Raw genomic sequence first — 72,089 nt, 5'->3', positions numbered from 1 at the left:
TAAAATCATTCTGCTGTACAACTTAAACTTATACAGTCCCATATGTCAATTATATCTCAATACAACTAGAAGGAAAAAAAGAACACCTTAAAAAAAAAATAGATAAATCCCATTTCACTTCCATACACCTTCAGAAAAGACTGCTGTAACTCACAAAGGTCTTTATTTACGTGGGTTTCATATGCGGTACAGTGACTTGATCAAGGAAGGATGTTGAGTTTGACATGGTGCAAAACAGAGAAGGCAGACAAGGAGCAGCAGGGTGAACAATGAGCTGAAAAAAAAGTAGCAGAAACATGAGCTCCAAGCCAGCCAAGAAAACTGTCAATCATCTCCCCTCCAGAATCCACAGAGAGATAGGAAGGAACTCAAGGTTCCCACTTTAAGTTCATAATACATCAGCTGACATCTGGGTTAGTTTTATGCAATGTCTCTGAGCCTTAAAAAGAAAAGATGCAAGCAAAACCTGTAGCTTGCAAAAGGAGGCTGAATCTTCTCCTGTATCTGCTTTTGATGAGGATCAAACAGAAAAGGTATTTAAGCTAAGTAAAGACACAACGGAATGCCTCAGGAGATCCCTTTTGCTGAGAGTGTTCTAGAGTAAGGTGAATAACGTCTTAGGGCAGGGAGGGTATTGTAGAAGAAACGTAAGCGCCGGCTGGGAGACTGGACTGGATGGGGTTCTTTAAGATCCTGAAAGTCTATGGTTCTAGGTGATATGCATACCATTTCAATTTTCCCCAAATGCAGCTAAAGTTAAACAGATGTTATGTATAATGCCTCAAAGCCCTCTTAGCAAAATTCAACACCACCACGTGGTAGTCCTTATTCTTGCTCAAGCCAGTGGTGGAGAAATGGAGGTCTTGCAAAAACTATTCCAGTATTTCCTGTTGGATAAACTCTATCATTCTCTAAAACACCAAAAGGAAAAGTGAACAGAGTCAGAAGTAGAAAAGCTTCCAAAACCAGGAGGGCTGGGCCAGGTTGAAAGAGTAGGGCCAGTGGCTTACACAGAGGTCTCCTCCTGGTAGGAACTGGGTTTTTGTTTCTCTGAAAAAGGTTGGCATGCTAAATTATTATTTGTATTTATGATGCTTTCTCATAAGCACCCTCTGGGGACTTGCATTTTAATTCAAGATGTGGTCTTTATTTTAGGGATAAAGCAGTAAAAAGGGTCTGTGCTAACCTGTCATTTTCCTCTTCTATTTTGAAGCTCTCTGTATGGGAGTTAACATCTCCCAAAAAAAGCATTTGGAAAATTCCTGGTTAGGCCACTTGCTTGTTTTGTGAATGACGTTTGTGGTCAGCTATATCATATATAGCATGCCTTCTTCTTACTGCTGCCTTTTTCATGCATGTTTTTCTTATTTTGACATTTTTATGGAAGTGATTAAATATTATTTGGTTTTAAGCTGGTGTAGAAATTGTGGAGATGTAGAAAATACTCTCTAGTTGAAATCCAACATACACATACCCACACAATCATAAACACACACACATATGCATGCAACATTCCTAAAATATGTCCCAACAGCTTTTGTTTGATTCAGCTTGTCTTTCTTTCTTTGCTTTTTTTCTCTTTCTTTCTCTTTGGAGAGAGAGAGAGAGAAAGAGAGTGGAGGGAGGGCAAAGAAAGTAAATATGATTTCCATTTCATTTTAGGCCTGCTTTCTAATAGAAGCAGCATTGTTTGGATGCCCAAGCCTCCTGCCTTCATCCAGAGTTAAATGTTGTTTCAAGTCTTATTCAGAATAACTGAAATATTTTTGCAAGGTGTCACCTTCCAAGTTTTTATTAATGTTCACAGTTTCAAATGCAAATTGTATTGCTATAGTAACTCTTAAAGGAATATTCATTCTCTACTTCAACTTTAAGCTGAAGAGAAAGTAAATCCTGGTATTTAGACCAAAAATTCCTGACACATTGATTAATATTTAGTAACTTCCAAAACGTATCCCCAAGAAGCAGAATGTTTCTTATTCTATTAAATCAGTTTCATATCATGTTGTATGATAAAATCTAACTATTTTAAGAGAGACTCTGGTTTTGGTTATTACAAATATCAACTTCGAATTGATACAAAGAGGGAAGCATGAAAAAGTAAAATTGGGAATTGTGCCAGAATAAAATTTTTTGTGAGGAATCCTACAGCTATCAGAAGAGTTAAAAAGTCTACTCAATATTTCATAGCTGCCTGTAGACATAATAAGAGAAAAAAATATCTATTTCATTTGATTACTTCCTAGAAGGTTGAATTGGAATATTTTGGCTTCATCACTGTATAATCCACTAGTTGGGTCTGCATAATGTTTATAACTGAAAGGAGATTATATATTTGGATACATTTTTAAACACTCTGTTTATATATGTTATAATAATAGTAATGATTAAAGTCAGATTCAGAACTTCTCTTTACCTATCCATAGTATTTAGTTGCTAGGAGACAAATATGAATCATCTAATATCATTATTGATAAATAAGTCATAATTCACTTTCAATTTCCAATGCCAGTTGCTTTGGGACATGTATTTATTTAGACTCTGTAGACATATTGTATACTCAATGCAATGATAACATCTTTCTCCGCCTGATCTTTCATTTGTAATTTGGAGAAAGGTTAATAAACATAAATCTTGCTAATTAAGCATGTTGAGGGTCCCCTAAAAAGTAAAATGATCTCTTAACCCAGAGCATTGTCAAATTATCTGCAATTTAAAATTTTGATGATTTATGTAAATCAGTTGAAAGCAAAAACATACGTTTCATTCTCCTTTCACACCAAAAAGGTGTAATGAGAGCTCTTCCAACAGTAGAAGTGTTCTATATAATATTTCTATCATGATTGATTTTATCTCTTTTATCACAATATGCAGGGCAGGTATTTTTCAAATTGAAGAATGTCACATATAGAGATCAGTCATTTGCCACAGGACACAAAGTAGCGACTGGGCCAGTATTAATCACCACATCAACTCTACCTCAGCCCAGTGTACCCTCTATTGGATTGAAAAAAAGTATCTTTTCTACTGAGAAATCTCAAACTTCAGGATCCTTTGTTAAGTAAATTATCCTATGATTTTGTGCCCTCATTAGCCTTTGTGTTCTTTACAGTGTCTTCTATTATATTTTAAGAAGATCCATTCAGATAAATAACAAGTATATTTACTTACTTCTTTACTTAACATAATACTTTTATTGCTTTTAAAAAACATTCTTGTATTTTTGTTGTGTCTGGACTTACATGGTAGTTCAACTTGGAGACTATTCAATAATAATAAAGAGTACAAATTCTACGGACTTCTGGTGGCGCAGTGATTAAGAATCCGCCTGGGGGCTTCCCTGGTGGCGCAGTGGTTGAGAATCTGCCCAATGCAGGGGACACGGGTTCGAGCCCTGGTCTGGGAAGATCCCACATGCCGTGGAGCAACTGGGCCCGGGAGCCACAGCTACTGAGCCTGCGCGTCTGGAGCCTGTGCTCTGCAACAAGAGAGGCCGCGATAGTGAGAGGCCCACGCACCACGATGAAGAGTGGCCCCCGCTTGCCACAACTAGAGAAAGCCCTCGCACAGAAACGAAGACCCAACACAGCCAAAAATATAAATTAATTAATTAATTAAAAAAAAAAAAAAAAGAATCCGCCTGCCAATGCAGGGGACACGGGTTCGATCCCTGGTCTGGGAAGATCCCACATGCCGCGGAGCAACTAAGCCGGCGAGCCACAACTACTGAGCCCGCGTGCCACAACTACTGAAGGCCACACGCCTAGAGCCCATGCTCCACAACCAGAGAAGCCACCGCAATGGGAAGCCTGCTCACTGTGACAAACAGTAGCCCCCAAATGCCGCAACTAGAGAAACCCTGTGCGCAGCAACGAAGACCCAAAGCAGCCAAAAATAAAAAGAGTACAAATTCTTCAAAAAGATAACTTCAACCCAAAAGTTTTCCCAATCCAAAGAGTAAGTTTTCCACCTGATTCATCTCAGGCTTTACTTTTTTGTGTGAATAAACACTTCTTTGCCAACCCTACCTCTATTCCCTCACATTGTTTTTCTTGCTTGGATCGAAGGCTATATCTCTTTTATGGGCTTTGCTTAGGAGTGCCATAATCAGTGAGCATTCCTCAGCTAAGAAGAACCAGATGGCCATGAAGAGACATTAATGTTCCCCTCACGTGTCCTCTGGGCAGTCCTCCTTCATAAGGGACAAGTGTGCTGACTTACCACTACTCTGAGACTTAAATTAATCCAAATAACCAAGGACAGTTTTCCTATCTTGATGGCAGGCATAAGCCAGAGGATCCTACCTTTGTCTAGCAATTAATCAACTTGTTTGGAGACAGCCCTGAATTGTGCCATATATTACATACAGTACCAAAATAATATTCTGATCCAATGAAAATATTTTAGGCAAAATAGAAGACTCTATGATTTTACATTATAATGCCCAGAGATTCTTGGAGATTAAAAAGAGAATGTATCTAGCAATAATAATAATAATAATAATAATAATAATAATAATAATAAAACATAGCTAAGTTCACAGCATCTGTGCTAATGAAGACATTATGGATAATTTTAAAACTCTGATATCTATATTCTTCTTCCTTGTTTTTCATCAAATGTTTAAGAGGTCAGACAGAGTAGTTGAAAGGTCACTGGGTGGGGTAATAAGACTTAGAAGAATTGGTTTGAATCTTGGCACCTTCACAAGCAATCTAAGTGCACTTGAAGGAGTTCCCTGACTTTTCTGAGATATAATTGTATCATCCTTAAAATGGAGACGATTATACTGGTTTAACTTGCAAGATGAATATTAGGATCAAATAAGAATATATTTGAAAGTCTATTAAACTATAAAGTTGCATGCAAAGAATGCATAACCAGCATCGTCTTCATCGAGGTCAAACAATTTCCGAGTTCTATCCCATCCCTCTTCTGCCCTTGACAAAGGTGCCACAACTCTTGAGCAACAGAAGAAAAAGGAAGAGAAGTGAAATCCCTCGCCCCGCCCCAAATATCAGCGGTAACTTCACAATGTAGAATTGCCTTTGGTAGCCATATCCTGACTACCAAAGACACCCCTGAAAAAAAAATCTACTTGAAGCACTGTCGATTGATTTCCTGACTTTATGAAGCCAGAAAAAAGAAAAAACAAACTCTGGAACATCTCGCCAGACAAGCACATGACAGCAATACGGGCCTCTGTCTAGGGCTCAGAAGCCAAACAGACTTTGCACCTATTTGTTCTCACCCCCGTGGTGTGAAGCAGACAGGACAGACGAGGTCATTTTGCAAGTCATCTGACTCCAGCCTGAAGTCAGTAACCCAGAGGAAAAAATCTTGGGACCATAGGGGCATCAAAGAAGGGGCCAGGCCTGGGCTTGCTGATAAGGCCTAATGTTGAGTGGAGGGTGGTGAGTGTGACTCGGTTGATCCTTGATCCCAGAAGGTACTCCTCTAGCAAACACAGATGTCTGGATCCCCTCTGGAGAGGAATTAGGGTAAAACAAAATCACCCTCTCAGACAAGGGGTACTGTTATATCCGGAGTCTGATTCCTGAGCTTCTCAACACTGACAGAATATTGGTTTTCCTATAAAATAGCTCTATGTGAAAAGTTCTCTGAGCTAAATCATGGAAATCCTAGGGTAAGTTAAGGCTTGTTTATCTACAGCACTCACTGGTAACCCAACAGTAACTAGCACATGGAAAAATTGAATGAGTGAATTCCACGGAACACCTAATGGTAGCAGTGATCTTTAACTTTTCTTATTATGGAAATTTTCAAATATAAACCAAAATAGAGAGAATTGTATACAGAACCCCCATATACCCATCACTCTGCTTCAACAATCTTGTTTTGTCTATTCTCCCTCATTTTGGGGGATGGAGTAGGTTATCATTTTACCCGTAAACACTTTACATCTCTAACTCATAAGGACAATGCATTCACACACCTGCAAAATTAATAATTCCTTAGTATCTTCTAAAATTCCAATTTTTCTGCCTCAAAAATATTTTTTAATGTTTGTTTGCTAGAATCCGAATCCATACAAGACTCACAAAATTGCATAGTTTTTTCCTTGTCTTCATAAATCTATAGAGGTCTTTCCCACCCACCCCACTCCATTTTGTTAATACCATTGACTTGTTGAAGAAAGCAGGCTTTTTCTGTAGAATGTGCCACATTCTGGATTTGGCTTACATGCCCGGTGGAGTCATTTAATTTGATTCACTATATGTGTATCTCCCCTAAACTGGTAGATGTATCTAGAGGCTTTCTTAGATTCGGTCTGCTTCAAATATAGTTCATAGTTAGCTGGGTACTTCCTACAGTATCTCACAGAAGTGATCTTCGAAAAATCACCAAATGTTAGGAAATCAATTTGGTCTGTCTGTATGCCATATATAGGTTATAGCAGGCACATATTCCAGACATACTAGAAATTCAATCCTCAAATTAAATAACATATACTGTCTCTTTTTGGTCTTATTTGTTTTAATGGATCTGTACTGGTGCAGTAACTATGCACAGCTATTTTCTTGAACCTGAGACAGGAGGAACAGTAGAAGTTAGATGAGTTTAGCATGTATTCCCCTTACTAAGGAAGCAATGTCACACATGTAGGGATAAACATTTCCAGTTGGAAGAGTAGGTGAAAAGGGAAAGTTAAGTCACGTTTGGAGACCACAGTGATTTGCTAATCGCCACAGTCATGAACCATATTGCTTAAGGGAAACTTAGAAGCCATCAGGCTCTTGTCAGTTAGTGAGAGGTGCTATGGAGAAATGTAAATCAGAAGGTATGTAGAAGGTAGAAGGTAGTGGGGCAGTAATTTGAAATCAAATGGTTTTGTTTGCTTTCTGGGGCTGCTGTAACAAACTACCAAAATCTAGGTGGCTTAAAACAAGAGAATTTTATTCTCTCATAGTTCTGGGGGTTAGAAGTTTGAAATCAAGGAGGCATTGGGGGCCCTGCTCCTTCCGAAGGCTCTGGGGAAGAATCGCTTTCATGTTTCTCCCTTGGCTTCTGTTAACAGCCTCCATCTTTGGTTACCTAGGCTTGCGGCAGTGTCATTCCAACCTCTGCCACCATCTTCAAATCGCCTTCCTCCCTATGTGTCTTGTGTGTAAACTTCCCTTTTGTTTCTGTTTCTTTCCAGTTTTACTGAGATATGATTGACATACAGCTCTATAATTTTAAGGTAAACAACAGAATTATTTGACTTATGAAATGATTATCACAATAAGTTGCATGCACATCCATCATCTCATATAGATATAAGATTAAAGAAATAGAAAAAAAATGTCTTTCCTTGAGATGAGAAGGCTTAGGATTTACTCTCTTAACAGCTTTCACATATAACATACAGCCATGCTAATTATCTTTATCATGTTGTACATGACATCCCTAGCACTTATAACTGGAAGCTTGTACCTTTTGACCGCCATCATCCAATTCTCCCTCCCCCACCTTCCACATCTGGTCACCACCAATCTGATCTCTTCTTCTGGGTTCCTTTGTTTGTTTGTTTTTGAAGTATAATTGACCCATAGAACTATGTTAGTTCCTGTTACCCAACATATACACATATATACACACACACACACACACACATAGAAATGTATATTTCCATACACTTCAAAATGGTCACAATAGGTCTAATTACAATACAGCACCATGCAAAGATATTACATAGTTATTCACACTGTACATTTCATATCCATGACTCATTTATTTTGCGGCCAGAAGTTTGTACTTCTCGGGAATTCCCTAGTGGTCCAATGATTAGGACTCCGTGCTTCCACTGCAGGGGGCACGGGTTTGATCCCTGATCCCTGGTTGGGGAACTAAGATCCCACAAGCCATGCAGAGCGGCCAAAATTTTAAAAAGAAGAAGAAGAAGTTGTTTGTACTTCTCAATCTCCCTCACCTATTTCTTTTCTCTCCCAACCCCTGTCCCCTCTGGCAACCACCTGTTTTGTTCTTTGTATGTATAACTAACTCCATTTTGTTATGTTTGTTCATTTTGTTTGTTTGTTTTTTAGATTCCATAAATTTCCTTTTCCTTATAAGGACACCAGTTGTTGGATTTAGGGTCCATCCTAATTCAGTATGACCTTATCTTAACTTGATTACATCTGCAAAAACCTTATTTCCAAATAAGGTCACATTCACAAGTTCCAGGCTGAACATGAATTTTTGGAGGACACTATTCAACCCAGTACAATGGTCAAAAATACTCTCCATGAGAAGGTGACGATTGAGCAACTACCTAAAGTAGTTAGAGAGCTAACTGGTCATGAATCTGAAGAAAGACAGTCCAGGCAGAGAATAACAAGTATGAAGATCTGAGATGTGAAGAGGCCTGGTGAGTGAAGTGAGTGAGGGGAAGGTCAGTAAGAGTGACAGTTACGCAGGTAACACGGGGGTGGAGGGCAGTCAATACAGCCGCGGAGGCCATTTCTAAAGACTCTGGCTTTGACTTTGATGGAGAAGGGAGTTTTGAAGTGATCTAAACAAAAGTGTGATATTATTGGACCTTTCTCGTGAGAATCACTCTCTCCTCTGCTGACAGTAGACTGTGGGAGGGATAAGAGCATACATAGAGAGAGGTTATTTTAATAACCCATGTGAGGAATGATGATAGTTTGGACCACAGTGGAGAGAGTTGGAGGCTCTCAGATGATAAGAACTATAAATTAAAAAGTTCCAATTTTTTTCCATTGATACCTATCTACTACATTATCGAGTGTTTTGTCACCTGTTAGTACTCACCCCCAGACAGTGGAGGCAGCACCAAAAGTTTAAGAATTCTTTTCATAAGAAAATCTTTAAATGAGAAGAATATGAGTTATTTGCCAAGAATTTGTTATCTTACATCCATTATTATATCATTTAATCCTGAAAATAAACCTGTACCGCAAGCATTGTTTCCCATTTTACACATAAGAAGTTTAAGGTTCAGAGAGGTTAAGCAATTTATCCAGTCATATGAGAATAGTTAATGATAGAGCCAGAGTTCGAATTTATACACACTTAATCTCAATCCCATGTGATTTTCATTGTACTACAGTGTGAATTAGGAAAAGTCATTATTCTGTTTCCATATCTAATCATTATGGCCCAGATCTTGTTCCAGAGAAACATTCTTCATTTATAGGTAGTTGATTCATCAATGTAACTGATGGTTATTGACCAGGAATATTGTGAAAATAGACCCTTCAGTAATGAAGGTATTGGGAGAGAAAGAGGCTAGTACATGCCTTATACCAGGGCTGTGCTACAGCCGGCACCCATGCTCACAAGAGCTGATCTTTCCATCTCTACATTCAGTGATGTGACATCACATCATACTTTGAAATAAGCCCTGGTGGGTGTAGTTACCCTGTGGAAATCAGCTAACACACTAAAGCACAGCTCTCTTTTTCAGAGACCTGGTTTACCAACATACTATTGCCTATAACTCAATCACAACTAAATATAAAGGTGTGGGGCGGGGGACAGAGATGGGGGGAGGGACAGAGATGGGGGAGGGGCAGAGATGGGGGAGGGGCAGAGTGTTATCAAATTACTAAGTATAGTTAATGTCTAACAGTAGTTTAAAAACTGCCTCAATATAAAACGAAATAATAGAAAGTGTCCGCTTGACAGATAAACACATTTAAAGTTTATGATTACACGTTTCCTGGTTGGCCTCAGCAAAATGACTATAGTACTTAAGCGTATTCACCTGCAACTGCAGAGTTCTAGACTGGTTTTCCCTTCACACCAATACACCTAGCCTAGCTTTGGCAGGTGGTGTTTCTTCAGCAAGCACACCTTTGGTGAGTTCAGTTCCTCCACTGAAGATCAAAGCCACAGCAATCCTGGCAGAGGCCTGCCAATTGCCTGGCTGGCCTGGAGGAATGCTCTTTCACCAAGGAGAGACTGAGGAGAGGAATCAGCCTTAATATTAACCAAAATAAGTATGCTTTCCTTGCCATGGGGAAAAATCAGGATACCTTCATTTAGATGGAGTGATTACCTCTGAAAGCCAAGGAGAAATTGTTTGAGGGTTACTGGTTATTTTGAATCATCCCCACACCTTGTATCTTCCACCAGTATTTCTTTTAAAAAACAGCGGCTTATATCCTGAACCAACACACACACACACACACACACACACACACACACACCTGCTACCACCTCTACTCCTACCCAATCTCTCTTAAAACCTTTCTCAGAGAAACACTCCTTTGCAGGGCCTCGTCACTGCTGTGCTCAGCTGGAGTGTATAACTTCCCATTTTCTCTTCTCCCTCTCATGACCACTGTCTAAAAGGGCCAGACCCAGGCTTCAGGTCAGGATAGAACTTTCTCCTTGTGCTCAACATCTAGACACCAGAGATGGCCTGGAAAGATGCTGAAGTCATGATCGAAGACAGACAAATGAATCCAAATGAGGTCATAGATCCAGGGATGGGAGCAGAGCAAGGAGAGCTGAGGTGTGAAGCCCGAGTGTGTGGGGGGCAGTGGAGGGGCAGAGCAGTCGCAGGAACCAGCAAGCGGAAGTGACTGGCGTGCCTTCCAGAGTTGTGCTGGAGAGTCCGTGTCACTTACAGCCTTTTCATTTCTTCATAACTTCTAACAAGAGTCAGGATCGCATAGGGGTTAATTCACAGACCCTGGAACCACACTACCTGGCTTTAAAACCTGGCTTTGGCAATTTTTAGCCTGTTATGTTCATCAGTTTCCTCAGTCTCTTAATCTGTAACATGGAGAAAATAATACAGGTTTTAACTCACAGGATTGTTATAAGGATTAAGTAAAGTAATATCTATAATGTGCTTAGAAGAGAGTCTATATAAAAAAGCCATAAAAGTAAAGCAATACATATCCACGTACCCTGCGGCAAGTCTTAGAAAAATAATTATCAGCTTGATTGGACCTCTCTTTTATTTATCTCTCTTCCTTCTCTCAAAGGAAAGCACCATCTTGAAATTGTGATTTATCATTCCCATGCATCTTTGTATTCATTTATATGAGTATTGTGTCTCTAATGCACAATTTTATTTTTTATATTTTAAACCGTCTATGAAGTATTTACGTGTTCATCTATACCTTGCTCTGCTTACACAGTTCATCTGTGTTGATGCAAGCAGTTCTGGGTCATACATCCATGTCATCGCTATTATTGTTAGAGTATTCCCAATGGATGCCTGCACCACAATTTATTTAGCTGCTGTCCAGTTGATAGACACTTAAGTTGCTTCTACTTTTTGCTATTCCAAGCATTCTTAGACATATTTCTTAGCAAATGAGTTAGAGTTCTTCTAAGCTGATTTAGAAGTGAAATTTCTGAGGTTTAGGGTAAGCTTATTTTCAAAATTACTTGATATTTTAAAAATTATTCTTTTAAGATAATCAGACAAAAATCACATTATCATCAGCACTCTACTTGTGCTAACTACGACTACAAGTCTTTTAGACAAATTGACTTGTTTAATCCTCATAACAACACTATGAAGGAAGTTCTATTATTTCCCTCACTTTATTGAAGAGAAGTTCAGCAATTCTCAGATCTCACATTTGGTAAGCTGTGGAGCTGGGATTCACACCTAGATACACCGGTTCCAGAGTTATGCTAAATGAAAGTAGGATATAACAAAAAGCCAAGAAATTCTGACCAAAAAGTATCACAAGGCAGATAAAAAGGTTTCATTGAAGGAGATGAGACTTCATATAATCCAATATGAACTCATCTTAACTAATTACATTTACATAGACCTTCTTTCCAAATAAGGCCCATTCTGAAGTTCCAGGGTAGGCATGAATCTTGGGGGAACACTATTTAACCCAGCAAAGGATCCCCGTCTATCTTCTGTGGTCAAAGAGAAGAGTCTAATCTACTTTCCACAGGGCAAGCCTTCGGATACTCGGAAAGAGCTCTACTACCCATAGATCTCCACTCCCAACCCCTGGCAAAACATGCCCTACTCAGTCAGGCCATGCTGGCAGCGCATCCAGTAGTTCTCAGTCCCCAAGAAAAGTCCCTCACTGTCCAAGTGGCCCTGCTCTGGACACTCTTCCATTTGCCAGTGTCTTTTGCATGAAGGGGTATCTACAGCAGATATTGGACAGACCGATACAGGAAACAGTAAACCCTGTGTTGTCACTAACCACTATCATTATGGTTGGGTCATGACTACACAAGCCATACGTTCTAGGTCATTCAGGAAAGTTGAGTAATAGTTCTAGCTCTGTCTCTAACTTTGTAAACAGAAGTAAATCAAGGTTTCTGTGCTTATATTTCTTAACCTTTAGAAAAAGGAATGCTTGCCCTAACCTGTTTGACAATGATGTTGTGAGGACACACATCAGATTGGTACAAAACACTCAGATAAAAATCCTCAGATAAAAATGAATAGGAGGAATGTGACTAGACAACCGTAATGCAGTGGAATTTAATCTTCTTTTACGCCATGGGGTCCTTTGATTATCCAGTGAAATCTGTGGTGCACCTCTTCAGAAAATGCACATGAGCATGGGCACACACGTATACCTAAGCTTCAAAGTAATTGGGGAGGGAAATCCCTGGTGGTCCAGTGGTTAGGACTTCATGCTTCCACTGCAGGGGGCCCGGGTTCCATCCCTGGTCAGGCAACTAAGATCCCACAAGCCATGCTGCCAAAATAATAATAATAATAATAATAATAATAATAATAATTGGGGAATTAAATTACCCTGGAGTCCAGACATGGTTTCCCTTCATTCTTTAATTAAGAAGTGATTTTGAGCCTGAGGATTAAATGAGTGCAGCAAATAGTATTCCCCCTTGATTCACAAGTGGCTGTTCCAGTTTAGAAATGAGATTATTAAGCCAACCCAGGAACCCCAGCACAGCAAGTGGCCACAGTTGGAGCAGAGCGGAATCTTTTTTGGATCGAATTGAGTGTCTAGATTCGGAGGCCCCTTTCTCAGTAGTAGCAACAGATCTCCGAAGTAAAAGAGGTTGGTGCTCATTTTCTCATTTTCTGCCTTTCCCCTGCTTTTAATAGCCCCATTTCAGCAGAAATTCACTCATCTCTCTTTGACAGGATGAAACTGATCCATGAAAGTAATCCTCCCTAATATGTGAGAAAATCAGGGTCTGGGATTAGCCCAAGGGATCAGCCTTAGGAAAGTTCACCGCAGCCAGAGGAGCATCGTTATCTAAACACATGATTTACTAGTGATAGAATTTCTGATGCTGGTGGCGGAAATCATTTGGGACAAAAGCACCTTTCTTGTCCCCCTCCCCCCCCCAATAATGTATTTTTTGAAGAATTTTTGCATAATTTATAGTATTTATATAATCTCAAACTTTCCAAAGTCCTCCCAGGTATATAACTTCTTTTTCTTCCCACCAGAAGCCAAAATGGGAGGGGAAGACAGGGCACGCCCATTTTATAGATAAGAAAATTGAGTCCTTGAGAAGTTAGGAAACTTGCGGAAATCTTGTAGTTTGGTAAGAGATGGAGCCTGAACTTTAATAACCCAGATCTGATCTTAAATCTCACTTTCCTTTGCTGTATCAGAAAAACAATTATGTACATAATATACAGCTTCAATTTTCAAATGGCCCCCTTTGAAGCCAAGATGTAAAATGACTTCAGGGATAGCAGAGGGCCATTCCAGGAGTTGGAGGTCCTATAATCTTCTCTTTCTAGGTAACCTTAAGCTGGATGCAGAGTGGAGTTGACAATCGCCTCCACCCGCTCAAAAATAGGAAAAAAATCTGTCCCTGCTCTCACTGATGTCTGAGATCCTTTTAACACTGGGCAGTGCCTTTCATACCAAGTAAGGGTCATGGTTGGAAATGCAAATATCTGGGTACAGGTCCATGCAAATGACTGGTATCAGATCCTTCTCTGAAAACAAGACTTGACAGGGGAGGGGGTAGGGAGAGAAGTCACCACCAGAGCCAGGACACTGTCTGAGGCTGCAGAGAATCAGGGGAGAGAGAAAGGGCAGTATCTAAAGACCAGTGGCACCTGCTTCCTCTCAACTTTGCTGTTTTCCCTCTCCACACAGTTCTCAGGGCTCAGAGAGGAACAAAATGAGTGTCTTCTTGACCACAGGAGAAACTCAGTGTTTCTCAAAGAGGGTCCCCAAAACCACAGCGTCCGAATCACCCGGAAGGGCTGGTTAAACCTGCAGGTTCCCATGAACTGCATGCCTCTCCTCCCACACCAACACCCCCCCACCGGCCACCACACCTTTCCAGGCTCTGGGGCTGGACCCAGGAATTTTCCCTGGAGCAAGTTCCCAGGAGGCCTGTGGTGAACAGTAAAGTTTGAGAACTGTGCTCTAGAGGCCAAATTAGATCAGGAGAACACTGATGAACACTCACTTCTGAAAGACCTTGAGGAAAACTCCTCAGGGAAAAGCCATTTTATAGCTTTTACAGCTCTTCTCTCTCCTTATCTTAAAATCACTTGGTGTATTTTTTTTTAAATTATACAAACCTATGCATATATCATTTCACTTTAATGCACAAATGAGATCCATAACTATATCTGCATACAGGCTCTTTTAATTTCTTTTCCCTTTTTGCAGGGCTCTCACCCTCCTGCTCCCCCGTCTACCCTCATCTCCATTGGGTCCCCAGTAATCTGTATCGTCACTAGTCTCTAGTGTCCCTGATAACCATGCACACACACACACACACACACACACACACTCAAACCTACATAGCTAAGAGTTGCTTTTTGTATTACTAAAATAGAAACATATTTTACATTTTTTTCTATATCTTGTTTTTCTCACTCAACACTACCTCATAGAAATCCTTCTATATTACAGGGTTCAACTCCAATTTTATTCTTTTCAATGATTGCATATGATTTCATAGTGCAGATGAATTGTAATTTATTCACTCATCCCCTTACTGACAGACATAATTTGTTCCCAGGTTCCTGCTGTTGTGGACAATGCAGCAAGTAACATCTTTGTAGTTTTTAATGTATATTTTATTTCTAGGGGATAGATTCTTGTTCATAGGATCGAGAACTGTATAAGTATTTGCTACAATAATAATTAATATTAACATTTTATAGTATTACATGTATTTTTATTTTTAATAACTCTTTGCAACTTACTTTCCAAATAAGATAATATTTTAACGAGTAATTCATATGTGGACTCTTTTTCCCCTTTACAACTTCTTCTTATAAAAATTTGTATTATAGCAAAATGTAACTAGTTATGTAAATCTATCACATTGAATTTTTCCTTCACTTTACAACATTCCAGCTTTTCAAGTAACATCTGAGTTTCACTAATGTTTCACATCAGAAGTAAATAATAAATATTGAGTTCTGAGGTGCGATACAGGTGTAACCAAGAAAACAAACAAAAGCAACCAACAACACAAAACAAAAACAGACTGCCTTTAGTAGACTACCCTCCAAATATCTTAGATTTTAGATAGATAGATAGATGATAGGGAAAACCCTCCAATGTTTGCCCTGCTTTGCCAACAGCCAAATCTGATAGGGCCAGTTTTTCTGCATCTGTGAATGTGCAGAATGAATGAAGGTCAAAGAACATTTTCTGGGAACAATAGCTATTCTCTTCTTTTCTTTTTTTTTTTTTACAACACCGAGGAGGAAAAAAAAAAAAAAAAAAAGATGTGACCTTGCTAGATCCACAGATTTCAACCAGTCCTTGTTTGATTAGAACATCTGGAAGCATCCAGCAAGGAATCAACAGACAGTCTACCTATGGCCAAGTCTAAAGAACCACTTACAATTCATGGGAAATGGCAGGATTCAAAATGGGATGTTTAAGGGAAACAAGGGCAGTAGGGAAGGGGATACGAGAAAGCCTGGAGAAGGGAGAGAGAAAGCCTTTCGTCTGTGAGCTATAGGGGGAAAAAAACCCAGCTTAATTATGGAAGAAAAGACACACACATAGGATAGCTCGCACAGGCAGAGTTGCTGTGGAAGCACATTCCAGGAAAATCTTAAGAGATTACTTTAATAATAAACCATGCATTCTTCAGCAAGCCATCACGGGATTAACTACCCCTTTCCTAGGCTGGGAACAGTCGTCAGTTTTGGGTTTTTTTTTTTTTTTCTCCCTTTTCCCTCACAAGCAGGTTTTGTGCACAGAAAGAGTCATGCAAGGACCACAGTTTTTCAAACATTGCCCTCAATTTTCCTCACCTTAATTGTCTAAACATTAATTTCAGAAGTGATAAGAAAAGACCGTGGTTTAGGCAGGGTTAATGTCTGGGTGGGCTTGGGTGTGATTCTCCAGCAGCAAGGATGTTCATTTTAGATTTACTGAAAAGCCAACAGCTTCCATGGGACAGGAGACTATGTTCTACCAGGGATAAAAAGGGTTACGTTTATTTTCATTCTTCTCTCTGTCTTTTTTTTTCTTTTCTTTCTTTCTTAATGTGAGCAGGATACTGAGTTACTGCCAGAAGCAATATCAGAGCCCTAGAGATATAAAAACACACTTCAAGTCAAATCAGAGTTCTCCACTGTCGACTCGTAAGATGTCTGTGTGAAATGACAGAGATGTCCTCTTCAGGCTGAACGTGCGAGCGCACTGTTCACAGATGCACTGTTTTCAGCAGAAACCTTCTCTTGAAACTACAGCTTATGGCAGATGAAATCATTTTCTTCCTCTGGCTTCTTAGACAAATCCCTTCCATTTGGTGGGGTAGGGCAAACATAAGTCAACATTTCTTGATAAGAGTCTTTCGATTAAAAAAAAAATAGATGTGGGTGGTCACTTCTGAGAAAGTGTTACATAGTGAGGTTAAAAGAGAGCCCCATGTTTTTTTTCTTCAAATTGTCAAAGCCTCTGTTTGCCTGAAATCTGCTGTCATTTTGCCAGCTACTTAGCTTTTGGAAGGGAAACCAATCCTCTGTACTTCTGGATCTTAAAAATAAAGCACTATGTCCTAAAATGTACCAGAATTAACGTTCTCTGCACAGAAACTAACACACCACTGTAAAGCAATTATACTCCAGTAAAGATGTTAAAAAAATAATAAAACAAAACACAGACTGTGGTATAAAATAAATAAATAAGTAAATAAATAAATAAATAAATAAATTTCTCTGCACAAATGTTATAAATACAGCCCCAAGACTACATTTTATATACCTCTTGTCATTCACACAAAGTCATTTTTTTTTTAATAATAGCAAATTGCCTCAGAGGAATATTGAAAGCTGTCAGCACCACCCCCCTCACGTCTACCTCCCCAGGTATGAGGGGATGAGACAGGTGGCAGAAAGAGTAAAGGTCAAAAGAGGTAGTATTGTCATCGTTGACAGGTTTTGCTGCTCTGCACGCCTGGCTCCGGGGCTGTCCCAAGCCTGACCTACTTGAGAGCAGGGGCTGTCACTCACACTGAGCTGTCCCAAATTACGTGGTTTTGCAGTCGGAGCTAGGCTGGAACCACAAAATACATATCTGGTGTCCCATGAGCCTGATTTGAACCCCCAGTTTCCAGAGGTAAAGTGCAAATCCACTGTGTGTTACTTACTCAATAAAATCAATAACCCCTTCCCATCCAAGTCACAATTTAGCTTTTTTCACATTTAGTACACACTGTCTCAGACTTAAAAAAAAAAAAAAAAAAATGAAGGAAACATAGACATACTTTTCACAAGAATAATTTCATAATTCTTAGAAATCAACAAAGCTTCTGGGGATGTTTTACAATTGTTCATGATTTTAAAATACAGACAAGATGAATCCCCAGCTTGTTAAGGTCCACTAAGATACGCTATGGAGTGCCTTCTACTGCTGAGTACTGTATGTCAATATTTTCAAACATTCTATTTCTCATATTTCAGATTTTTCTTAGAAGTATAGGAAACACTATAGAAATCACTGCAGATAAAGTCATGTTATGTGTCTGCACAGGGATGCCCATACTGTGGGAGAAGCCAGTATATAATCTCTCTGTTTATATCAAATATATAGCTTAATTAGTTAGGTTATTTAGGCGTGCATATTTTTGTTTATATCATTTTCCCAGAGAGAGGATTGTCTTTATATCTGTATATATACAGGATTATATTTCATACAGAAATACAGTATGTTTTACATATACGCACAGATTACCCACCAATTTAAATCGGTGCACTTAAGTGCACCCACATCTGCCGTGAAAGAGACACGAGTTCCTTTAAAGGGGGCAATCACACGTGCAACTGGAGCGACAGCAGATCTGAGCTAGCCTCCACTGCTTCTTGCCAGGAAAGTCAGGAGTAGAGGCAGCCCTTTGTTCAAAGGGCCCTACCGGGTTAGGACGACTTGGGACGCCACATCCCTGGAAGCGGCAACGCAGAGAAGGAACTTGTGAGATGAAGGTCGCTGGGTCCCACCCCTTTCCTGCGGAGTTTCCCTTTCCTGTCCTTAAGCGCACCCTCCCCTGTCCCTTGTCTCCAGCCCCGCGAGTCTGGGCTCCGGACGGCGCCCTGACTCCTTCCTCCTCCCCTTCGCTGGGCTCCGGGCGATCGCCCCGCGCTGGTGGGGCTCCCAGTCCTCGGGAGCCGGCTCCTCTGCGCGGCCCCAGCTCGAGTTAATAAACAGTTAAGTTTGGAAGACTCAGCAGACACGTTGAGGGGGAGTTACCCAGCCCAGGCAGCAAAAACATCCCGGCGCATTCCTGGGGAGTCCTCAGCTGCCAGCATCTGATTAGAACCATATCTCGCCGGGAGTGGCCCGCGGCTCCGAGGCTCCCGGGCCGGCGGCTATTTAAGCGCGGCCGCCGTGTCGGCTGCTCGGAAGCCAGGCGGCTCAGGCACCCCCGGCAAGTCATGCTCGCATCGCGGAGGCGCTAGCTAGCCTGTGAGTAGCTTTCCGATCCTTCTTCCCTTTGGCTCCATTTTTGGCGACCTCTTTCCCTCCTTTGCTTCCCCCACTCCGCTCCGCCTTGGGATGCAGACCTGGGACTGCTGGGGCATCTTAGAAAGGAGACGGTGTACTTGGGCAAACAGGCGGTTTTGTGGCCTGACATCCGAGGAATGGTCCCACGAAATGCGTTTATCTTTGGGGTCGGAATCCAGATGTCCAGCTAGTGACATTTAACAAGCGCCTCGTGTGTGTGTGTGTGTGTGTGTGTGTGTGTGTGTGTGTGTGTGTGTGTGTGTGTGTGTGTGTGTGCGCTTGTTGAAAAGCTCTGTGGGCAGCCCGGATCGGACGCTGGTGTGGCTGCTGACCGCCTAATTAACTCCTCCGAGGGGGGTTATTTTTGCCGTGTGACAAAGGCTGGGGACCTGGTTTGTGCCCGCGAGAAGCTTTTTCCCGGTGACTGACAACGTATGGCATTAAAACGTGAACTTTGTCTTACACCCGATTCTTAAGAAAGTATCTGCCCAAGAGACTGAACAAACTTGTTTGAAATAACTCCAAGTGTTTAAGTGGTGTTTGTCTGCTTGCTGTAATCTGGAAAGATTAAGTAAAAATTTTGGAAAAGGGGAAAAAAAATTGAATGGGTTAAAACCGTAGAGCCCCGGTCAACATAGCGGGTTTCATAGCCTAGAGCCGACTCTGTTATTTGTTTCTGTCGTCTTTTCCTCTTGACTTAATTCTTAGCCTGGAATTCAGGTCCGCCGTCAATTTTAGCAGGGAGCCCTTTGAGTCCAAAGAGAAATCGAACTGGATTAAAAACACTTAAAGAATCTGGATGTTATCTCCACCCCATCCATTCCCCTCCTCCCCCCACCTTATCCTCTTTCTTTTTAGTTTGTGTTTGGAAGGAAGAGAGGCACTCTGTAAAACGAGAAGAGCAGAAATAAGCTTCCAGACACATGGAAAGACTTAAACATTATGGAGGGGCGACTTCATGAATAGTAAATGTTGTTATTGCACTATAAAGTGACTTAATGAAAAAATTTCTGGCCCTAATCAGGCAAAGCAGGGGAGGGGTGGGGAGAGGGAGGTAAGACAGAGCTAACTCAAACAGAAGGAATGGCTGAGGAAAGAAGGCAGCTGCAGAAATGCCCTCAAGAGGTCCGATAAGGCTCTTGGAATGGCTTTGATGGGGTATGTAATTGATCTTCCTGCAGGCTTGAGGTTTGCTCCCCACACAGGAGCATCTACTGGCTGTTGGGGCAGGAGGGACGAGCTGGGAATGGGGGAGACTGACAGCTACCAAATGGCTTGCCTCCACGCTCTGTGACACCTCCACCTGGCTTCTGAAACCAGCAGCCAGACCTTGATCAGGCTTCTCTTCTCTAGGCCTGGTGCCCGCCCCCTCCGCCCCCAGGTTCTGTCTCTCCCTCTTTGAGGGGAGATAGATAGGCCTCTATGATACTGCAAGAAAGTTTATTGCCATGAGAATTCAGAAGTATTTGAGATTGAGCTCTCCTTCATCTTTGGGGAAGGATCCTTTGGGTTGAAGTGCTACGTATGTGCTAATAAATAATGGTACACCTGATGCAATGTGCAATCTTGTTGAGAAAGCACAAAGGAGGCCTAGTGGTTTTTTCCAATGTGTATTTCTGGAACAGATTACTTCTAAATCCCTAATCAGTATCCTCCTAAGGCAGACTGGATTCTTTTTCTTGTTGGTGATGAATAACTTCACTTCCCCTTCCCTTCCCACTCCCAACTCTCTCCCTTCCTATCCAAATGGATGCCCTAGCAACCAGTTCTTCTTAAGCTATACCCTCCTCCATTTTAAAGTAGATGGTAGGAGAATGTCTTCCAACTTTGAGCTGTGACACATAGGTAGTCGCCATTCTGGTGATCTTGGACACAGCTGATCTTCTCCTGAGGATGTGAGAGAGGGAAGGGAGCCACAGCACTTGTTCAAAGCCTTGCCTCATTGTTAAGGACAGAATCCAGGGTCTGCATTTCCACTCAAGACTTTTTATAGTTGGAGATTCAACTAAAAGTCCAAATTCCTGTGCATTAGGCTTGTGTCTTGCCTTGCCCAAAAGGTTGAATGGATTTCAGCCACCTTGTTTGGGTTGAAGGGAATTGCTTTCAAGACACTTGTTGGCATGAAGGAAGGTGGTACAGGGACCCCTGGAAGCTGCTGACCAGCTGGTTGGTGTGATATTTATTGGCCTGCTCGGCCATGCCTGCCATTACCTGAAGACTTAGAGAGTGGGAAGACGGAAGCCTTGGTCATGGCTGCTGGTCAGCAGGAGGCTTTGTGGAGACATGGGCTGTTGGTGGTACAGCCAGTATGTGCTGCTTCATTTCTCTCTCTACCCTCATATGTCTGTAAGCCTACACTTGCTACGACGATATTTTTCACCTTGGTAGTTTTGAAGTTTCCATGTGTTTCCCTTCCTCAGTCTCTCTTGACTTGAGGATTTAATTAATGCTTTTCTTAAAGACAAACCTAGGATGCTGAAATACTTGAGAAGGCTGCCAAAGACAGAGCTCCAGGGTGTTAAGTTGCCCTAAGGGGCAGCAGAAGATGCCTCCCCAGGTGGAAAGCCTTGAAACTGGACCAGTTAGGGAGGTTTTGGTATTTGACCAAATGCATAAGGCTCTCTACACTCCAAGCAGAACCAGAATGAGAACTCGACTCGAAATATGAAACACCTGAGGAACAGGATGTGGTATTTGAAAATTTTCTGGCACTGCTGTGTAATTCTAAAGTTGAAGCTGTGCCACTGGATTGCACAGAGGTTGGCCAAAATCACATTTAGCTGAAATAGCTGTAACCTCAGATCTATGTATTTAAGGGTAACCTAACTCATGGTAATGTTTCCTGACTGGATTAATCCTGTGACTCAGAAGGAAAGCAGGCCATCGAGCCTCCTTCTATAAAGAGTACGCTGATTTCTGGTGAGGGGAACAAATGACGCTGCGTGTGGACACAAAGGGCTGGCACACAGGCCGTTTCTGCCTCACACCTTGCTCAGCCAGGGAGTGGTTGCGAGTGTGGGTTCTGGGGCCCCATTGCCTGAGTTCAAATCCCAGGGACAGCACTGCTTCTCATGTGACCTTGAGCAAATTGCATCATTTCTCTGACCTTAAGCTTTCTTATCTGGAGAGAATAATAATACCTATCCCCAGGTTTGTTGGGAAGACTGTTAATCCGGTATGCTTAGAATACTTTGTTCTGATGTTTTGTTTTCATGTTGCCCCCTGAACCACTGAATTATGTATCTTTGTGAAAGCTAAAGGCGGAACGGGGAATGTCTTTGTCAAAGTTGGGCACCGCCTGTCTACCTGAAAAATGTTAATCACTTAAGCACTTAATATTAACAAAGCCAGGGAGTTTGCTGTGCTTAACACTAAACCGACTGGGAGTTGCTCTCTGTTCTCTGCCTGGAGCCTGCAGTTTGCTTTGGTCAAGCTGACCTCCTCTGGTCTCATTTAAGTCTTTGCCTCCACCCCCTACCCCCAGACCCCCTACAGAGAAGGAGCAGTCCTTCCCCCTGAAGTCAGCATTATAGCAGAAGGAAGTGAGAAGGGAGAGGACCACGGGAACTAAACTGAGGGGCTAGGCTAGAAATAAAAAGTCTTCTGAGTACACAGGGCCCCATACTGTCCTTGCCCACGTAGCTGGGCAGGTTGCCATGGTTACTCCCCTTCCCGAATCTTTCCCCTACCTTGGAAGGAAACCTGTCACTCTAGGGTAAGCAGAATCTGAACAAACTGCTTCCTGGTCTAAAAATGGAAGTTACTTTTTTTTTTATTAAGTGAGGTAGAATCTCCTCTCTACCTACCTCATCCTTCTCTTCTAAAGTTATTTTCATCCAAAACTGTAATCCAGATTGTCCAACTCTTGCTAATTCTTACATCATCACGACACAAACATTATGGCTTATGAAATTTCAGGAACATAAAAGCTGTTGCCTCAATATAGAGCAAGCCAGTCAATGTTTTTCTGCTGCTGTAACTTATAACTTAGCCCCTAAGCTAGCTAGAGGCAAGTGACCTTTAACTGCTTTAAACTAGCAAGAGTTCTGAGTGAACAGAGCAGGCTGAGTGAGCGATCAGTGGCAGCGGAGCTACGGTGAGGCAGAATGCACGAGGGCTGTCACTTATATTTTTAGGTAACCATGGAGGAAAAGGAGCCGGTAGGTTAGGAAGTAAGAATACTGGAAAAGCTGGGTTTGAAATGTTCTCCAACCTGAAAGAGATTTGGGTGAGGAATTTACGGTTTAATGTTTTCTCTGGGTAAAAAGCTACCCTATTTCTCCCTAGCAATGTGATGCAAAGTGTTATTCTGAAACAGACTTAGAACTTTATGTAACCGATGAGCCGTGTAAATTCTCATTTAACAGTCAGATTCATTCATTCTTTCAAGATTGGACACGTAGTTAGCTAGACTGTATAGTTCACAGCTAGAAAGAACTCATCTCAGACTAGCTTTCAGAGTGCGGTCTCCAGACCAGCTACATCGGCATCACTTGGGAACTTGTTTGAAATGCAAATTCTTGGTTCCCATGCTACATCCACTAAAGCAAATATGAGCAGTAGGGCCCATCCAGCTGTATTTCAGCAAGCCCTTCACATGATCTAAGAGTAACTTTCATATTTCAGTTGTTCAGTGGAAACCATAACAAAGTAACTGAATTCCTACAGTCATGGAAATAATAAAGCATTTAAACATCGCTCAGTTTAACTGAATCTTAGAAAGATGAAAAAGCACAAACCTTGACATTTTTCCTGCTATCTCACATAATTGCTTTCTTGATTCTAGGAAAACCGATCTACTCCTTAGTTTTATATTGTCACCTCGCTTCCAAATCCTTTTCCCTTTGGGGTTTTTAAAAAACATAATTAATCTCCATTTATTAGAAGACTGTCCCAGTTGCTTCTTTTTAAAAAGATTTCCGTAAACTAGATCATTACTCTTGAACCAGATGGTTCTCTCTAACCTATAAAACTTTTTATTTTGTTTTTTCATGCCTTGCCCGGAGTGCAGATGTAGGCCTTGCCATCATGGTTAATGAATCTGCTGCACTTAGTTTTTATAGCGCTTTATGGTTTATGAAGTACTATTCCATTCTCCCATTTGACTTTCACTTTAAATAACTTAAGGTAGAAAAGATATCTCCATTTCTTAGCTCCAATATGCTCAATAGATATCAGCCTGCCCAAGGTCATACCATTAAGTGGTAGAGCCAGGATTCAAGCGTGAATCTTTATGATTCAAATCTTGATGGTTGTCAGAATATTTAGTAAATACCTGTTACGTGAAGTATGTTGCTAGGCTAGCAACGGAAGAACTCCCAGTGAATAGAAGTCTAGAAGGAAGTCTAGAAGAAATTCTATTTTACACGAAGTAAAGAATGTAGACTCTACTCCTGCAGTGGAATGTGCTACTCAATGTCTCTGACCCTTAGTCACCTCACCCTCCTTGCAAAACAGTCCTAAGAATGACCAATGTTAATCAGAGATGGGTGTTTAGCAGAGATCACACCTTAGACTGAAAGATACAAGGGTATGATCTAGAAGGAGAGAATTGGAACTCTGGCTTTGAAGAGGCAGCATAGGTTAGTGGTTAAGAGCTTGGGCTTTGAACTACAAATGATGGTGTCCACAACCCAGCTTTGCTATTGAAGGCAAGGGATATAACAACTGAGCTTCATTTTCTCCGTCAATAAAACGAGTTGCCTCCAAACTAAAATTAAAGGAGAAGCCATGAAAAAAAAAAAAAAAAAAAACTTCCTCAGAGCTGCTGCTTCAGAAATGTACCTGCTCTAGGACTATAATTCTCAATGAAATAACTAAATTGATATTGGAAAGTGGTCTTGTTCTCATTGTTTGTGGTCTTTAGGCAAGCTAAAATCTAGAGATGAACACATTCAGGCTGAAAATGAGACCATCTTTCTTACCTACCATGAAACTATTAAATGTGAAGGTCAAGCAAGAAAATGTGGCAATGCTTCATAAACAAGTACAGGCACACAGATTTTAATTCTTAAGGTACCACTTAAATCTCCTCTGGGCAGGACAGTTAAGTCCTCCTGAGGTCTAGAATTAATCCATGCCCAAGTAACTGGAAAGTCAAAAATATCTTCACTAATGTATCCATGTTGGGTGCATCTGCCTTCCTTGTTCTAAACATTTCACCCAAAGGATCTCACTTATTTTTCATATTTGAAGTTTCCTACTAAGGGGCCAAGAGCTGTTCTAATCTTCTATAATATGTAATGCAGATGCTAACGTGTTTTTTGTTACCATTTAGGGCAGCAGAAATAAGCCAAATGTGTTTGACTGTTTGTCAGAGGGCTCTCATAGTCCTATGAAGAATGCCAAACCAGTCTGGCTTTGGGGCACAATGTTAATTCAGATGAGAAACATGTAATTTACTTGTAGATCAGAGGATCAGAAGTTGGAATGGTACACATAGTAGGTGCTCAAAGCTCCCTAAAAGGAAAATGCCAGCTGTGCTTTACTACATCAGCATTGGGTGGTGGTAGTGTTATTTTTTGTTTTTGTTTCGGGATTTCTTTTTTTACCCTTTGCTTCTGAAGTCAGATATCTTAAATAAAATCCCAGTTTTGAAGAAGAAAACAAATAGAACAGGCTCTTCCATCCATAGCTGGTTGACGATAAGGAGATTTAATATTGATTTCTGCCTGGACCAAGGTTCAACTATAGCTAAGGCTTTTCAGAAGAATTCGTGTACTTGAATTGAAATGATTGTTTTATTCAATGTCCAACCTGTCTTCTGAAGGATATCTTGATGCATAGATGTTTGCTTGGCTGCCTGATAACTTGTTCTTGGGGTTTCTGATTTGCCCAGGTGATCTAAAGTTTTCATTGTTTGTAATTGAAAGTTGGCTGAAAGCATTTACCTAATACCTGCTAGGGAACACATAAGTGTCAACAATTGCTGCCTACATGAAATTCAGAGAAAATGACAACCGCTCAACTAACATATGGTTTTATTATAATTAAGTGCTACAGAGTGGTACAGAAAGAAAAGGACGCAGGTGTGATGATGGATTTGGCTTTCAAAGGAATGGTGGAAGCCAAATCAGCAAAGGTAGGAAGAAAAATGCATTCTATGCAGAAGCTCATAAGTACATCATGCAGATGTATGCCCAAAGAATACTGATTGGCCAGCTTGGCCAAGAGAAAGTACAGGTGGTAGAGAGGTAAGGGGTGATATCATTTGGAAAGGAGAGATGGACTGCACTGGGCTTTGGATGTCAGGGCAAGGACTTAGATCTTTATCTGCTAAGCGGTAGATCTCTTTATTAAATCCGGAAAACAAAATGCTGACTCAGATCAATTAACCTGGCTGTATTGTCAGGATGAGTTTGAGTAGCGATTGCTTAGCAGTTGAAGAAAGACCTGTTCTTTCATGAAAAATCAGCAAGGTAAAGAAAAGATTTTAATATTAAGGAACAAATTGCAACTGTGTATTACCTCTAATGTTTTAAGTGCACTCCTTCTACCAGACTGCATGGGGGCTAGAAAAGTAGGATAAATGATCCCCTGACCTCAGAATTTCATTGAGTTAAGGGAAGAGTTCCACATGAATCAGAGGACAACAATAGGTCAAGTGTAGAGAAATGGTAGGGTCAGTGAGAGGTAAGTGAAGACCTAAGACAACACATCTTGAGTGAACTTTGAATGACAGGTAGGAATTCAAGTAGGTGAAGGCGGTAAGTATTACAGGCTAGGGAGGTAATAAGAGAAGACACTGTGTACTTGTGTGTGCATGCACATGTGTGTGTGTGTGTGTGTGTGTGTCCAGGGTAAATGGAAGAGATCAGCTTCTCCAGGGAACAGGTGGCTATGTATATATCTACTGTGAGCTCTAAATATACAAGGCTTTGCATTTCAGATTGACTGTGAATAGAGGAATTGAACACTGATGCCTGATTAATACAAAATCAGGAAGACCCTGAGGTCTGATAGGGCACCACTACAAGAATTCAGCCATGAAAGTGGGTCAGAGACAACTAGAGGCTCTTACAACTTAGATTCTCATTGGATCCTTTTGAGAAGATGGAAGGAAGAAGTAATCCCACAAAGAGCTTTTTTACTTCAAGTATTCTAAATATGAAATACCTGTGCTGTGTGTATAAAAAATATAACACTGTACTAAGAGTTGGCTAATCGTGAGGAACAAGGTACATGACACAAGATAGTATAGCTTTTTTGGAAGCAGGAACTCGGAATGGCGATGAAGCAAGACTGGGGAGGAATCCTGGAACTAAGTAAAAAAAATTTTTTTTTGGCGGAGAGGGAGGAGAGGTATGGAAATAAAGGGTAATTATGGAAAATAGAGGGTCGAAAGTTTGCCAGATTCAGTAGATATGTGAACAGTCTAAGATAAAATCTTAGCTTCATTCTAAGCTACAGACAATACTGTTGTGGATCTTTTAGGTATATCCATGAACAAAAGAAAATCTGTAGTTCAGTTTCCAGATAGTGTGTAGAGATAGAAATCTTCAGCTTTGTATACAAGAACTCTTTAATAGAAACAATGGATGCAACTCTGCTCTGTTTTAGGATCCAAATTCTTACATTTCATGCAGCCAACACTTGTTGAGCGCCTTACTATTTGGGGTGATAATAAAGTCCATTTTCTTGATGAAAGCTAACCTTAACCAACTGTTACCTAATATTCTCTTGCTAATGCTCTCGTAAACTAGGTAGTGCTCCTTAAATAACTAAAGCCACTAGTAGGGACCCATGGTTACATTTTCAAAATATTGCTTCATTTAAATCCACAGTTCAGTAGTTTGGCCTGATCTGAAAGTGACCCTGTTGTACTCTTAGAAAAATCTGGTAATTAAGAGTGCCACAGAACATGTTTGGTTCTAGAATATAGAGGTTTGTGTCATCTCTGAATTGCTTGTACTCCTGAAGTGACAAAACTGATGCCAAATGAGCATATGTTTCTTTCCTGTGTTTATGAAAAGAGTGTTGATTCAGAACTCTGGATTTTAAGATAACTTTGCAGGAAACATCATTGACATTCTTTCATAACCTAGCACATCACAAGATTTTTTCCTCCCACTGGCTCTGTCACATAGATGGTCTTCCAGATTGCAATATTATTATAGGAGATTCCCAAATATTTAATGTAAATATCTCCCATCATTAATGTTTTAATGTCATCATTTTAAAACTGTCTATTGAAGAGGGTAATTAAACCCTTAAGACAAAATTTTCATCTTTCCGTGGTTGATATTAATAAGAAAACAATATATAGAATTCCTTGAAGTCGTCTAATTTTGCCTTCTCTTCTAAACATTGTTAATGGCAGTGAAACTTTCTACCCTAATCAGAAACATTTCCTCTGAAATACTTAGTACCAGTAGTAACTATTACTTGCTTATTCTCTCTCCCCTGCCTATACTGTAAGCCCCTTGAGAGTAGAGACCATATCTATTTTTGTCACTGTATATATAGCATAATACAGTGCTTGGAACACAGTAGGTATTTGATAAACACTAACCAGATCGCCAGGTTAATGAGTGACTCAAGCTACTCTCATCTGCAACATTAATTGGAATTTATTATAAAGGGAGCAAAACAGAGAACTTCAGCTTGCCTTATCTGTTGGTATAAGCAAAATAGTTTTGAGTCTTTTTTTTGACTTTAAGGTTATATATAATGAGCAATATCCCTAGGCCCCTCTAGTTTATATCTGCTCAGGTCCTGAGAAAAGCCAACAAGCTGTTACTGAAATTATCCACATGGTGTGGTCTTTTCAAGTCTTTGGTTTAACTTCTACCACTGGAGTATTCATCATGGTGCATACATCTATCTAACCCAATAGATATTATCGTAAGGGTCAATAATAATCATAGTGGCGAATAGTTTTCAACCTGATATTTCATCCAAGGACAACTTCTTATTCTCCTCCTGTTTTCTCCTTTTAAGAGCATCTACCAAATTATTTACTAAAGAACTAATAAAAATTGAGAAAATAGATGAAACCTTTGGCTCAGTACTGAATAATTAAGGTTATCCCTTTAACTTACACAATTTCTGCTCAAATCAAAGAAAGCTGCTTTTTTAAATTTGTATGTTCAGCTGTACTGAACATACAAATTAGGTTCTTTAATTCTTAAATTAGGTTGCCACCTTGTTCCTATCTACACAGATCCCATTGGATCCAAGCAAACCAGTCTGGAAATAGGTAATAGACCATACTCTGATCAACTTTGAAAATGCTAGCATAAGAGTTTTTTCAAACCCTAGTGAGCAATTGATTCAAAACTTACTGTTCATTTCTTTTAATATATCAGGAGCTTTTCTCAACAATTTTGGATAAGTAAACATTTAACGAAGTCTAAGATGACAGTGTGGAAAACTTGCTGTGAGCAGCGTTCTGCGTGCTCGCAGAGATGTTCAAGTTCAATTTGTAGGTTCTCTTAGCTTTTGAGTTTAATTTCATGTGACTGATACTAGAGTAGCTTTATGATTCTGTCTTTAGCCCAAGTAAGACTACAGATTTGCCTACATTTTAAATATTGCTATCTGACAAATCAGTACATCTCTAAGGAATTTAAATTTAAAAATGCAGAAAGGCACATGTCACCCTAATATCACTATTCTAATTGTATAAGAAGCAGAAATCTGTCTCTCACCCTACTGCCACCCTTCTTAACCAGCATTTCCTTGCTACTCTTCCTTCTAGTCTTTCAGTAGTTATATGGAGAAACATATATACAATGGGAAAATGCTATCTATTCTGCTTTAAGCAAGGAGCTATAATGACATGACTACTTTAGTCAATAGCTGCCTTTTACAAGTTCCTTTAGTCGCTCACGTTTCAAATATTATTATACTTACATAAGTTTTTATAAAACTGACATTATGGGAATTCTTTTTCTAGGGTCTTAGAATGAAAGTTATAAGACATAATGGCCTTTTTGATTTTTTTTTTTAAGCCACCTTTAGGACATGTTGTTTATTTGAAGTTTGAGGGTTACCAAGCATCATAGCTTGGCAAAATGGGATAACCTTGAATCTGACAGTTGAGATGGTTAGACCTTAACCTTTCAGTTAAAAGGCTTTGTTTCCAAAAGATTAACCAAGTAATTAAATGAAAGAAACCGGCAGTTTTGAATCACTCAAAATGGCAAGTTCATGCAACTATCATACTACAAAGCTATCTGACTCTTTGATACCACGACTCCATACACAGATTTGTCACCACCCGACCTCTCCACCATTGCTCAAAACCTCAGAGTCTTCTCAGCACCGTCTAGACAAAATAGAGTTCTGTTAACCCACCCTAATCCAGTCTGACCTACTTTTCAACCTTTTCCCATCGTATAACCCAGCACGGGTTTGGTATTCTAGCCAAGATTACATAAATATTCTTTTCCCATTGCTATCAACTCCTCTTTCCCAAAAGTATTTTCTGGCTAACGCCCATTCCACCTATCTGAAGAACTAGATTAATTCTCTCTTTTGCCTGTATTGTTCTAAAACAAAGACATTAAGAGCATAGATATTAGACTCATGTGACTTTCAGGGGGTTGATTAACTTCTGTACTTCAGCTTCCACTCTTGTCAGAAAGGGATGAAGATACTTTCTTTTTTTTTTTTTTTAAACTTCATCCTTCCTGTTTTTAAATTTATTCATTTATTTATTCATTTATGGCTGCGTTGGGTCTTCGTTTCTGTGCAAGGGCTTTCTCTAGTTGCAGCAAGCGGGGGCCACTCTTCATCGCGATGCACGGGCCTCTCACTGTCGCGGCCTCTCTTGTTGCGGAGCACAGGCTCCAGACGCGCAGGCTCAGTAATTGTGGCGCACGGGCCCAGTTGCTCCGCGGCATGTGGGATCTTCCCAGACCAGGGCTCGAACCCGTGTCCCCTGCATTGGCAGGCAGATTCTCAACCACTGCGCCACAAGGGAAGCCCAAAGATACCTTCTTATAGGACTAAATGAGAGAGACATAGCATCACACCTGGACTATAATAAACATTCAATAAATTTAACTTTTAAAACGTTGGTATTCCTTCTGTGTTTCTTAAAAAACTATTTCTTTTTGAATTTTATTTAATTTATTTTTTTATACAGCAGGTTCTTATTAGTTATCCATTTTATACATATTGGTGTATATATGTCAATCCCAATCTCCCAATTCATCACACCACCCCCCCTAAAAAAACTATTAAAGCCATCCCCAACCCTGAACTCCCAACCCGCTTTACTCTACTCTCTTTTTCCAGAGCATCTATCACCTTCTTAAAGACTATAATCCATTTATGGCTTTCCCCTGATAGAGTGTAAACCCTATAAGGGAATAGATCTTTATTTTGCTCACTGACATATCCCAAGCGCTAGAAGAGTGCCTGGCACATAGTAGGGATGTAGATTTATTACATGAATTAACTTGATGGCACTGACCACTGGCATTCAGGGGCTAACTTGGTTTCCAGTCTCTAAATCATAATGGCTTTGAGCAGGGATCAGTCACTAAACCCCATATACTCTCAGCAACGTATGAAAAAAAGCTGCCCGTATTTGAAGGCCTTTTTAATTTTCTATTAGCATGGCTTCAGAGCAGACTCTAGGGTAGCCAATGATTTACCATCTGTGGAGTCACACTGACTGAGCACAGTGTGAGACAGATGACATGCTCTTAAGAGTCAACAGGGGTGGGGACTTCCCTGGCGGTGCAGTGGTTAAGAATCCACCTGCCAATGCAGGGGACACGGGTTTGAGCCCTGGTCCGGGAAGATCCCACATGCTGCAGAGCAACTAAGCCTGTGCGCCACAACTACTGAGCCTGCATGCCACAACTACTGAAGCCTGTGTGCCTAGAGCCCATGCTCTGCAACGAGAAGCCACCGCAATGAGAAGCCCGTGCACCGCAACTAAGAGCAGACCCAGCTCTCTGCAACTAGAGAATGCCCGCGCACAGCAACGAAGTCCCCATGCAGCCAAATAAATAAATAAATAAATTTATTAAAAAAAAAAAAAAAGGAAAGAGTCAACCGAGGTGGCATTTGACTCTTCAGGGATTTCTTAGGTGGAGGTGCAAATGTAGAATGAAATTTCAGTTAGAGAACCTCAACACTGGAGAGAATGACCATGAGAAAGAAATTTTATTCATATCCTACTTGTGATAATTAGTTCTGAAAGTAAAACTTGCTTATCTTGGAGAGACTGAGAAAGCATGTTAGTGTTGTTTCTCTCACTGTTTTCTTTGGTGGAACTCATTGTCTACATACTTCTATAGTTTAAGGATTACATTCTGTTTTTTAAAGGCATTACAACTATATTACAAACTACTATATGTAAAATAGATAAACAACAAGGTCCTACTGTAGAGCACAGGGAACTATATTCAATATCCTGTAATAATCCATACTGGAAAAGAAAAAAAAAACATTAGAACTGTAAACATATTCCTAACTTCAAGTTTTACTGCAGTAGAAGGCATCGTTGAGTTATAGAAAAGCTTGATCATTACTTTTGTAAGGATTTGTTTTAACCTCCTGGTCCATAATATTGAGTCTTTTTAATAAAGATTGGATTAGGAACTTAATAGTGGCTTTCAAAGACTTGTCTTTGCACAGGGCTATAGAGTTCAGCTAAGGAAACAAATGATCTAATTGCATTCTCTGATGCTAAAAATGCCTACATAATAAAACTAGAAAATAGCAGATGCCACTGTGGAATCTAAATCTTCAAGGACCAACCGAAGTTCCTTTTATTTAATGACCATATATAATAGGGATCGTAAAGAGAAGCTACAAATGAAGTCCTTATCTAATCACTTATATCCATTCATGTTTTCCTCAAGTATTTAAATGTCAATTACTTAGCAGACACAGAATTTTGCAACAGGTCATTAATGGTTCAGAGAACAGATGAGATTGCTCTAAAAGCTAATGAAACCGCTTGCTTAAATATTACATTTTTTATGAATCAAGTAAATTTCCTTCACAGTGAATCATTGATGTTGGCATTCCTGTGTAGACTAATCAGAAACCTTTTTGTAGTTGAATATAAATATGACATCTCATAATAGGCCAGGAGGTCTCAGTGCAAGCCCAGCAAAGTGGCCGGCAGTAATGAACCATGCCTACTAGTTCATCTCATGCTAAAACTGTAGACCCATGTGGCACCCCCATGATTTGTCATCTTAAGAAGGCAATGAAACCCAACAGGGATGGTGTACATGCAGCAGGCCTGGGAGAAGGAAGAATTCTCACTTCATCTGCTTATTCTGGGAAAGTCTCCTCATAGTAAGTCACATTTTTGACCAATCGCTTGCCCTAAAGCCAAGCCTTGACCATTAGGTAATACTTGTGACTGTGAGTGCTAGGCAGGTTATAAATAAGAACAATGCAAAGGGCAAATACTCGACACAATTTCTTTTTTTTTTTTTAATTTTACTGAAGTATAGTTGATTTACAATGTTGTTGTGTTAATTTCTTACAGTTTCTAGCCAAAGCTCTGAGAACTAGAAAACAGACACACTTCACAGGCTTTTAGTACAACTGTTAGACAATACCGTATTCTCACTATTAACTTAAGTCTAATTCATTTAACGGGGAAGGAGTAGAGAGTTAACCAGCATTAGACTCACACTAACACTATTTGCAGCTGGAGATGATTTTGAATAACACATTTTAAAAGACACAGACATAGATCTAATAAATGAGCCTTTACAGTCCAAAAAGCCAGAGAAACTAGATTGTCCAAGTATATAAATTTATCATTTCAAATCTGTTAAGCTCGTTGGGAAGTAGCAATTCTTTTGTCTCTATATGAATTGATGGTTTATTTAGTTAATGCATTTATTGCCTTTTAAAATACCCAAACTGAGTTGTTTATCAGGCTACCAGTGTAGGTTTATAGGAAACAGCACACTGCATTGAATATTACTTCATGTAAATATGAAGTTAAGACACTGATTACTTCTTCAATCTTGCAAAATAATATCTAGGTCAAACGTAAAAAAAAAAAAAAATTATGTTGGACCTGGGGAAGAAGAATATCATTTTTCTAGGCTCCTCAAAGTCATTGGTTAATGCCACCCGAGGAACTTATCTTTAAAAAAAGAGAAAAATAGTAAATGAAATATTCAAGACTTGAGCCTTTGAAAATGGTGTATAATGACATAACCAGGGCAATTTTCTTAGATACCTTGTTTTTATGCAGCTGGTACAAATTTGATTTTTTTTCCCCTTTCTCCCAGCTCTGGAATGATTTTAATATTAGAAGAAATGACTTAAGAACACAATCCAGTGGAATATATATGTTAGAAAATCTTCAAAGTCTCTCTTTAAATTCCAGAATAAACTTTTCGAAATCTGTACAGATTAAGGTGATACTTGAGATCTTTCTTTGTGTTCTTTGATTATTACAACCAAGAAAGAAAATCAGTAAGCTGTATCTTCATTTTCTAAGAACTCTTAACTTGGTGCTCTGAAACACCACCTCCATTTTAACTTTATTTGTAGAATCACTTAAATGATTGCCAAAGGTGGAATAGAAATTGACTTCCTGAAAGCTTCTTTAGATTAATAATGGTTAATGTTTGGAATCATATAGGGGTGGCTTTTTCCCAAAGGCTTTAGTAGATACAAGGTTCCCTGAATTACTCTTCCAAACTTGCCAATTGTATGTCATGATCCCTAAGGTAGATGTCTAGACATGTTTGTGGAAGGGAGGACCAGTTAATGGTGATGACTTACATGATTGTAACAGGTATAATTTTGGTTGCATTCTCATGAATTTATGTATAGAATTCATGAAACAAAACCTGTCTCACCTCCTTAGACTTTATAAGCGAAAGTCTGGTATTAAGTGGTAGGTTTTTTTTTTCTTGTAATTGGAACTACCTGTGCTCATCTACCTCTGCAGTGAATGAACCATATACAGATATTTCGATAAACTAGAACACTTTGTTACATTCATTGTTCAATGTAGTTGCTTCAACTGCAAAGCAATTAAAATCCCAAATCTGTTTCATTTAACATGAGTTAATGTGCTGCCATATAGAATTTTTCCATCCCTCAGTTTAAAAATGCACTGACTTATCCCCATGTGTTTATTTGGTCCAATTCAGGGGTTCCCAACCCCCAGCCGCGGACTGGTACCAGTTTGCAGCCTGTTAGGAACGGGGCCACACAGCAGGAGGTGAGTGGCTGGCAAGCGAGCCACGCTTCATCTGCTGCTCCCCATCACTCATTACCACCTGAACCGTCTCCCACCCCCCATGCCCCGTACTCCATGGAAAAATTGTCTTCCACAAAACCAGTCCCTGGTGCCAGAAAGGTTGGGGACCGCTGCAATACCATTTCCCAAAAGATGAGAGAATAATGATGGCGTGTGAACCTTAGTTCAAGTTCAAGGATGCTTGTGCATTTCCACCACTTTGTCCATCTCACTCTGCAGTAGCCTTTTTTTTTTTTTTTTTTTTTTGGCTGCGTGGCATGCAGGATCTTAGTTCTCCAACCAGGGATGGAACCTGTGCCCCCTGCAGTTGGAAGCATGGAGTCTTATCCACTGGACTGCCAGGAAAGTCCCATGCAGCAGCTTCTTAGAGTATTTGTGTGCACACAAGTTCAAAGCAGGTGGGCTAGCTATTTCAGACCATTTTTGGAACCTGTCTCCTAAATTTTTAGCACTTGAGTAGAATTAATATATCACCACAAGAAGCAAGAAAACAAGTTGGCAGACTCGCCTTTCTCCTTGTCTAACAGAATCTGCAATTACCTGGGGATTTCTTATCTGTTAACTTATCTAATTTGGCCAGCAACCAAGAAGTAAGCAAATGAGCCTATATGCTTATTTCTTCTGGATGAGTTCCCCTGGCCTTTTAGATAGCATTCTGGAGACTTCCTAACCTTCAGCATGATAGAGCACTGGTGTCCGGTGCGGGGAGAGGGCTGGTTATCAAGTTCCTGGTTCTCTGTAAACCTGAAATTCAACAAATAAGTAGAAAGTCCCTTTTTATTTTTATTATTTTTAAAAATATTTACTTATTTATTTATTTGTTTGGCTGCATTGAGTCTTAGTTGCGGCACACAGGATCTTTGTTGCGGAGCGCAGGCTTCTCTCTAGTTTTGGTGCTCTGGGCTCCAGAGCGTGTGAGCTCAGTAGTTGCAGCACGCTGGCTTAGTTGCCTCACGGCATGTGGGATCTCAGTTCCCCAACCAGGGATCTAACCTGTGTCCCTTGCATTGGAAGGTAAATTCTCAACCACTGGGCCACCAGGGAAGTCCCCCTTTTTATTTTTAAATGACTCCTTTTTCCTTCATCTTGTTTGAAAACAACCAAGTCTTCTCTAAGGGAAATCAGCTAAATCATGAAGAAGATATCCTTTGACTCGTATATTGAATTATGTTTTGGCTTCTGTTTTTCTCTGTGGATTTCACTATAGTAACAAATTAACCAGGTGATTCAATCTATGGTTTTTATTAGTAGGTTTTTCTCAGAGATTTGCATTTTTTCCTGTTTCTCCTCCTTAGGGCAGTTTACACTAATCACTTTGAAGTAGCGTCTTTCTCAGACTACAATAAAAGTTCATTTTTAAACGGTTAATAAAAAAATCCTTAAAGTGATAGTTAATATATTCAGCACACAGGTAACAGTAAGTGTTTAAAAAAAAAAAACAAAAAACTGTTCTTATCTATGGGGTTAGCAGGCCCATTGTCATTCTTGGAGATGAAGCCCAAATGCCCTGTTGGCTGTAGATATCTTGCCCAACTAGAAGAGATCGTGTCAGATGTGGAAATAGGAGCCAGTGGCAAAGTCTCTCATGGAAGGTTAATGCCAACTCTAAGGGTAGATTGAACACTAAAACAAAGGGCATATTCTACTGAAAAGGCCACTCAGAACCAGAGATAACATATTAGAATCAAATAACTTAAACTCATCTTATGTTGGGTCTACATAGGTATAAGAACTTTTTTCATGGTTTTGGTCTATGTACAGAAATGTAACAAAAAAGAAGTCTTGACTGTCTACACACACTTACTACATACACCTCAGTTTGACTACTCTGTGCAGGTGTTACAAGGCAGCTGGATTCTTCTTCCTTTAAACTCTCCAAAATACAGCACACCTCTGAAACGTGAGTTACAGAAAGATACAGAAACACTCAAGCCATGGCTTTGAAGATTATATGAACGTGGGGCTCTGCCTAGGAATGGAAACCACGGTGGAATTTAATATAATTCAGCCAGGTTATTAAAGAAGAAACTAAATATCAAGCAGTGTTTCTTGCACTGGTTTTCTGAAGAGGGAAAGTTTAAGATGACCTGCCTGCTTTTAAAATGGCCTGATATGGTATATCATAAAATAATTCTACTAGTGTATGTAAATGTTTGTTTATAGCTTAATGTTTAAAATACAAGTGCCTTATTGTATAGTACAGAAAACTATACTCAGTAATTTTTAATAACCTATAAGGAAAAAGAATCTGAAAAAGAGTATATATATATATATATATATATATATATATATATATAAACTGAATCACTGTGCTATACACCTGAAACTAACACCACATTGTAAATCAATTATACTTCAATAAAAAATAAAGTAAAATAAAAAGAAATGCACACATACATGCATCAAAAGATACGTAGTAGAATGTTCATAGAAGCACTGTTCATCACAGCTCCAAAGTGGACAAAATTTGTGGTGTATTCATACAATGAGATATATGGCAATGATAATGAACAACATACAAGGCTGGAACTTCATAAATATTATGTTGAATAAAATAAACCAGACACAGAAGCAAAAAAATTTTTTAAGGAAATAAATAAGATGCAGGTGCTTCTAAATAACGTGCTTTCTTGAGCTCTTCTAATATCCACGTGGACTTTCAAGATGACTATTGTAATGGCACTCAAGTAGAAAGTGGAACATGTTTAACAGTTAAGAGGGCTTTCCTGGTGGCACAGTGGTTGAGAATCTGCCTGCCAATGCAGGGGACACGGGTTCGAGCCCTGGTCTGGGAAGATCCCACATGCCGCGGAGCAACTAGGCCCGGGAGCCACAACTACTGAGCCTGCGCGTCTGGAGCCTGTGCTCCACAACAAGAGAGGCCACGATAGTGAGAGGCCTGCGCACTGCGATGAAGAGTGGCCCCCGCTCGCCGCAACTAGAGAAAGCCCTCACACAGAAACGAAGACCCAACACAGCCAAAAATAAATAAATAAATAAATTAATTAAAAACAAACAAACAAAAAAACCAGTTAAGATTTACATGTGCAAGCATCATAGGTGAAATCACAGAGGGGCTCAAATAAATAAACCGTGTATTCTGAAGTCCACGTGCTAGGTGTGCTACATGGCTGGACTGATGTCATTCAGGTTATTTCATTTGGGAACGAGAAAGCACAACTTGATACTGTGCATTCTAGGAAACAAACTGCTAAGATTCATTTGTATGATTTATTTAAAAACTAGCTTGGAATTAGGAAGAGGGGTGAGTTTTGGTAGAAGTATGTTAAAGTAACTTGGGAAGGATAGACATGAAAACAGTGAACTATTTGCTGGTCAGCTGAGTAAGTATACATAGATATGAGGGAAGATTATTGAAGGAGGTAGGAATAGTGTCAGTGTATTGGCCTAGAAATCAAATGTGCAATGACAGTCCTTTTCCCTCACTCTGATTCATTAGTATTTTGACTACATTTTCCTGTAAGGTACAAGCATAATATCCACTGTACATTTAGATGCCAAATTCAAAGTAAAAATCATGTGTTTTTGTGTTTTTGTATCATAATGCTTCTCAAATTATTGCCCCAGAGGCCCTGCAATAGAAAAATTCCAGAGGCTTCCATGTTAATAGTTTTGGTTTGTTTATTTTTTTAATTTAAAACCCTAAAATATTTCATATAAATTGTTCAGTCCTTAGAATACTCTCTTCCCTTGCCTTTAGGATGGGAGGGAAGCAGAATGGAGTATAGTGTCCCACTTTACCATCTAATAGTACAAAATAGAGTTCTTCTAAACTCAGATTTTAAAACTGGTTTATTCCATTCACCCATTCTGGTTATCTATGAACGTTTAGCTTTTTAGAATCTTATTCCTTCCACTTGCTTTTTTGGTATACTTTCTGGTTACTATCACTTCATAACTAGACCAGACTCGGCGAGGATCCACTTCTGTCACTGTCAGCATGTGTTCCCAGCGTTATGACCACCCAGTGTGAGCTACTGTGCTACCACTAAACCATGATGGCTTTTGTCCACTGAAGCAAGTGCTCTGGTGACTGAGGCAGGTGCTGCTCTCTCTGGTCCTGCAGTGGTGACCCAAGGTAGGGGGAGAAGTGCTCTGCAGAGTTCCATCATGTCCCCACAGGCCCTCTAGTCACACAGCTCGTTCAGTGTGCTCATACATATCACCCACCAGCCAGGGTACTGAGGCCTGCCCAAAGTGCCAACATATCTTCTTGGCTGGGTTAGATGGGAACCCTGACCTTTGAGCCCAGGTCTTGAGTCTAGACGTTTTGTCTTCTACCCGTTCCTCAGACATAAGGAGTTTTCCCACCCCTCCCTGCCATCCCCGCCCACACACACCACCCCATGTTGGACCACTTCAATCCACTGGCCATTTCCCAGAAATGTCTTGGCTTGGTATACAAATTTACCCACTAGATCGTCAGCTATCTCTGAGCCTAAAGCTCAAGGTGTATGGGGAAGAGCAGCCTTTGTCAAGCCTCTCCCACCCCCTCAAAAGCCATATTATCCTTTCCCCCAGAACAATGGATTCCTAATAACCTTTCCTCAGAATTAATGGGAATCTCTCCTAGCTCCTTCCATAGGTGACTTGGTATCTCACTAATAGAAAGAGAAGCAGCTAATAAGATAGTTCAAGATGGTACTTAATATTATGAACTTCACTCAAGGATGCAGTCATTACCTTACCAATCTCTCTTCCCCACATAGCTCCTGAGGGACAAGTGAAAAAAGGACAATAGCAACAGATAAGGAACAAATACCACATCGTTAGGGAGATCAGGGCCCAATAACCACCAAATGCAGAGCTCTGGTAAATCTAGGTTGAAGCACACTGCACACTAGACCAGAAATCCCCCATTCTCTTTTCCATGTCAAGTTGCACCCGCTACATCACCCTGCCCAACTCACTCAAGATACACAGAGCACATGTACCATAGCCTAGTTGAGCCATGTCCAAATGGTCCCTGGTGTCAGGGTTACCACAGCCTACCCCAAATGATCCAATGCTAGGAATGTAAAGCAGTGGCACAAACATGATTTTCAAATCTCCAAAGTATCAATGTCACTTCCTTCCCTTTGTAGAAGGGAGCTAAAGGATAAAATTGGATTTCAGTTTTCCTATTCTGTTCAGTCTAAGCTAGAGGAAGTCATACTCAAGAACTGGGGTAGAATGATTGGCTGAGATGTTAAAGTTGAGATGGGTATACTCTCTCATGTCAATTAATCCAACCCCAAGCTTCATGTGTCTGTATTCACAAAAATTCCACACAGCCCAACGACCGCAGAGATATTCCAACAGTACTTTCTCTCTTAGAGTTTGATTAAGTGTAAGGAGGGTTTCTAGAATCAGTCTGCTATGCTTTTGTTCCTACAAGCATATTAACTTGTGCCCAGCTTGCCAAGAGGCTAGAGCATACTCTAATTGTGAATCTACACATTCTACTTTTTCTAAACCTAGTAAAGTGTTAAAAATAAGTCATTGCACTGAAACAACTAAGTAATGTGATTGCAAAATTGATTGCAAACCATACTTCAGTTAGACTAGTGAGCTATTTTTAGACATTTCTAGTGAATTTGTTGCATTGCCCAGTCTAGAGAATGGGCCTTCATTCAGATAACATTAAGCTCCTTCTTAAAGCCTTAAACTCTCCCAAACACTTTTATTATGATGACTATTCTTTAGGCCCTGTTAGGAGATACTCCTAATACAAAGTTATTTTAAAAACAAAATGGGTGGAGGTGAGTACAAAATTAGGAGAGGTCATAATGAGTCAAGAATATTGGAAGTTGCCAACTCAAGAACTCAAACTTCCTATTGTGCTTTAAAAAAAACAAAAACAAACAAACAAAAACACTAAAAGGCCAAGCACTGAATAGTAGAGAATGTACTGAAATAATGTGAATTCTTTGATCTGTGGGTTGCATCTCAAACCTAGCCAAATACTTTCTTCCAAGCAGCCAAATTAACATTAATGAGCCAGTTTGACCAAGCAGAACTCCAGCTACATAGGCAAAAGAGAATCCAGTGACAATGTATCATTAGACCACATAAAATCCTTTTTCTGTTTTGGTTCAGAAAATATCTATGAAATTCCATGTCCAAACTATTCTGCTAAATTATCCTGTTGTTTGCTTGGTATATCTACTAAATGGGAGGTGTTCTTGGTTCAGTCTCTATATCACGGGCCTTGTACAGCCTTCTTAAAAAATAGTTTTAAAAAAAGCTGACTCATACAATCTCTAGAAATAAGACACTAGAGTCTCATTTTAGGATCTAGATTTCTCCTGGTACCAACTCTTATCCACAACCAGCTGTTTAACAGTTAGACAAGTTATATACTCTTTCTTGCCCTCAGTTTCCTAATCTTTATAATGAAAGGGTGTGACCAAATTATTCCCTAGGTTTCTTCCAGCTCAGTAGTTTAACCCACTTGGTATTTCTTTAATGGCACAAAGGATTATGGAAATTAGACTACTGTACCTCGAAGTTGTCAGTACATTAGAATCATCTGCGAATCTTGAAAATATATTGGTGCCTGCGTCTCTTCCTTCATAGATTCTGAGCTAATGGATCTGGGTGTGACATGGACTTCAGTGTCTTAAGAGCTCCACATAAAATTCCCCAGAGGATGTGAGGTAGACCTTCTAAACTGCCAGTGGTAATGACGTAGGCTTGGATTTGACTCGGGATTCATTAGAACAGGCCTCTCTGGGTAACTTAGAGTAGTTTTTATTCCCACAGTCCTGTTCCTGTCAGAACCTACCTTCTAGAGTCACAGAAGCCAGAGTTGGACAGGATGTGGCTCTAACAGTGTTTCTCCTTACTAGCTGTTCACCTATTGGCCCCGCTTGTTCTAAAATCGTTTAAACACTTGCTGTGGAAGAGCAATGCCGGCTACAACACAAGACCGCATACACGGCACGTAGTGTCCGTGAAACCTAGCTGTGACTTAATCACAGCTGCCATTTGTTGAGCGCTTTCTGGATGCGAGGCACTGAGGTCTCTACATCAGTTCTTACTGATTTTTATAACAACTCTGCAAACCATATTCCCATTTTACAGGTGAAGAAATGAATATTAGATAAGTTGCCTCAAACCACTGCGCTAGAAAGTAGTGAAAGTATGTAAGACTTCCAAGCCTGAACTCTGAGCTGCTATACTATCTCACCTCTACCCAGAATTAACTGTGTGAGGAACTCTTAACTCTGGTCTGACTTGATTCCAAAGATAGGGGAAAATTTTCTGGTTCAGAGCTTTATAGGTCCTATCAGTCGTGCAGCATCCTTCCTAGGGGTTAACAGCAATGATATGTGCTCTCTGTAAATGCATAACTAGTGTATACCTCCTTGACTTAGGCATGTTTTGTTCCTGAGGCCCCTACAGCAGTGTCAGCATTTACAAGAAAATCTCGTAAGGACTCCTTTTCAGTGTGTGTTAACATAGTCTTATTTCCCCAGTTAAATAGGCTGCAAAAATCTTACTGTCTACTCAACTTGGCCTTTACAGAGAAGAATAAACCTTCCTAAAAGCATAGAAAGTCAAGCAGTTAAAGGAGAATAGCTTTACATCAAATACCAGAAACTTGGCTGCATCATTTCTGGCAAGGTCCCTTATTCTCAAAAGGCTACTTTGAAGATAGTGATGAAGGCTGTTTGCTGCCCTCTTGGACCCCGAGATCTTCCCTAGAGGTTAATATTTCACATGTCCTAGTTCATTAGCTCAGCTGAGACAGACATAAAGTTCCAAAGGACAAGAAAGCACATTTCTGACCTGTACAAAGTGCTGGACACTAGCAAAGACATTTACGTTGCTTTGTTCTTGATTCTCCTTAACTCCCTTTCCTGTGTCTATTTTACGTGGCTCTTTCCGGAAAGTTAATTGATACGTTAAAGTCAATGGGATTATGACTTTGAAACCAGCTGAAAAAATACAGGTTAAAAATCAGTGGAATTAAAAAAAAAAAAAAAAAAAAGGTAAGTGCAGCAGCACATATAGTAGGAAAGGGAACACAGATCACATTCAGTTTGAGCCCAGCGATTTATTAGTGATTGATCTTGTGTTACCGAGTCCATTTCAGTATTCATAAAATAGATACATATTCTATTCCATAGAGCTGCCAGGGTAAGTGTTTTAAGGACTTGGTAGGTTAGGTGTTTGTACCATTCCCCTTAACATGAAAAACAAGTCCTCTACCATTTGTGGAATGGGGCTACCGTTCAATAAGTTCTTAACTCAAGTTATTCCTTTTACCAGCATTCAGACTGACCAAGAAAATATCTCTCTGCTCAGGATAATAGGTAAAAAGATAGACTTGGAGGGAGGTGGCAAACATGTGTCATGATATTGCTTTAGAACCCTGTAATCATTAATTAGAATCATTGCTGATACCAATACACTCCTATTGGTGGAAAAGGTAAGGAGGAATAAGGAGGCACCAGCCAAGTTTGTCCCTACACAAATTTGTCCCTATTCTGAGTATTGCAAGGTTCTAAATACTTGCATGAATCACTTTAAGTGCTAAATAAACTATAGCAGATTGTTTTCTAGTGCAAAGGACATAGTCATCTGAAGATGACTCACACAGTCTTCTGGTATACATTTCTCAGAGCCTTCTCAGAAACCAAAAAAAAGTGTTGCAAAATCTCTCCTGGTCATCTGATTCTTGTGCCATGGAAAGGGGAAGTCCCCACATGGTTTGTATTAAGTCCAAAATCCAAGTTAGATATCTTCACTCAAATGAAGCTAATTTTATTGACTCAGCATAGTTTCCTTTACAACTTGCTATTCTATATTAGGCCTTAAAAAGTAGTCAAAAGTATACAGTAACTTTAGACCCTCATCTGTTTTCAGATGTATCTTCTTATTTCTCTTTTCAATCTTCTAAAGAAGGAAACAGACCTAAGAACTAGAAAAGCAAACCAGCTAGGTTTAGATGGGTAGCTGTTCGTGTGACCTTTTGTATATGTTTTTGAACTTTCATTAGTAATCCCTCTTTTATGATAACGTCCCTTGTGTGTGTGTTTCCTGATTAATTTTTGGTCCTTGGTCAGAAGAGTCCCTGGGACTAAACCCAGTGAATGAGGATTATACTTGCTGGTTGTCCTACACCCACTTGTTCCCCTTTATTAAAAAATTTCTTAGCTTGGGCTTCCCTGGTGGCGCAGTGGTTGAGAATCTGCCTGCCAGTGCAGGGGACACGGATTCGAGCCCTGGTCCGGGAAGATCCCACATGCCACGGAGCGACTAGGCTCGTGAGCCACAACTACTGAGCCTGCGCGTCTGGAGCCTGTGCTCCGCAACAAGAGAGGCCGCGACAGTGAGAGGCCCGCGCACCGCGATGAAGAATGGCCCCCACTTGCCGCAACTAGAGAAAGCCCTCGCACAGAAACGAAGACCCAACACAGCCAAAAATAAATAAATAAATAAATAAATAAATAAATAAATAAATAAATAAATAAATAAATAAATTTATTAAAAAAAAATCCCTTAGCTTAATGCAATCTAGACACTTTCTTCAGCAATGCCTAGGATTGGGAAAGCAGTCACGGGAAAAGGTAGGGCATCTTTTGGCCCCCAGGTCCCTTTTTCACGCCCAAAGCCTTTCCAAAAATCAGTTCATTATAAAACCTGCTAAAGGTTTTATGAGCACAGCTGACAATTCTGTAACATTGTTGGAAGGATTATGCATTTGAATTTTAAACATTGGATTTAAGTTAATTATTCCTATGGAGGGACCTAAGTCTGGAAGCAAGACTTCTTCTGTCTACCACATGTCAAATGGTAACTTGGACATTTGGGAAGTCTGTTCTCTTCAAACCTGTGGAGAAAGGAGAATGTTTATCACTCTGGTATACACATAACTGGATGTACATTTTTGTTAAAATTTTTCGATAAACTTTAATGGTTCTTTGTAAGGGGATTTATCTTTGAGTCTTGGAGCCTATGGGCAGAATCTACCTTCCAATCATTTCAGGGAGCATAGATACCTTTTAAATTGTATGGCCTACAATGGAGACCTGTCCTTGGCTATTACAACCCACCATACACATCCTTTTTCTTCGAGGAATATGGGAAGATGCTAAAGGAACCTTTTCTCCCTGCTTTTTTCTCCCTTGCCCCTTGTAACTGCTCATTCCCAACAATGAAAGGATATAGTCAAAAGATACCAAGTACCTTAAAATAATCCCAGTGCTGTGAAATGTTGTACTTCAGTATCTAACAAGAGAAATTTTTTGCTGTAAAACCAAGGTAGCACCACTCACTTTAGAGCTCTTCCATTCTGGCCCTGTCTGCCGACACCAGATTTGATGCTGGTTTTGAGTTATAAGGTTGTTACATCTTGTATCACTTTTATGACTAAACCACACACCACCATTCCCTCTCCCAAGCCCCCTCAAAGTGCTCTGTGGCACTTATCAAATTCCTTTAAAATATCTCACTTTAGGATAAAACTTCCCATGTTTAATGAGCTAAGTCTTTTCTTGTCAGAAATAATATCCTGCAGAAAAGTATGGTATCAGCTTCAAAGGTGGGCAACAAACTCTTATGCCAGGTTACTTTCCAGCCAGAATTGGAGGGGAGGAAGGGAAAGTCTTCAGGGACAAATAGGTAACTGGGATGGGCAGGAAAATGGGGGAAAAGGGAGCTATGCTAATTTGAAAAGGGAAGGAGTCAAAACCAAAATGTTTTCTAAAAGAAATGAGAAGTATTGGGGTTTCTATCCAAGAATGAAAGGAAAGGATGTTGAAGATAAGTAGGGGTAAAATATTTGAGTCTCATATATAAAGTGAAAAAGTCTCAATCTTTGTCCTAAATGCAAGGGGAGCCCCAAGATTAAGTAGGAAAGCTTTCAATGTTATTCTCAAATTTAGGGGGCTTCATCATTTAACAACAAAAATCCGGATTATCCCAATTCAATAAACACGAGCCATGCACTGGAGCTTCAGGGTTGTCATGGGAGCAAAAAATGGTGGGAAAAGGGCTCTCAAAGAGGTGTAGGTATCTGATGCATGCAGTCGGATACCCCCAAAAGGATGAAAGCAAAGTAATTGGATTTGGTCAAGAGAGTCATTAGCAGCTGAAGTTGACTTCCTGCGACTAACGTTAAGATGAACGGTCCTTTGAGGGGAAGCGGATGTGAAAAGGTGGAGGGTAAGTGCCCATCAATTTTAGATGTTTAGATCATAAGATGATAACTGGAGGACTACAGGGTCACACGGAAGTGTTTTCCTTATTTCTAAGATGAGATGAGCAACTAATAAAGGAAAGGGCCCACTGGGGAGAAGGTGAGGATGCAGGAGGATGAATGTTGATGCGCCTCCTTAGAGCAGAGCTTATCTCACCTCCTGATATTGTTAATGTGGGTAAATATCCTCTTGATTTGGAATACATTCTCTGAAATTAAGAAGAGTATTATTGGCTTCCTGAAATTAGAAGAGTATGGATATGACTAAGAGATTTATCATGTTGTCAGGAAATAAATCTTGGAACCATGAAACCAACCAAGGCACACAAAATAGAGGTGTTGTATTAGTTTCCAAGGGCTGCCATAACAAATTACGAATAACTGGGTCACTTGAAACAACAGAAATATATTCTCTCACAGTCTTGGAGGCCAGAAGCCCCCAAATCAAAATGTCATTGGAGTTCATTCCTTCTGGAGGCTCTGAGGGAGAACTCATTCCATGCCTTGCTCTTAGCACCTGGTGGACATTGGCCGTCCTTGGCGTTCCTGATTTGTAGATGTATCAATCCCATCTCTACCTCTGTCTTCATATCACTTCCTCCATGTGTCTCTGTGTCTCAAACCTCCCTTTGCCTTTCTTTTATACTGACATTTGTTACAGAATTTAGGACCCTCCCTAAATCTAGGATGATCCCATCTCAAGAGCCTTAACTTAAAGACAATTGAAAATACCCTTTTCTCAGATAAGGTCACATACAAAGGTTCATGCGTTAGGACTTGGATGTATCTTTTTTGGGGGGAGGTGAGGGGCACTCTAAGTATATAATAGAGCATCTCTGTAGCTAGCATGAGGCTTCCCATGTGAGACTCATCAGTGTAGTGTTTAAGGAACTCTGGCTTGGGGCCAGACAGCCTGGGTTGGAGACCTGGTTTCAACTTAGCAGCTGTGTTGTTTAAAACCTCTGTGCCTTGGCTTTCCCTCTGGAAGAGTGAAATAATACTGTATCATAATACTCATAGGGTCACCATGAATGTTCTGCAGTTAATACAGTTAAAGGGCTAATAGTGCCTGGCCCCCAAATAAATCTTGAGTAAATAAGGCTTTGAGTCCCCTATAGTCTTCACCTGTAAATAGACTGTCTCCCCAGCCACCTACCAGTCAGGTGTCTTTGGGCAAAATCAACCACTAATGGGACTTCCCTGGTGGTCCAGTTGGTAAGACTCCGTGCTCCCAATTCAGGTAGCCCAGGTTCGATCCCTGGTCGGGAAGCTAGGTCCTGCATGTGTGCTGAAACTAAGAGTCTGCATGCCACAACTAAGAAGCCCATGTGCCACAACGAAGATCCCACGTGCTGCAACAAAGACCTGGCACAGCCAAAATGAATAAATAAATATTTAAAAAAAAATTTTTTTTTTAATTTTTAATAAAAAAAATTAACTACTAAATCTTCAAATGAAATAATTCAGATAACATTAATCATACATAGATTTGTGTAATTGTGTATGTATGTATTTTAAAAGACTATTAAGATTATAAAAAATGAAGAGAGCTTTTGGGAGTGGGACGAGTGTACCATCCCATGCATGGTCTTCACAGGATTACACCACCATGAGTGGCTTTTCTTTGCTTTAGTCTTCAGTTCTCATAGAAAGTTAACCTTCCCTGGCGCTCTCAGGAGGTGTGTAGAAATTTTCACTCCTGGGAGGTGAAAGAACCTTTTGAAATGTTAGTCGACTTCTGTGTGCTAGCAATGACTTTACTTTTTTCTTTTTGTTTTACCTACTGTGACACATAGGGGAGCTTTATGGAGCACATACCAAAGTGTTCTGAGGATAGTAATACTAAATAATAGCACAAAACATGTACAATGAGACACCCCATAAATCCATTCTTTCCCTGATATGTGCTTTAGTGTCAAAAAATGGATGGCTTTTATTTATTTGGTTGCACTGGGTGTTAGTTGTGGCAGGCAGGCTCCTTAGTTGTGGCATGTGGACTCTTAGTTGCGGCATGCATATGGGATCTAGTTCCCTGACCAGGGATCGAACCTGGGCCCCCTGCATTGGGAGCGTGGAGTCTTATCCACTGCACCACCAGGGAAGTCCTGGATGGCTTTTAAAATATAGTGCTTAGATAGCTCTGGAGATCATATGCAGAATCTTAATATTTAAAAAATATTTATCTATGAATAAGATAAAATTCATAACTCTCCTCATCACTCTCTATATAGTTACATGATTTTTTGAGGAACCATAATTTATAATGCCCAATTTCAGATGCCAGTTGCAATCTTCTCAGTTCAGCATTCAATTTATTTAAACTTTCCTGTGAAAACTTATTCATCTACGTGTGACACGTTTTGATCCCTATCTTTAATACTACATTTTTATGCCAAAGTGCCAATATGAATTTCTTAGCTAGATAATAACATTATTTTTTAAATTTTGTTGAGATATAGTTGATTTACAATATTATATGTTTCAGATGTACAACAGAGTGATTCACAGTTTTTAAAGATTATACTCCATTTATAGTTATTATAAAATATTGGCTATATTCCCCATGCTGTACAATATATCCTTGTAGCTTTTTTATTTTATACATAGTATCAATAGTTTGTACCTATAATCACATTAAATGTTATCAGATATCAACTACTTAAAGAAAAATCTGGTAAATACCCTCTTTGTATTTTGGAAACTACAAAGGAAACAGTCCTACCCACTCCCCTGCTGTCAGAGTTCAGTCTAACAGAGAAGAAAGAACAAAATGAGTCTGAAGAACTACGCTCACAAATCACTGGTTGTGGGCCTATTAGGACATAAAGTCTGGGTTTGCTATGTTATGATCTCATTGTGCCTCTAAACTCTGCCCACAGGTGTCTGCAGCAGGTTATGTTTGTTTGAGACGTCTCCATTGGGGATCGCTGGGTGTCACTAAGTGTCTGCTGGTGCTGGAGTTGGCTGTCTGCCTTCTTGCCATGTCTAACGAAGCAGAAACGAGTGCAACTAATGGTCAGCCTGACCAACAGGCCGCACCAAAGGCACCATCAAAGAAGGAAAAGAAGAAAGGTATGGAGAAGTCCTCTTGAGGCCAATGAGGGGAGCTAGTGGTGGTTACCAGTGATGAAGTGTGACGTTCAAGGCAAAGTAAGAGCTGGCCCTTGCCTTAATTCAATCTCAGCCAAGTGTCAACTTTTCCTAAACAAGAAAGTAAGACTTTGGCAGAGGAGATTGGTTCGATCCATATACGATAAGACGTATCTCTGAACTCTGTGGTTGCACCAATTTGGGTCCTGCTGGGAAGCTTTCATACATCTTGTTCAGTTGGGAAATACAACTATTAAGTATTACATGGTTATCTTTCAGTAACCTATATACCACTTTGCTTTACTGAAGTAGCTGTTTTATAAAAATCAAGATCTTTATTTTATGAGACCCTCTTCTTTTGACCTGAAGTACCACTAAAAAGTGTCAGCATCCTTAAATCATTCATAGTTTGAGAATATGCCGTGATTTCCTTGCCTTTCATGTCCACGCTTTAGAAATGGGAATGAGAAGAGAAGCAGAAGAAGTTATAAAGATGGATAATTATCTTAGTTATTTCCAAGGGAATTTACCCACAATTCTCTTCCGCTTTATTGACAGTTCAAAAATGCTAGTAAATTGTGCAGTGGCTTATTTTCCTTTCACTAAAAAAATAAGTATTATCCTCCTTATATTCATTTTAAAAAATATTTTAAAAACTATGCTGAAGAATATCCCCCAATCCCATCTCACATATTCCCGTAAGTTTCCCATAACTCAGCCCATTCTGCATCTTTAAGAGTTTATTTTCTCTCTGCCCCAATGCCATACACAGTTTTACACAGTGTGATTTTTTTACTCAAAGGAAGTAAGGATAAGGGTAGAATATTGCATATTTGATCAATTGTAGATAATCAAGATATTTACTACTCAGATTTTTAGATCCTGGAGTATATTTGGTCATACCTGGGGCTGATATTTCAATAGATTTATAAACTTTATCCTCTATTTCTTTCTTTTCTCAGGCACTGAAAAGACAGATGAATATCTTTTGGCCAGATTCAAAGGTGATGGTGTGAAATACAAGGCCAAGCTAATCGGCATTGATGATGTGCCCGATGCAAGAGGGGATAAAATGAGCCAAGATTCTATGATGAAACTAAAGGTAAAGGGGAAAAGCATACTTTGTCTATATCTTAAGCAAATATGCAACAGAGGAAATGATATTAGAAGTTTGTTTTTAACCTATATCTCAATTATTTGAAAGAAAAACTTTTCTAATCACGTAATTGATCCAGCAGTGCTGCATTTTATGAGAAGCCATGAGTTTGTTTGCATATTTTGAGTGCTGTCTAGAGACCTGATTTAATCAAGTGTAGCAGGACCCTAGATGCCTTTTCCTTTGAGCAGACCAAATTTCTGAGCCTGGAGGTATTCAGGTAAAATTCAGGAGTCGGCTTCGAAACTGGTGTTCTTTAGTGTTAGCCCTTTCGTTTTTTTAAATTTTTAAATTCTAATACTGCCATGCTGTGAAACTAATTAAGGAAGTAATACTCATTAAATAAGACAAGGCCTAGAAGAAACATCTTTGAATATGTTTGAAGATCTTCTGGTCCAGTCTTCTTGTCTTTGCCAATGACTATTCGGAGGCCAAGGGAATGAGGACTTGTCCAAGTTCACAGAGCTAACTAGTAATTGCCTGGATCAATGTCTTCTATTTCATTCTGCTGTCTCTTATGAAAGATGCCTAATTCTTTCATAGATGGTAAACCAAGCTGAAAACAAAGCTGATTGCCTTTTAAAATTTTAGAATCAGAAGCATCATAGGGTTCTTTTAACTAGATTTTTCTTGTTTTCCCAATTTCATCAGGGAATGGCGGCAGCTGCTCGGTCTCAGGGACAACACAAACAAAGGATCTGGGTCAACATTTCTCTTTCTGGAATAAAAATCATTGATGAGAAAACTGGGGTAAGAATTCGCTTTCACTGACACCTTTCTGACCACCTGAGTCTGACAAATAATTTGTGACATGAATTTCAGCTCCCCTTTTCCCTTTCCAAACTTCTGTAGGGAAAAAAAAAAAATTACATATTACTGCACTTCTCCAGAAGTAACAGGCAAAAAACAGATAGGGTAGGAGGTGAGGAGTCAAGATACTTTACTTTGAAACTTATTTCCTATAATAGATGTGAACCTCAAGTCTGTAAGTCTAACCTAAACACCGGTATGCCATAGATATCAGTTAGGTATTTTTTGGACCAAGATATACAGCACGATATCAATCCTAACCACTGGTTTGTGATGCTATCATAGATCTATGTATGGGTCTCATTTTAATATAAGGTGATGGGTGAACTTACTGGCTAACCAAACATAGAATACTATCTGAAACACATCTTCCTTTTTTTCTCCTTCTCTCTTTTCCCTTCCTCCTTACCCCATGGATGTAACCTTGCTCATTTTTTGTGGTTGCTCTTATTCTATCACATGAACAGTCTTGCTTATTTTTTGTTTGTTTGTTTGTTTGGGCCTTATCAAAAGCTATTATACTTTAAGTCTTCTGGGACTTTTTTCCCTCTACTCAATATAACATCATCAGATTCATCTGCTTAAAATGTTTTTCATTGCTGCACAATAGTTTATTGTATCAGGATACAGTGGGAAGACCTCAAGTTACTATTCAGCCCTTCCTAGAGATTCCCATTATCTAATATGCAAAATCCATTGGTCAAACTTAGGGCCCTGGAACCCTGGTACATGCTCACCCACCCTGCTGTCTTCATGCACTGCTGTCTCCACTGTCCCTTATCTTTTGACTCTTGTTTTCACAAGCCTGCCAGAGAATGGTGGCAGGTTTCCCACACAAGCATTCTCTCACTCCCAAACCTCCTAAGATGCCCAATCTAAACTTTTCAGTGGTCTTAGTTTCTTGGAAACAAAAGCCAAGACACATTCTGAGCATCTACAAATATCCCTGAAGAGTTGAGCCCTACCATCTACTTGAAAGGGTCAAGAGAAAGGGGAACGGGGAATACAGGGGAAAGCACTGCTAAACCAATAAGCCCTGCCACATGAAACTCCTGTATGATGACGTGGACATCTATGTGATGTTGACAAATACTTGATGACAGAATTTGGTGACTTCCAGAATGTATTGGGGGTAATTGTCCCAATAATACTTAGGAGGGTTCTCTGGCCAGTCTGAGCCAGTCAGAGGATCCTTGTGAACACTCCTGTAGCTTAGTTATGCTATTCACTTGAGTTTGTTGAGTTGAGAAAGTAGACCTCCTTGGAATGCTTTAGAGGTTATATGTTCCATCTTCGCTTTAGAAATTCTTGGTCTCCTAATCCTCAGTCCTTCCTTGCGATGTGGCATCATGTCCTTGGGATAGAGAGAATCAAGTATAGATATTTTAAGAAGGATCATTCTTTCTATTTCTGTTTTCTACTCTTTGTTGTTAGATTTTTTGTTTTGTTTTGTTTTCCCCTTTTGAGCCCTTCCTAGTAACAATAAATGTAGCAGTAGCCTTCAACCAGGAGTGAAAAAATCTTCAAATGTTTTAGCCTTTTCATATATGCCTTGGTATCTGATGCTTAGTTGTGCTCCAGATAGAATCTACAAATAGATTCTAGTTTTCTCAATACACCATTTTTGATGTTCCTTTCTTAGGTAATAGAACATGAACATCCAGTAAATAAGATTTCTTTCATTGCCCGTGATGTGACAGACAACCGAGCATTTGGTTATGTGTGTGGAGGAGAAGGCCAACACCAGTTTTTTGCCATAAAAACAGGACAACAGGTAAGCTCTAAGCCTTGAGGTATACCTAGAGGGGGACTTGAATATAAGAGTGTGTGTCTTTCAACTAGAGAGCTTGCTAGAAACAATTGGATGTAGGAGGACTAAACAGTACCTCAGAGGACGATTATCTTTAATTGGTCTAAGGAATCTTCTTTAAATGTCATTGATACCCATGTAGTGTGTGGCACAAGCATTGTTAGAATGGACTTTCTCATAAGATCATTGCTGATTTTAGAACGATAGTCAATTATTCCCAGAAATCTTCAAAGGACTTGGAAAATTATCATTGTGCTTCTTGTTTTATCTAAGTATTTTATGTATCTGAGGGTTGGGATGGGAGTGGTGGTGATCTTCCACAAACCAGGGGAGGGTAGGAAAGAGCTTTAAGAGAAAGGAAGAAAACATTACTAATCAGAACTGATGGGGGACAAAGGGAAGAAAATAGTAAGATTGAAATACTGATAAAGATGCTTTCTCTTGCTTCAGGCTGAGCCACTAGTTGTTGATCTTAAAGACCTTTTCCAAGTTATCTATAATGTAAAGAAAAAGGAAGAAGAAAAGAAAAAGGCAAGTACTATCTAATACAGGCTCTATTAGACTTAAGACAACATTCAAGACCATGTCTGAACATTATGTGAACACATGGCCTGCCTGAAGTGTTGGCGTCTATGTGGCTCTTCAAAGTATAGAAAGTGATATATTTTTTGTTCTTCCCAATAGGGCAATGTTTGGATGTTATAGTTAGGCCCTTCTGATTTCTAGTGCCTGACTCTTGTATTTTCTCCCTATAAACTTCACATTGATTCCAGGGCTACCAAGCCAATAACTATTCAAATCCAGTTTTGATATGAAAAGGGGAGGAGAATGTAGGGCAGAAATAATATGCAAGACTCTCTCTTGCTTTCTGCTTGTGAACCCATAGCTATATTTATTCCTTTACTTAGTTCTCTTTAACTATAATTTACTAAGATCACTGAATTTGTGTCTTTCTTTTTAGATGGAAGAAGCCAACAAAGCAGTAGAGGTAAAACAGCATCTTTACTTCTTGTGAATTGCACGTGTGATGTGTATAAGCCCTTGTTTGCCACCTGCCCAAGCAGGCTTCCCTCCTAGTTTTATTACTATGTGTTCATGACCCCTCTGGTCATAGAAGATGTACAGTTGAATGATTAGTGCCAAAATCTTAACTTCTTAGCAAGCCAATACACTAGGAAATTAAACTGTGTGGGGAAAACTCACCAACTAAACCTTTAATATTTGCCATCTTTTCAGAATGGGAGTGAGGCCCTAATGAGTCTTGATGACCAAGCTTGCAAACTGAAATTGGTACGTATGTGCTTTTTTATGATTCTTACTTACCTGAACACGGGATTTACTTCCTAAAGATGTTGCTAATACCAAATCTGTATTGAATCTGTATGAAAATCCAATTGCGACAACTCTTTCCCTAACTGTTAGTATAACATTTATGTCAATATACAAAGTGATCTTTTTAGTAAACGCTTCTGAATCTAATCCAAATACTTTTTTAAAAGTGTACATCAGATGGATTTGTTTGGGGACTTGTCTACACTTCCTGACCTAAATAACCTAATATCAAATCTGTATTAGTTAAGTGAAAATCCAGTTGTGACAACTGTTTTCCTAAACTTTAGTTTAGGAAACAATTACAACAATATACAAAATAATCTTTTTTAATAGACACATCTGAATCTAATCAAAATACTTTTTTAAGGGTGTTGACCAGATGGATTTGTTTGGGGACATGTCTACACCTCCTGACCTAAGTAGTCCAACAGTAAGTGTCTGTTTTTAAATTTGCAATGTAATGGAAATGACATCTATAACTCAAATTGGCAATTAATGAGAAATCTTGAGCATCTCATTGAAACTTGGAAGGTGACTGCTGATTTTTCTGCATAAAGTGTAAATGGTTACTAGAACAAATTTGCATCTTAAGTCACCACGGGAGCCTATCAGCACTACTTCAGATACATTAATATTGCTTAGAAGTTAAATCTGAGCAATAGGTCAGGCAATGTAGTCCGTCTTGGTATTACTTAGGATCAGAAGGAGGAGCTGAATATTAATCCTTGGTGTAAGCATACTTGAAGGAAATATGTTTGTTAGATGACTAACTGTATAGACTCCTGGCCTCTTCATTTTTTTTTTTTTTTTTCTATTCTTTCTGTTGTGATTTAGCAGCATAAGCTTGGTGTAAAATAAGACTTAAAACAAGAGGCTCAGTTATATTTAACCAAAGCTTGTCTTTGTTAAAAGAGTTGCTCATTCTTTATAGGATATTATAGTGTATCAAGTCTTATTATTGATTGATCTGTAACAACTCTGTGAGAATGGAGCAGTATTTTTCTTTACAAATAAGGAAATGGTGATTCAAAAAAACTCTCATTGACCCAAGCAGAGGTCCAGTTTCAAGGCTTAAGCCTAAGTCTCAGACCTTCCAAAACAGTCCTCAAGTGAAATTACTTGTAATTTTGAATGACTTCTTACAACTTATTTTATTTATTTAACAGTTTCTTGAGTACCTGCTGTTTGCAGGGCACAATGTCAATGACATCATGGAGTTTACTGTCTAGCAGGGAGACCAACATTAAAACTAATCAGAAAGCCTAACAGTTGATGTTACTTACAAGGTATTTATCCAGTTTAGAGGTTCAGATAGTGCCTCTGAGTAAGTGAGTTTCTGGACTTGAACATAAAAGATGAGAAGGCAATAACTAGACAAAAAGGGTGTCAGTCTAGAACGTTGGGGAGAAGGTTTATCTAGGGGTCTCTTATATCAGGGAATTATCAAGCAAGCCTCTGTGACCAAGAAGGTCATAGGAATTAAAGCAGCAGCAGATTGGGGACTAAAAGTCCCGCTTGCTGGAGTACTGCAGAGAATGGCATGCCTATGCAATTTCACACAAACGCCCAGGCCCAGTGAGATGGGGAGGAGCAGGGGCTGCAGACACTCTTCTCTACCCCTCCTTCTATGAGAATCACAATGCATAATATAGCGTTTAGAGATCCTAAAAAGCCTGCATTAGAGAAGCCCATTTAATGTTCTTTCAAGTAGTGAGTCCTAACTCATTTGTCTGTAAAACTTTTCATTTTTCATAACATTTGTTACCATTGTGTAAGGATAAACTTTTTGAAATACCAGATTAGATCATCCTGAAAGGTCCATCGTAGATCTGAGGTTTTTTGATTCCTAGGCAACTTTGCCAACCTCCTCCGTGAGTAGCTCCCTTCCCAAAGTAAATTGACATCTGAATGACCTTCATTCCAAGTATAACTGACATTGAAACCAGTATTATATCGAAAGAGACCAAAACACTCAAGCTATGATGTAGAATTCCAGTGGGATAGGCAAGGAAGCACTGACTGTTTAATCTGCTTCTGTAGACTTCTAGAAAGTTCTAAAAAAGGAAATGAAAAACAACACGAGTAATCTTGAGTCTCATTCTTATTAGACTTTACGCATTCTAAGAATTTTTGGCTTGTTGAAATAAAATGCAAGTTTTAGTTAAACTAACAATAAATTAAAATGATAAATACCATCAAAGTGATGGTATCTGATAAGTAAAAGAATGCTAATGGCGCTAATTATGTGCTAGTTAGACTTTGCCAGTGTGTTCTTACATACTGACTCCATATTCATAGGTCATGAAATAGATTTATCTCTACTTGATAAAACCAGCATGTTTAAAAATTTTGAAATCTCACATCAGTTGCTCTGGAAGAGATGAAGAAAGGCAGAAATCTAAATTACCTAGACCTTATTAGTGGTTCCCTAACCCAGCTACCCTTCCCCCAACATTTATACAAAATAGTTTTCTGCATTTCAAGTAAAGCTCATGTTGCAAACTAAGTAGCATACCTTAGAATGTAATTTTTATCACCAAACCACTTGAACAATATTCTTCCATACGGTATCTCAAAAAAAAAAAAAAAAAGGAAAAGAAAAAAAGACCAAAAAGTCATGATCTCTAACTTTAAAAACTTGACCATTTGAAAGCATGGTTATTATGAAAAGAACATAAAGTGTGGTTTCCCCATCAAATCTGGTATGGGGATGGGAATCAGGGCACAAAGCACAGTGTCATATATACGTAAGATGCCATGGGTGGGCACAGGTGAAGTTGAAATAGAAGGATCAATGAGAAAAAGCTTTGTAAAGAATCTGAACTTGAGTTGGGTCTTTGAAGTATGTAGGAAAATAGAGTAGTAGTTAGGCTAAAAGTAAACGAGTTCGCCTGGTGGGTCATTTTGAAAGTCTGGCTAATGGAGATTATTTTAATATTGGGGAGTGGCAGGAAGTCACTGAAGGCTTTGAGTAGGGAGGTCCAGGATTTGGTAGGCTGGAATGGTTAGGCAAGGTAAGCTACCTGGAGAAGAGCTAGTCTAGAACTTAGTATTTTAAACCTTGTCTGTGCAGACACCTTCTTGGTTGCCTGCTTGACCCTCTTACTGGAGCCCCTTAACAGCAGGGACTATATTTCACGTTCAGTTCTTGTCTCTCAGGTGCTTACATGACGGCCAAGTGGATGCAGTGTTTACAGTACAACAGAGAATTAAAGAAATGCTGACCAAGGGGGTGGACGAGAAGTCTTACATCTTTCAGTTGTAGTCTATGAATCAGACTCTTAATCTTGGATTAACAACAACCTCAACCTGAGGAGAGCCTTATACATTTTACTTATAGGGTGACTATTCAGAAGTCTAACATTGTGGCTCCTGTTTGGTGTCCTAAGGACTTCTTCTGAAGTAAATGAAGGAGAACTCTACCAGCTGTGAACACCCAACTGTTCTAACCCAGAGGTGGCTCAAAATAAATGAATAAATATTACAATCACAAGCTTTCATAATACATTTTGTCCTACCTTTTGATTGTTAAAGATCCCTACATTAAGAAGCCTTCCAATCAATTTCTTTGATTTTTTTTTAAGTTTTTTTTTTTTTTTTTTCAATTACAAGCTCTCTCTTCTGACAAGTTCTTCGGGTTATAAAGAGAAAAGCTGGCTTTTAAAAATTGTGCCTTTATACCTAACAGTGAAGGAAGGCAAAATATAGAATACCGATTAGGTCTGATTTAGGACCTAAATTTTAAAAATTTTGTTCTTTTCTCTTAAAGCTGAGGAGACCTATTCAGTCTCCCTTTTTATTTACTAGTTTGAGAATTTTATATTCCCTTGAGATCATCTTGATCATTGTCACAATGACCAAAATATTTAATAATCTGCCCAGGATAATGCTAGAAAACTAACTTCCATTTCAGCTCGACAGTTTTTATTGTTTATATTCTTCTGTGGCTAGCATAGTTAAGTATTTAATTGATCAAAGTCAATCAGAAGGAAGGTCTGTCAGTATGACAGCTATATCCCAGGGTGAATCCTAATTAGTTGTGTCATTGACCTGAATAAAGACGTGTCAGATTTATCAAATTTGCTGCTTTTATGCTGAGAAGAATGTCATATCTGACAATTGAGAATCCAAATAATTAACATAACTGAAAAATAATAGGGAAGGAATAGAATTTGTAGAGTTATTCATTTAGTATGTCTTTCAAATTAACTCTTAAACCCGTATCTCCACCTTATACATAAATTAAAGATTAGATTATACATAAATTAAAGGTGACTTAAACATTAGTTGAATTTATCCACTAAGTAGAGGAGACTCCTGTCATGACACAGGCAACACTAAACTATATTATGAAAAAAGGTACAACTATGAGAGGTTAATGTGATATATTATGTTAGATTATATCAGTATTTTGAGTATCATGTTCTTAGAAGGACATAGACGAAAGAGTACGTCCAGAGGAGAGACTAGGATGATGAGAATGAGACAGCCAACTTGGCTACACCTTCAAAAAGATCCTTAAGTATTTAAAGAGGCATACCTGGCAGGCTGTGCTGTGAGGGGAAAATCTTCTTTGCCCCGCTAGAGGAAAGACCAATTGTAGGGAAATATATTTGACCTTAAACTTTATTATAACTAGAATTATAAGATATGACTATATTAGGCAATGAATTCACTCATTTAGAGAGGTGATATTAGGTGACTCTGGGGATACAATAGGAGTGTACATCATGTAGGAAGAGAGGCTAGGCCATTTCCTTCAAGCTCAATATACTTAGATAGTCACTTAGAGTGACTTGAAATCAATTCCCTTTAAGACTGTCAAAGGCATGAATTGAAACAATGATGATTATGAACTCAGCCAGTCTGAAAGGGTGAGGGGAGACATGTAAAGTAAACAACAGTAAGATTTCACTGAATGAAGGGCCAATGAAGTTGAGACTTAAAAGGGCCTGGGAGGGGCAGGGAGGACCTATTCTACAACTAGTAAACGCACTCAGGGACGCGATGGGAGGAGGTAATGGTCAACCAGTAAGACTGAAATCTAATGGAAATTTTGATAATCCTAGTCATCTTATGTAGCTTTCTCATTTGAAGTCACAACATGGACTAACACTTTCTTTTTTTTTTTCTTTCCAAATGTGATAGGAAAGCAAAGATATCCTGTTAGTGGATCTAAACTCTGAAATCGACACCAATCAGAATCCTTTACGAGAAAATCTATTCTTAACAAATGGCATCACCTCCTGCTCTCTTCCTCGACCAAAGCCTCAGGCATCTTTCTTGCCTGAAAATGCCTTTTCTGCCAATCTCAACTTCTTTCCCACCCCTAACCCTGATCCTTTCCGTGACGATCCTTTTGCACAGCCAGACCAATCGACACCCTCTTCGTCTGATTCTCTCAAATCTCCAGATCAGAAGAAAGAGAATTTGAGTAGCTCGTCTACCCCTCTGAGTAATGGGCCCCTGAATGGGGATGTTGATTACTTTGGTCAGCAATTTGACCAAATCTCTAACCGGACTGGCAAACAGGAAGCTCAGGCAGGCCTGTGGCCCTTATCAAGTACGCAAACACAGCCAGCAGTGAGAACTCACAATGGGGTATCTGAAAGAGAACAGAACGGCTTCCATATCAAATCCTCCCCGAACCCTTTTGTGGGAAGCCCTCCCAAAGGACTGCCCGTACCGAATGGCGTAAAGCAGGACTTGGAAAGCTCTGTCCAGTCCTCACCACATGACTCCATAGCCATTATCCCACCTCCACAAAGTACCAAACCGGGAAGAGGCAGAAGGACTGCTAAGGTGAATTGTCTTCACATATCCATTGGCAGAATGCATGTTCGGTACCAAAGGGTGGTGTGATGCAAGCTCTCTTTCCTGCTGCTATTGTAGTTTCCTGTGTGGCTGTAAAATAGAAGGTGGGATAAGGCACATCGTTCTCCAGGAATACTTTCCTCTAATTGTCACCCTTTTTAAGCTTCTCACTCGGCAGTGTTTGTCACACCCTGCTTTCCGTTTGCATGTCGTCACATATTATTAACTAAACACAAGTTTTTCCGTTTTTAATGCTGCTATGCTTCTGTACCTCCGGTAAGTTTGATCATCATGTTCTGGGAGGGGAGGGGAAGGGTTCCTGTGATTCCCTTTGTACCTTCCCCGTACTAACACACGCCCCCATACACCCCCCATATTGCATTCATGTCCAAGGTGGTGGTCTAAAATTCTCGAGTTTGTCTCCTCTGATTAATGACTGAACAATCCATTGTCTTAAAAGAAACATATATTTACTATTACCACTTCCTTCAAAAGCAATTTAAAATGTGGTTTATATAAGTTTCATTTTAAAAATCTCATTGGAATATGCTGGCCTAATGATTAGACTACTGTATCATCTTTATGCAGAATGATTTAAATCCAGAAGAAGGATCAAAATATTTAGGCTACTTACTTATAGTTGCCCTTTCTCTCCCAGCTTCAAGCGTTTAGCTGATAAGGAGACCAGACAGATACCAATGTGTAAATCAGCAAAATAGATTTCACTTTGAAGGTCCTCCATTGCATCAGTCACCAAGACCCAATATTCTGTCCATTGCCGGGAGCTGTGGCAATTTTTTTTTTTTTTTTTTTTTTTGTCTTTTGGAGTTTGTTATAGTAATTTATCAATAATGGGAAAAAGTTTCTCTTTTTGTTTTCCCAAATTCGAGGTACAGAGTAGGGAACAGAATAGAGCTGTATTTCACTGTTTTTGAGTAACTCCTCTGTGTCCCTCTCTGCCCTGTCAGTCTCCAGCAAAAGACTTACTTGCATCAGACATCTTTGCTCCTCCCGTCTCAGAACCTCCAGGCCAGACATCTACAGGACAACCTGCAACCCTACAGACCAACCCCATGGACCTCTTCAAAACCAGTGCTCCTGCCCCAGTAGGGCCCCTTGGGGGTCTAGGTAGGTGTTTAGAGATGGAGTTAGGTTTGGCTCTGTTACTTTCACTCTAAGATGGTAATTCATAGGAGGGAGCACTTCATATCCATACGGGTTCCTGGGGCATAAGATTTGAGCATCCTAGGGAGCATTCCTCCCACTTTTACTTCTGTACAACCCACCCCTATTAGGTGCTCTTGTAACTGGAATTTGACTCCTTGAATTGGCATGTGAGAAGAAATCCATTTTTAGTATTGCACTTACCTGAACCAACTGGTCATGGCTTACTGAAGACAATTGTAAGGGATTCTGAAGCCCAGACCAGCTTCATTGGAGAAACAGGGTTGAGATGAGAGAGCCTTGTCTATCGTCTCTATTTGAAAAAGTAGCAACATGCATGTCTTCCATGCAATTCTCCATTACTAAATTGAAGCCCTATCCCCTATTTAACCAATATCCCTCTTGGAAGGGATATACACCCCAAGAGGGGGCTATAAGTTAAATCTGAAGCAAGTGTGAGTAATTGAATGAAAGTGCCAGGTTCTGAGCCCAGTTCTGTTTCTAGGCATATGGTAGGTGTGAGACAGGCATATATCCTGATCAGTCTCTGAATACTTAAGCCTTAGCAGCTCCTTGCTGGTATTTTGGCTAGTTGGGTGCCTTAGTAGAGTTAGTAAGTCCACAGTATAGAAGTCTGAAGTTGAAAAGAACACAGAAATAAGGGAAGAGATGGAATTTTATCAGATACCTGAGAGGTGATGCAGCTGTCATTCAAAAATGTGTCACCAGCTCTGCAAGCCACTGAGCCACTCTGTGGCAGGACGTTGGGGAAAGCCACTCGGCCGAGGGCTGGCCCTGCTACTCTTTGCCTAAAGCCTCCAGTTCTCTCCTGCCTCCATGGAACAGTCTTCAGAAACCCCGACAATGGTCTTTGCTCTCCCGCTGAAGCTTCTCTTTGTTTTTCTACTTCTTGGCTCCTCTACAAGCTCCAAATAGACTCTGTCTTGGGAGGGGGCTGAGGGGGGCTATAGGTGAAGGGAGACTCTCCCCTATTTTGTAAAATTTGACCAGGGATCTTGGCTTTCTCTGCCTCCTGCTGAGTCAATCATCAGGACTCTTTTTTTTTCCTGCTGTTTTCCGGCAAAGGAAAATATTTTGGTTCTGTCATCTTAGATCTGTTCCATCATATCTGGAGTGTGGTAGCAACAGGAGGGTTGTTTCCCACCTGCTGAGTGGCTGAAATCCCTGCAGGTGTGAGAAGCCCACTCGTTCCAGGTCTCTGCTTGGCATTTACACCATCAGGAGACTCTCCCCAAGCACTTCATATCTCTTGGGGTCTTCCCCTTTCTGCATCCCTTTCTCCTCCACCCTCAAGTGGAGCTAGTTGGTGCTTTCCCTGCAGAAGGATAGAGAGCTTGCATGCAGCGCCTACGACTAGGTCACATCGCAGAGCTTTGTAGTTTCATATCAATGCCCCAAAGAATTTTTACAGCCGATATTTGACAAGTCAGCCTGAAAATACAGCTGGACCCTATAACTGTTAATTTATTCAGACGAAGTGAAGCTTTTTGGCTAGGTGCCCCTGTTGAGGCCTTGGGGTATACAACTGCAGAATACTGATGATTCTTCCCAGTTTGGACATGGGACTCAAACTGAGCCCTACAGTATAGCCCCTGTCCACTAGCAGGGATCCTCAGCCAAGCCATGGAAGGTTGTAGGTCTGGCTTCCGCTGGACCCAGCTGGGGGACCGTTTCCTCTGGGGAACTGGGGGTGGGGAAAGGGCATTGTAGAAAGCTGAGCCTTCGGCTTTGACTAGCTGCCCCGTGCTTTAATCTATCATCTAAAGGTTAATAAAACTAACTTTTTATACCCACACTTTCTTTTTCCTTACCTTTCTCCAGCAGGACCTTAACTATCTTAGAAACGTGATGCGTGGGATCTGGTAGATGGGAATGAAGGCTGGCCTAAGTATACACTGGGAAAGCCTTTAATTCCTCGCAAAAGTATTTTTGTCTTTTACCACCACTCCCACTAATACCATCTAGGACTAAAGCCACACATTTTCCTAAGGGAAGGCAAGTCATCCAACATGAAAGATGGTAAAATTCTACCCAATTTTTGCACATCCAATTGGTGTAAATTATTAGTGAGTGACTCTGGCTTCAGTTAATAAAATTTAAGTAATTGGTTTTAAAATGCCAGCAATAACTTTGTTCAAACTCAACCCACTTCTAGAAGCCTGTATTATAGGATCTAAGAGAACTGTTCCCTTGATTGGTTGTGAAAGGAATACAAGCATACCTCATTTTATTGCACTTCATTTTATTGCACCTTGGAGATACTGAGTTTTTTACAAATTGATGGTTTGTGGCAACCTTGAGTCGAGCAAGTCTATCAGCGCCATTTTTCCAACAGCATTTGTTCACTTCGTGTCTCTGCATCACATTTTGGTAATTCCTGCAATATTTCAAACTTTTTTATTATTCTTATATTGCTGTAGTGATCTGTGATCGATGATCTTTGATGTTTCTATTGCAAAAAGATTATGACTTGCTGAAGGCTCAGGTGATGGTTAACATTTTTTAACAATAAAGTATTTTTAAATTAAGGTATGTACACTGTTTTTTTAGACATAATGCTTCTGCACATTTACTAGACTACAATATAGTGTAAACATAACTTTTATATGGGCTGGGAAACCAAAAAATTTGTGTGTCTCACTTTATTGCCATATTCCTTTTATGGCAGTGGTCTGGAACCAAACCTGCAATATCTCTGAGGTCTGCCTGTATGTATACTCTTGAGTGTACATGAAGTCTAATTTCTGTATATGTCAAATAAGTATTTGAATTAACATTCTAATAAAAAATATAGTTCTGTTCCTTGATGCCAAGGAGACAGAACAGGAGGATAGGGTGCTGGATTTGGAGGTGGTATGCCTGAGTTTTAGTCTCTGTCACAGACTGTGACCCTCCCAATTGTAATAATTCATATTCTTGTACCCAGTTTCCTCACCCCAAAAATAAGCATGTTGATTTAGTAAGATGACCTACCACCGAAACCCAGCAGTCTTCGTGAGCACACCTTGTGTTCACGGCCAAATGGTTGTTGTTCCTGATGACGGTTGAGTCAAGTAACACCAAGCTCCAATCCCAAGAAAATTCAGGATACAACATCTTACTATATCAGCCCCTGAACATTATTTTAAAAATATTTCTCACTCTGGAAACAAACACATTCCTAACCCAAGTTTGAAGGCCTTCTCCTACTTTGGTTAGAGAACGTTCATAACTAAAGGATGCTCTGCTCCAAAGCTCAAAGCAAGTAGGTTTTGAGAGCAGTGTCGTTTGTGAATAGGTATGAGGCTGAATTTAGGTTTTCTGTTAGTGGTGACAGTTTAACTGTGTCATTAATACACTTGGGAAGAGGCAGAAGAGAAAATGTGCTACGTATCAGAACAAGATGTAGGGAATGAGCTTCTCAAGGAGAGGAGGGCACACATTGGCGAGACCTAGATTTTAGTGATTTAATGAATTACAAATCAACAATGGCAAGGGTGCAGGTGATAGAGCCATTTCCCCACAAAGAGCAGATGCCTGGATACAGGCGGTTAGTTACATTGCAAGGGTTGTTTTTTTTTGTTTGTTTGTTTTGTTTTTTTGCTTCACTTTATCTCATCTCCCTCTCTTCCTCTTCCTCTTCCTCTTTTAAATACTCTGTTCTAACTTCTGGCAAAGTTTAGTGAGTGACACATGGTAGGAAGCACTTTTATTTGAAACAGCTCTCCTAGGAAAACTAGCCTTTCCTCCATTTTTGTATGTAAACGTCTAAAACTATCTTGGCATCAACCAAATTTTATCATCCTTTTATATATCTGTGTCCACCTTGGCAGCATTTAAAAGCAAGGAAGCTTTGAAATGGTTTCTTCGGGATGTAAACATGTTAAAGCCTAATGCACATGCCTGATAGCTAGTCTCCATAAGACCTCAGACATGAGCCAGTTGCCAAATGAAAAGATTAAACCAGTGTCTCAAGAGTATCTGATGGATTATATTAATTTACTTCATAACAAGCATGGTTTCTATATGTAAATATATTTACTCAACACGTAGGTTCATGCTATTGACAGGCTCTGTTCTAGCTGTTTGAATTACATCAGTGTACGTATGAGAAGGGCTCATTTTCTTTTTTATGACTAGGTACTTATGGACTGTATTATCTATCTAATGAGGAAACTTAAAAAGGTGTGGAAGAAAGAAAGGGCTTCGAAATGCAACCAGCATTTAAATGCTTGCTACAGCTAATTCGTCTTTAGAGTGAAATAATCTAATAAAAGCCATGTCAGCCTCAAGGCTTAATAAAGGTTTGGCATGTAGATGCTCTCTAAAACTGCTCTCCGGAGAGTTGACTTTCTGAAACTCAAGAATCCTCTTCAGGCTAGTTTCCTGATAAGTCCTTTATCCCACTTCCTTCCTTCAGGTGGTGTGCCAGTTATATCTGCTCAGACAGGACCATGGAACCCAGCACCCTTAGTCTTCAGTCAATCCACTACAATGGTCCCGGGCACTATGATGGCTGGTCAGCCTTCAGGATTCAGTCAGCCAATCGTCTTTACCACAAGCCCAGCTGTTCCAGGTTGGAACCAGCCTTCATCCTTTGCAGCCTCAGCTTCACCTCCAGCACCTGTAGTCTGGGGCCCATCAGCATCCGTGACACCCAATACTTGGTCATCAACCAGCCCGCTGGGGAATCCTTTTCAGAGCAATGTTTTTCCAGCTCCTGCTGTGTCAGCCCAGCCCCCTTCTATGCTCTCCTCTCTCCTGGTCACTCCTCCTCAACCACCTCCCAGAACTGGCCCTCCGAAGGACGTCTCCAGCGATGCCTTCGTTGCCTTGGACCCACTTGGGGACAAAGAAGTCAAGGAAGTGAAAGAAATGTTTAAGGACTTCCAACTGCGGCAGCCACCTACTGTGCCAGCAAGGAAAGGAGAACAGAATTCCTCTGGGACTTCAAGTGCCTTCTCCAACTACTTCAACAACAAAGTTGGCATTCCTCAGGAGAATGCAGACCATGATGACTTTGACGCTAATCAACTGTTGAGAAAGATCAATGGTAAGCTACCTACTTCTCTGTCAACTGTACCAACAAGTATTTCACTGTCACATGGGCCCACAGAGTCCCTCAGAAGAACCCTCTCCCGACCCACCAATAGCTTTACTCTTGCTCTTTTTGCTTAGCAGGGGTTATGGAGACAACTTAACCATTTACCTTATGGAGTTAACTCTTTACCTTAGTTAGCTGTTTCTAAGGGCTGGCCCAATGCTGCCCTCTTGTGACAATTCTTAAAAGGGCTGCCAGGAGCTATTGAAATTCAATGGGTCATGGCACCTGGAGGCTGTATGTATGATAAGGACTCATTTTTTCATGAGTAGGTATGTATGGACGGTACTACCCATCTAATGAGGAAAGTTAAAACGGTGTGGTAGAACGAAAGAGCTTCAAAATGCAACCAGTATTTGAATGCTCGCTGTACTGTATTAGTGATTTAATCTCTCGGAGCTTTTACTTCTGTGTTGGCCTCAAGGCTTGGTGAAGGTTTGCCATGTAGGTGCTTTTAAGTGAGGGAATTCTGAATCTCTTCCACTTCAAGCGAATATGCATGGCTTCCTCTTCCAAGAAGGGATGAATTTGCCTGTAATAATCACTGGGAGTCCTGATATTTGGTGGTGATTTTTGTTCCATCGATGTCAATTTCAAAAGTATGGAACTTAATTTCTAAGATAAGCCTGGCTGGAGAACTTGTGCAGGTATTTGGGGAAAGCTTGTCTACTGACTACTTTTTCACCTTCTAGAACTACCAAAGCCAGCTCCCAGACAAGGTGCCCTGCCAGTTACCAAATCTGCTGACAATGCATTTGAGAACCCCTTCTCTAAAGATTCTTTCCGTTCATCACCAGCCTCTGTAAGTATCAACTATTAGAAGATGATGCTCCAGAGTACATGCCACATAGAGTTACCGCCTCCTGAATTAACCTTGCTTGTATCTTTGACGGTAAAGGACATTTGAATAAGATTTATCATTGAGAACCATCGCAGTGTAAACCTCAACTCAAACTGGGGAAAGATTATTTTTGCAGGATCTACTCTCCTGAACTTGAGAAACAAATATCATATAGAAAAGTCCTTTGTATCTCACTTAACCTAGCTCGGGAAAGTACTTTGAAAGAAAATTGAGCCAAAATACTATCTTTAAAAATTTTTCAAAGATTTAAGTTCCTAATTTCCCACCCATAATTACTTAGCTCATAAAAATAAGATTTTGCATTGGGAGGCAAACATAATTCTGAAACTTGGTTTTGATGTAAATAATATATACACACACACACACACACACACACACACACACACACACACATCAATCACAAGCAGGCAAACACAAATCATCATAGACCCATACAATATCTGATTAGTCTGCGACCTAAGTGATTTTTTTAAAAGGGATCTGAGAAGTCTTAATTATAGGTGTTTTCTTATAATTGTAATTATAGTTATTGACTAGATGGTTTTATCTCCATAGATGGCTTCTCCTCAATCCACATCTTCTGATGTATATAGGGATCCATTTGGAAATCCTTTTGCCTAACTTCTGTAAGTAGAAGATCCTGCTAAGCTTAGGTTTGGTGAAAAAGGGTGGCATGGGGGTAAGGGTGAAATTTTAATTTTAGAATCGGAAAGAAGTTAAATCTCTGTAATGGAGAAGTAAAAGATATGGAACGCTATACTTAACTAATTCAGTAATGAATAGGCTGGACATTTATGAATAGAGTTCTCATACTTATAAAAAACAGTACTGTACTAATATGGATATGGATTTCTGTCACCCTGTGTTTTTGATATTTCACTTCCGTATGGAAGTAAAACTCAATATAACATTTAACAGCCTTCTAGATTTTTGACCTTCATATTGAAGTGATTGCAAAGCTTCCTAGTAATTACTCAGTTTTCTATAGAAGCTTCAAAATCTGAAGACCTTCTGAAGCCACCAAACGGGTCAGCCAAACAGATCATGATCACAACACTTCTGCCTCCCAAATCAATACGTATTTCTTTGTGAGGGGCCTCAAATTAGTCTGAACTAGTCTGGCGGTGTTAAATCCCAAAGTGGTGACAGCTGCCGGTACCTCCGTCAAAAGTAGTATGAGCTCACATGAGTCTGCTGGTGGGTTTTATCCTCGCTGAGTTATTGTGTGTAACCACCTTAGACTGAGACCCGGGAAGGGGAAAGGGGGAGGGGTGTTTTTCTTTCTCAACAGTGAGTGGAAGCAACTTTAATCTTAAAAGGTTGAAGTTAGTGGAGGAGAGGAGACTTATCTGCATTTTGAAAGAGGAGAACAACAGGAAGAATGAAAAGAACCCAAACCCATTTTTTTTCAGTCTTGCCCCATTCAAGTGAGACTACCAAACTATGTCTTGACCCACGTAGAACTGAATTCTTTTAAATAGATAAATGTCTTAAATCTGATACCAACAATAAGATTTGAGTTTATTTGCAATTTGGATTAGCCCCCCTCACTCCACTTCTGTAATTACAGTATTTCTGAAAGTGCTTTTCCGTAAAATCAGCTTCAGAGAACCGAGTGCGATTACTGAAAAGGCCAATTCCTGGGCCCCAGCCCTAAGGAATCCCCCTCGGTGCTGAGGAAAAGCTTCATTTTAACAAGTGTCCAGATGATTTCTAATGTTAATAAAGCAGCGTAATATATGGAAGATGTTGAGGGGCTAGAAGTCTTGACAGAGGCTCATTATTGCTTCCTGTCCAGGAGAGGCACACACAAACAATAGAAAGGAACAAACTGCACTGAAAGTGTAGGAGGATTGTTTGCGCTAAATTGAATTGACTAGAGTTCTCTTTGGAGGCCCTTTCTTCTTTAGGTCATGAAGGAAGGATAATTTTGGTCAACCTGCTAAATATATAGATTGAGGGGTAGGGAGGACAATTGCCATGGGAGAAAATAGCTAACATTGAGCACTTGTGTTAATCACTTTATTACAGATTCTACATCGACTATTTTATCCAATCCTCCTGAATCAGTCCTAGGAGATACTATGACTGACATTTTAAAATAATAACTTAATATTTAATACACTGATAGTCAACCCAAAATTTCTAACCATGGGTTTTTTCTTCTCCACACTTCTCTAGGATCTTGGCATACTGACTATCCAGAGGAACAAAAAGGTTGGCCTTAGTAGTCAAGGACAAAGCTAATAAGCAGACAAGTCCTGACCTCTGCCCTCGTTCTAGCTTTGACATATTATCTGTTGCCTTATTTCTTGCTGCCTCTTACACTTGTAGAATGCCTTCCACTTTCTGTTTAGCTAAACTGAATCTATGGCTTTAAATAAATTAAGAACCTAAACTCTCTAGCTTAAATGTAAATGAAGTAGTTTTCCCTCCTTGAACCCTTGTTTATTGTGTCCCTAGAACCTTCTAGAACACTGTGCTGTGTACCCTCTGGCTGGGTGATGCAGCCACCACAACCCCTCAGATCATACTGTTTTGAATAAATTTTAAAATTCTTGCTGTTCAGAGTGTTTCGGGGTTCTGTTTCAGAGCATAAAACCTAAAGATTGTGGTAGAACAAGGCACCTTCTTAAACCTTGCTTCAGACCATCACTTACAGAGCATTTTTTAAGTAAAATGGAAGCAAGTTCAGTTTCTCTCTGGGTACTTTGAACACACCTAAGAACGTTTTTAAAGATATAACTTCTCTTTCTGAACATTATTCTTCTCTCAAGGGCAAAATTGTCCTTTCTCCAATCTCTTGCTAGCTATTGCAAATGAGGGAAAATCATTTTTCATCTCTCCTCTTCTTTTCCCTCTGATTCTCTTTTCAGTCATTTTTACTCCTGGGTTTATATAACATTACTGCTCTTTCACAAACAACAGAGTTTTATGGGGCAAAAAAATCTAATGATTCACAGATCTGAAGCCTCTCTGCCTTCTCAGTAATCTCTAATCCCAGTAACTAGAATTGCAAATGGGCACAACCTTTATCCTTTCTATGGAATAGGAGGCCATCCTCCTGAGCTGAAGTTCCAGAAGAACAGTTCATGTTGAAGAAAAATTGAACTCAACGCAGCAAAGAAGGACCGTATTCTGAAGAGAAACACATCACAAAGTTAAATGTGATAGTGCCAAACATGTTAGGTGCTTACTTGGGGTAATGCCAGGCCTTTATCAAGTAACTGGAAAGCTTTCTTGATGCCACACAGTCTTTCTTACAGTTAGTAGGATGATAAATGGGGGAAAAAATCTGCGGTGTTATCATTAAAAATCTAAAGCCTGCAATATTTTTCTCCTCATAACCTTGGAAACCTTTCCAGTTCATTTTCAGTCCTATTGTCAGCACAGTTCAAAGGGTTTGTTCTTGCCATATGAGTTTTGTTTTGTTTTGTTTTGTTTTGTTTATGTTGGGTTTTTTAATGTTGTCTCTTGACCCCTAGTGCTCAGGTTCTTGTGGGTGTTAATCAACCACATACAATGTTATCTTTAGGTGGAAGAAGAGGATGACTGCTCAGGATCTAAACAAGATGATGGCCTCATGAACTTCTACTGATTGGCTCCAAGTAGTCCGAGCTAAAGTCCTGTGGTTTTACGTTGAATGATAATAGCTGATCATGTATGGCATCATTTTCCATCTGACTTCCCACTCAGTCATTATCAACACAGACTTGAAATAGTATTTTATATGTCCAAATACCTAAATGTGCTAACTGGAGGCAATTATTTCTAGGGAATTGAATTTTTGAAAGTAGAAAAATTTTGAAAGTGATGACCAGCCACACAATTGTTTTGTACATACTTATTTTCCTGTGCACTTTTCTGTATGCAAAGAAAGCTAAAAATTTACTCATTTCAATAAACTGGAATGGCAGAATCTCATGTGTTACCGTCAGTTCATTTGACCCCTGCTTTCGGTTGACGTAGTAGAGTCAAGGTATAGCGTACACCAGGGTAAGGTCAGCAAATGTTAGTTATAATAGATTCTGGATTGTCACAAAAATGAAAAAGTGGAAATCCGTAAAATAGGACCACAGGTAAATTACTGTCTCATGCCTTTCAAGCTTCTATTTTCTCTCTCAGACCTATACATAGTCCTTCCCTGGGAGTTTAATGGGAGTCCAGCGGATAAGACCTGTACCAGAACAACCTCAATTATGTCTAGTATAAAAATCATTCTTTAGTGAACTGTTGGTTCATGCCTTTTACCCTTTGCCTCCCCTTGTTCTTTAGTTAGCCATGTTTGACTTCATCAAAACACAACTGTGTGGACTGGTCCAGACTTGTATAAGCTACTCAGAAGAGGCTTCTGAGCTTCTGAGTTAGGTGGGCAGGCCGATGCTCAAATATCTTTAGCACTAGGACACTCTTAAACACTCTCCCCTATTAAAAAAGTTCAAGGCTCTCATTCATTTCAAGCTTCCCTAGAGCTACAGGGAAGATGACCCCAAGGCAGACCCAGCTTGAGTGTAGAAGTCTTGATGTTAAACTTGACTCCTCTAGGGAATAAGATGAACTTGACAGAGTAGGTGTCATTGATTGGCATTTACTGTTGGGGATGTTTGGTAGTATGGCCTTACCTTTCCCTTTAACTGAAACATCTGGTCTCTT

General features: G+C 39.8%; 1 protein-coding gene across 7 annotated transcripts; it reads left to right on the top strand.

The window, feature by feature from the left end:
* Positions 1 to 18,205: 18,205 nt before the first annotated feature.
* DAB2 (DAB adaptor protein 2) lies at positions 18,206 to 71,355 on the top strand. 7 transcript variants are annotated; one of them, XM_082382282.1, is made up of 16 exons: positions 18,251 to 18,842; positions 49,177 to 49,369; positions 50,350 to 50,489; positions 51,195 to 51,293; positions 52,996 to 53,127; positions 53,614 to 53,694; positions 54,125 to 54,151; positions 54,400 to 54,453; positions 54,863 to 54,925; positions 59,644 to 60,297; positions 61,278 to 61,437; positions 65,894 to 66,526; positions 67,267 to 67,376; positions 67,992 to 68,062; positions 69,618 to 69,653; positions 70,972 to 71,355. In XM_082382282.1, the coding sequence occupies exons 2-14, from the start codon at positions 49,279 to 49,281 to the stop codon at positions 68,055 to 68,057; spliced, it is 2,310 nt and encodes a 769-aa protein (XP_082238408.1). In that variant the 5' UTR covers positions 18,251 to 18,842; positions 49,177 to 49,278; the 3' UTR covers positions 68,058 to 68,062; positions 69,618 to 69,653; positions 70,972 to 71,355. The 7 variants fall into 7 exon arrangements, with proteins under 7 accessions (XP_082238409.1, XP_082238407.1, XP_082238411.1 ...); XM_082382281.1 differs by lacking the exon at positions 67,992 to 68,062 and having other exon boundaries at positions 18,230 to 18,842; XM_082382285.1 differs by lacking the exon at positions 54,863 to 54,925 and having other exon boundaries at positions 18,241 to 18,842.
* The last annotated feature ends 734 nt before the right edge of the window (positions 71,356 to 72,089 follow it).

This window comes from Balaenoptera borealis (genome assembly GCF_965194805.1).
Source record: "Balaenoptera borealis genome assembly, chromosome: 2".
In the NCBI taxonomy this organism is placed as follows: domain Eukaryota; kingdom Metazoa; phylum Chordata; class Mammalia; order Artiodactyla; family Balaenopteridae; genus Balaenoptera; species Balaenoptera borealis.
This window is presented reverse-complemented; position numbering and strand designations above follow the sequence as displayed.

Bases quoted from the DNA above. Each gene is read 5' to 3' on its own strand.
- DAB2 (XM_082382281.1), top strand. From the start codon at position 49,279: ATGTCTAACGAAGCAGAAACGAGTGCAACTAATGGTCAGCCTGACCAA. The intron at 50,490-51,194 runs GTAAAGGGGAAA...CAATTTCATCAG, and splicing joins ATTCTATGATGAAACTAAAG to GGAATGGCGGCAGCTGCTCG. The intron at 67,377-69,617 runs GTAAGTATCAAC...ACACTTCTCTAG, and splicing joins TCCGTTCATCACCAGCCTCT to GATCTTGGCATACTGACTAT.